General features: G+C 43.6%; 4 protein-coding genes across 4 annotated transcripts; 3 read left to right on the top strand and 1 right to left on the bottom strand.

Moving 5' to 3' along the window:
* Positions 1 to 18,412: 18,412 nt before the first annotated feature.
* LOC127296095 (OVARIAN TUMOR DOMAIN-containing deubiquitinating enzyme 3) lies at positions 18,413 to 22,893 on the top strand. Its single transcript, XM_051326126.2, has 8 exons — positions 18,413 to 18,556; positions 18,662 to 18,785; positions 18,873 to 18,963; positions 19,086 to 19,149; positions 21,271 to 21,376; positions 21,454 to 21,508; positions 21,824 to 21,877; positions 22,633 to 22,893. The coding sequence occupies exons 1-8, from the start codon at positions 18,529 to 18,531 to the stop codon at positions 22,768 to 22,770; spliced, it is 660 nt and encodes a 219-aa protein (XP_051182086.1). The 5' UTR covers positions 18,413 to 18,528; the 3' UTR covers positions 22,771 to 22,893.
* Positions 22,894 to 27,573: 4,680 nt separating this feature from the next.
* Positions 27,574 to 29,664, top strand: LOC127296094 (LIM domain-containing protein WLIM2b). Its single transcript, XM_051326125.2, has 5 exons — positions 27,574 to 27,906; positions 28,332 to 28,437; positions 28,526 to 28,563; positions 28,670 to 28,759; positions 29,208 to 29,664. Exons 1-5 carry the CDS (start codon positions 27,775 to 27,777, stop codon positions 29,454 to 29,456), a joined length of 615 nt encoding a protein of 204 aa, XP_051182085.1. The 5' UTR covers positions 27,574 to 27,774; the 3' UTR covers positions 29,457 to 29,664.
* A 943-nt stretch (positions 29,665 to 30,607) lies between these two features.
* On the bottom strand, positions 30,608 to 35,273 carry LOC127296093 (cytosolic enolase 3). Its single transcript, XM_051326124.1, has 11 exons — positions 34,704 to 35,273; positions 34,305 to 34,376; positions 34,093 to 34,209; positions 33,785 to 33,865; positions 33,352 to 33,428; positions 33,154 to 33,257; positions 32,578 to 32,676; positions 32,402 to 32,487; positions 32,233 to 32,319; positions 31,144 to 31,341; positions 30,608 to 31,028 (listed from the first exon to the last, which is right to left on the bottom strand). The coding sequence occupies exons 1-11, from the start codon at positions 35,136 to 35,138 to the stop codon at positions 30,954 to 30,956; spliced, it is 1,431 nt and encodes a 476-aa protein (XP_051182084.1). The 5' UTR covers positions 35,139 to 35,273; the 3' UTR covers positions 30,608 to 30,953.
* A 2,136-nt stretch (positions 35,274 to 37,409) lies between these two features.
* Positions 37,410 to 38,351, top strand: LOC127296092 (17.9 kDa class I heat shock protein). Its single transcript, XM_051326123.2, has one exon. The coding sequence runs from the start codon at positions 37,556 to 37,558 to the stop codon at positions 38,027 to 38,029; it is 474 nt and encodes a 157-aa protein (XP_051182083.1). The 5' UTR covers positions 37,410 to 37,555; the 3' UTR covers positions 38,030 to 38,351.
* Positions 38,352 to 71,541: the final 33,190 nt, after the last annotated feature.

Genomic DNA, 71,541 nt, shown 5'->3' with positions numbered 1-71,541 from the left:
AGCTTCGTGGAATTATAAGATGTTGGGCGTTGATTTCATCCAATTCCGAGAATATTTCCTTACTAGGATTTCTGAAACCAAAAACAGCAGAAAATAGGAACTGGCACTTCGGCATCTCGTCAATAGGTTAGTTCCGGAAAATGCATCAAAACGATATAAAGTGTGAACAAAACATGTAGGTATTGTCATAAAAGTAGCATGGAACATAAGAAATTATAGATACGTTTGGGACGTATCAAGCATCCCCAAGCTTAGTTCCCACTCTCCCTCGAGTAGGTAAACGATAACAAAGATAATTTCTGAAGTGACATGCTATCATAATGTTGATCAATACTATTGTAAAGCACATGAGATGAATGCAGCGATTCGAAGCAATGATGAAGACAATGAGTAAACAACTGAATCATATAGCAAAGACTTTTCATGAATAATAATTTCAAGACAAGCATCAATAAGTCTTGCATAAGAGTTAACTCATAAAGCAATAGATTCAAAGTAAAAGGCATTGAAGCAACACAAAGGATGATTAAGTTTCAGCGGTTGCTTTCAACTTCAACATGTTTATCTCATGGATAATTGTCAACACAAAGTAATATAACAAGTGCAATAGGTAGATATGTAATAATCAATGCACAGTTGACACAAGTGTTTGCTTCTAGGATGGAAGGAAGTAGGTAAACTGACTCAACATAAAGTAGAAGAATGGCCCTTCGCAGAGGGAAGCATGGATTACTATTTTTGTGCTAGAGCTTTTCATTTTGAAAACATAGAAACAATTTTGTCAACGGTAGTAATAAAGCATATGTGTTATGTATAAGATATCCTATAAGTTGCAAGCCTCATGCATAGAATACTAATAGTGCTCGCACCTTGTCCTAATTAGCTTGGATTAACACGGATTATCATTGCATAACATATGCTTCAACCAAGTGTCACAAAGGGGTACCTCTATGCCGCCTGTACAGAGGTCTAAGGAGAAAGTTCGCATTGGATTTCTCGCTTTTGATTATTGTCAACTTAGACATCCATACCGGGACAACATAGACAACAGATAATGGACTCCTCTTTAATGCATAATCATTCAACAACAGATAATATTCTCATAAGAGATTGAGGATTTGTGTCCACATTGAAACTTCCACCATGATTCATGGCTTTAGTTAGCGGCCCAATGTTCTTCTCTAACAATATGCATACTCAAACCATTTGATCATGAAAATCGCCCTTACTTCAGACAAGATGAACATGCATAGCAACTCACATGATATTCAACAAAGGTGTAAAAAGTTGATGGCGTCCCCAGAAACATGGTTACCGCTCAACAAGCAACTTATAAGAAATAAGATACATAAGTACATATTCTTCACCACAATAGTTTTTAAGGCTATTTTCCCATGAGCTATATATTGTAAAGGCAAAGAATAGAATTTTAAAGGTAGCACTCAAGTAATGTACTTTGGAATGGCAGAGAAATACCATGTAGTAGGTAGGTATGGTGGACACAAATGGCATAGTTTTTGGCTCAAGGATTTGGATGCACGAGAAGAATTCCTCTCAATACAAGGCTAGGCTAGCAAGGTTGTTTGAAGCAAACTCAAGTATAAAATGGTGCAGCAAGACTCACATATGAACATATTGTAAGCATTATAAGACTTTGCATTGTCTCCTTGTTGTTCAAACACCTCAACCAGAAAATATCTAGACTTAGAGAGACCAATCATGCAAACCAAATTTTAACAAGCTCTATGTAGTTCTTCATTAATAGGTGCAAAGTACATGATGCAAGAGCTTAAACATGATCTATATGAGCACAACAATTGCCAAGTATCAAATTATTCAGGACATTATACCAATTACCACATGCAGCATTTTCTGTTTCCAACCATATAACAATGAACGAAGCAGTTTCAACCTTCGCCATGAACATTAAGAGTAAAGCTAAGAACACATGTGTTCATACGCAACAGCGGAGCGTGTCTCTCTCCCACACAAGCATGAATTTATTCAAACAAAAACAAAAATAAAAGCACACAGACGCTCCAAGTAAAGCACATAAGATGTGACGGAATAAAAATATAGTTTCACTAGAGGTGACCTGATAAGTTGTTGATGAAGAAGGGGATGCCTTGGGCATCCCCAAGCTTAGATGCTTGGGTCTTCTTGAAATATGCAGGGATGAACCACGGGGGCATCCCCAAGCTTAGACTTTTCACTCTTCTTGATCATAGTATATCATCCTCCTCTCTTGACCCTTGAAAACTTCCTCCACACCAAACTCGAAACAAACTCATTAGAGGGTTAGTGCATAATCAAAATTTCACATGTTCAGAGGTGACACAATCATTCTTAACACTTCTGAACATTGCCCAAAGCTACTGGAAGTCGATGGAACAAAGAAATCCATCCAACACAGCAAAAGAGGCAATGCGAAATAAAAGGCAGAATCTGTCAAAACAGAACAGTCCGTAAAGACGATTTTTTTAGAGGCACTGGACTTGCTCAGATGAAAATGCTCAAATTGAATGAAAGTTGCATACATATCTGAGGATCACGCACGTAAATTGGCAGATTTTTCTGAGTTACCTACAGAGAACCCTGCCCAAATTCGTGACAGACAGAAATCTGTTTCTGCGCAATAATCCAAATCTAGTATGAACCTTGCTATCAAAGACTTTACTTGGCACAACAATGCAATAAAATAAGATAAGGAGAGGTTGCTACAGTAGTAACAACTTCCAAGACACAACAAAACAGTAGCAAAATAAAAACATGGGTTATCTCCCAAGAAGTTCTTTCTTTATAGCCATTAAGATGGGCTCAGTAATTTTAATGATGCTCGCGCAAGAAATAAGAGTTGAAGCAAAAAAGAGCATCAAAAAGCAAATTCAAAACACATTTAAGTCTAACCCACTTCCTATGAAAAGGAATCTTGTACATAAACAAATTCATGAAGCATAATGCAACAAGCATAGGAAGATAAAATCAGTGTAACTTCAAAAATTTCAGCATATAGAGAGGTGTTTTAGTAACATGAAAATTTCTACAACCATATTTTCCTCTCTCATAAAGATTTTCAGTAGCATCATGAACAAACTCAACAATATAACTATCAAATGAAACATTCTTATCATGAGCTATATGCATAAAATTATTACTCTCCACATAAGCATAATCAATTTTATTAGTTGTAGTGGGAGCAAATTCAACAAAGTAGCTATCATTATTATTCTCATCAAGTGTAGGAGGCATAGTATAATCATAATAAAATTTACTCTCCATAGTAGGCGGCACCAAAAGACCACTATCATTATAATCATCATATATGGGAGGCATATCATAATCAACATAAACTTTCTCCTCAATACCCGGAGGGCTAAAGAGATCATTTTCATCAAAACCGGCCTCCCCAAGCTTAGAACTTTCTATATCATTATCAACAATGGTGTTCAAAGCGTTCATACTAATATTACTACTAGCATGCAAATAAGGTTCCATAGGTTATTCAATTTTCGCATTAAACCATTCATGTCTTGACTCAGGAAATAGTTTAAAAAGCTCACAGATGTTTTCCATTATGCCTTACTAGTGTTTAACAAGAAACAAAAAGATGCAATTGCAGGATCTAAAGGAAATATCTTCGAGCACACACACAACGGCGCCAGAAAAGTACTTAGTTACCTGGGACCGGAGTATGAGTGCCTTTTACCTTTCCTCCCCGGCAACGGCGCCAGAAAAGTGCTTGATGTCTACGCACGCTTCTATTCCTGTAGACAGTGTTGGGCCTCCAAGAGCAGAGGTTTGTAGAACAGCAGCAAGTTTCCCTTAAGTGGATCACCCAAGGTTTATCGAACTCAGGGAGGAAGAGGTCAAAGATATCCCTCTCAAGCAACCCTGCAATCACGATACAAGAAGTCTCTTGTGTCCCCAACACACCTAATACACTTGTCAGATGTATAGGTGCACTAGTTCGGCGAAGAGATAGTGAAATACAAGTAGTATGGATGTATATGAGTGGTAATAGCAATCTGAATAAAATATGGCAGCGAGTAAACATGCAATAGAACAGTAAATAAACGGAGATTCGATGTTTGGAAACAAGGCCTAGGGATCATACTTTCACTTGTGGACACTCTCAACATTGATCACATAATAAAACCACTCTACACTCTCTTGTTGGATGATGAACACCACTAATTGTGTAGGGCTACAAGAGCTCCCTCAAGCCGGAGTTAACAAGCGCCACAACATTCGATGTTCATATTTAAGTAACCTTAGAGTGCATAATAGATCATTGCAATTATACCAAGTACTAACATAGCATGCACACTGTCACCATCACACTATGAAGGAGGAATAGGTCACAACAATACTATCATAGTAATAGTTAACTCCATAATCTACAAGAGATTACAATCATAACCTACGCCAAGAACTACATGATGCACACACTGTCACCATTACATCATGAAGGAGGAATAGAGTACTTTAATAACATCACTAGAGTAACACATAGATGAATAGTGATACAAAGCTCATATGAATCTCAATCATGTAAGGCAGCTCATGAGATCATTGTATTGAAGTACATGGGAGAGAGATTAACCACATAGCTACCGGTACAGCCCTTAGCCTCGATGGAGAACTACTCCCTCCTCATGGGAGACAGCAGCGGTGATGAAGATGGCGGTGGTGTCGATGGAGATGCCTTCCGGGGGCACTTCCCCGTCCCGGCGGCGTGCCGGAACAGAGACTCCTGTCCCCCAGATCTTGGCTTCGCGATGGCGGCGGCTCTGGAAGGTTTCTCGTACCGTGGTTTTTCCGTATCGATGTTTTAGGTCAGGGAGCTTTAAATAGGCGAAGAGGCGGAGTCGGAAGGGTTACGGGGGCGCCACACAACAGGGGGGCGCCCCCCTGGGCCGCGCCGCCACCTTGTGTGGTGGGCCTGTGGCTCTCCTCTGACCCCTCTCGGGTGTTCTGGAAGCTTCGTGGAATTATAAGATGCTGGGCGTTGATTTCGTCCAATTCCGAGAATATTTCCTTACTAGGATTTCTGAAACCAAAAATAGCAGAAAACAGGAACTGGCACTTCGGCATCTCGTCAATAGGTTAGTTCCATAAAATGCATCAAAACGATATAAAGTGTGAACAAAATATGTAGGTATTGTCATAAAAGTAGCATGGAACATAAGAAATTCTAGATACGTTTGGGACGTATCAGTGATCCACTTAAGGGAAAACTTGCTGCTGTTCTACAAACCTCTGCTCTTGGAGGCCCAACACTGTCTACAGGAAAAGAAGCGTGCGTAGACATCAAGCTATTTTCTGGCGCCGTTGCCGGGGAGGAAAGGTAAAAGGCACTCACACTCCGGTTCCAGGTAACTAAGTTATTTTCTGGTGCCGTTGTAAGTGCTCGAAGCTATTTCCTTTAGATCCTACAATTGTATCTTTTTGTTTCTTGTTCACTAGTTAGGCATAATGGAAAATAACAATGAGCTTTTTATTCTATTTCCTGAGTTAAGACATGGATTGTTTGATGCGAAAATTAAAAAACCTATGGAATCTTATTTGCATGCTAGTAGCAATGATATTAGTATGAACGCTTTGAACACCATTGTTGCGAATGATATGGAAAATTCTAAGCTTGGGGAAGCTGGTTTTGATGAGCATGACATTTTTAGTCCCCCAAGCATTGAGAAGAAAATTTTCTTTGATGATACTTTACCTCCTATTTATGATGATTACAATGATGGTTATGGTAGTTTTACTCCCACTATTACTAATAAAATTGATTATGCTTATGTGGAGAGTAATAATTTTATGCATATAGCTCATGATAAGAATGTTTCGTGTGATAGTTATATTGTTGAGTTTGTTCATGATGCTACTGAAAGTTATTATGGGAGAGGAAAATATGGTTGTAGAAATTTTCATGTTACTAAAACACCTCTCTATATGCTGAAATTTTTGAAGTTACTCTTGTTTTATGTTCCTATGCTTGTCACTTTGTTCTTCATGGATTTATTTGTGTACAAGATTCCTATGCATAGGAAGTGGGTTAGACTTAAATGTGTTTTGAATTTGCTTCTTGATGCTCTCTTTTGCTTCAATTCTTATTTCTTATGTGAGCATCATTAAAATTGCTGAGCCCATCTTAATGGCTATAAAGAAAGCACTTCTTGGGAGATAACCCATGTCTTTATTTTGCTACTGTTTTGTTGTGTCTTGGAAGTTGTTACTACTGTAGCAACCTCTCCTTATCTTATTTTATTGCATTGTTGTGCCAAGTAAAGTCTTTGATAGCAAGGTTCATACTAGATTTGGATTATTGCGCAGAAACAGATTTCTGTCTGTCACGAATTTGGGCAGGGTTCTCTGTAGGTAACTCAGAAAAATCTGCCAATTTACGTGCGTGATCCTCAAATATGTACGCAACTTTCATTAAATTTGAGCATTTTCATCTGAGCAAGTTAAGTGCCTCTAAAAAATTCGTCTTTACGGACTGTTCTGTTTTGACAAATTCTGCCTTTTATTTCGCATTGCCTCTTTTGCTGTGTTGGATGGATTTCTTTGTTCCATTGACTTCCAGTAGCTTTGGGCAATGTCCAGAAGTGTTAAGAATGATTGTGTCACCTCTGAACATGTGAAATTTTGATTATGCACTAACCCTCTAATGAGTTTGTTTTGAGTTCGGTGTGGAGGAAGTTTTCAAGGATCAAGAGAGGAGGATGATATATGATTAAGAAGAGTGAAAAGTCTAAGCTTGGGGATGCCCCCGTGGTTCATCCCTGCATATTTCAAGAAGACTCAAGCGTCTAAGCTTAGGGATGCCCAAGGCATCCCCTTCTTCATCAACTTATCAGGTTTATTCTATTGAAACTATATTTTTATTCGGTCACATCTTATGTACTTTACTTGGAGCGTCTGTTTGTTTTTGTTTTGTTTGAATAAATTCATGCTTGTGTGGGAGAGAGACACGCCCCGCTTGTTCATATGAACACTAGTGTTCTTAGCTTTACATTTAATGTTCATGGCGAAGGTTGGAAACAGAAAATGCTGCATGTGGTAATTGGTATAATGTCTTGAATAATTTGATACTTGGCAATTGTTGTGCTCATATAGATCATGTTTAAGCTCTTGCATCATGTACTTTGTACCCATTAATGAAGAACTACATAGAGCTTGTTAAAATTTGGTTTGCATGATTGGTCTCTAGAGTCTAGATATTTTCTGGTTAAGGTGTTTGAACAACAAGGAAGACGATGTAAAGTCTTATAATGCTTACAATATGTTCATATGTGAGTCTTGCTGCACCGTTTTATACTTGAGTTTGCTTCAAACAACCTTGCTAGCCTAGCCTTGTATTGAGAGGAATTCTTCTCGTGCATCCAAATCCTTGAGCCAAAATCCATGCCAATTGTGTCCACCATACCTACCTACTACATGGTATTTCTCTGCCATTCCAAAGTACATTACTTGAGTGCTACCTTTAAAATTCTATTCTTTGCCTTTACAATACATAGCTCATGGGAAAATAGCCTTAAAAACTATTGTGGTGAAGAATATGTACTTATGTATCTTATTTCTTAATAAGTTGCTTGTTGAGCGGTAACCATGTTTCTGGGGACGCCATCAACTTTTACACCTTTGTTGAATATCATGTGAGTTGCTATACATGTTCGTCTTGTCTGAAGTAAGGGAGATTTTCATGATCAAATGGTTTGAGTATGCATATTGTTAGAGAAGAACATTGGGCCACTAACTAAAGCCATGAATCATGGTGGAAGTTTCAGTTTGGACACAAATCCTCAATCTCTTATGAGAATATTACCAGTTGTTGAATGCTTAAGCATTAAAGAGGAGTCCATTATCTGTTGTCTATGTTGTCCCGGTATGGATGTCTAAGTTGAGAATAATCAAAAGCGATAAATCCAATGCGAGCTTTCTCCTTAGACCTCTGTACAGGCGGCATAGAGGTACCCCTTTGTGACACTTGGTTGAAACATATGTTATGCAATGATAATCCATGTTAATCCAAGCTAATTAGGACAAGGTGCGAGCACTATTAGTATTCTATGCATGAGGCTTGCAACTTATAGGATGTCTTATACATAACACATATGATTTATTACTACCGTTGACAAAATTGTTTCTATGTTTTCAAAATAAAAGCTCTAGCACAAAAATAGTAATCCATGCTTCCCTCTGCGAAGGGCCTATCTTCTACTTTATTGTTGAGTCATTTTACCTACTTATTTCTATCTTAGAAGCAAACACTTGTATCAACTGTGTGCATTGATTCTTACATGTTTACCTATTGCACTTGTTATATTGCTTTATGTTGACAACTATCCATGAGATATACATGTTACAAGTTGAAAGCAATTGCTGAAACTTAATCATCCTTTGTGTTGCTTCAATGCCTTCTACTTTGAATCTATTGCTTTATGAGTTAACTCTTATGCAAGACTTATTGATGCTTGTCTTGAAAGTACTATTCATGAAAAATCTTTGTTATATGGTTCAGTTGTTTACTCATTGTCTTTACCATTGCTTTGAATCACTTCATTCATCTCATATGCTTTACAATAGTATGATCAAGATTATGATAGCATGTCACTTCAGAAATAATCCTTGTTATCGTTTACCTACTCGAGGGCGAGTAGGAACTAAGCTTGGGGATGCTTGATACGTCCCAAACGTATCTATAATTTCTTATGTTCCATGCTACTTTTATGATGATACACACATGTTTTATACACACTTTATGTCATTATTATGCATTTTCCGGAACTAACCTATTGACAAGATGCCGAAGTGACAGTTCCTGTTTTCTGCTGTTTTTGGTTTCAGAAATCCTAGTAAGGAAATATTCTCGGAATTGGACGAAATCAACGCCCATCATCTTATAATTGAACGAAGCTTCCAGAACACCGGAGAGGCGCCAGAGGGGAGCCCTGGGGGGCCCACACGTGTGGGCGGCGCAGCCCAAGGGGGGCGCGCTCCCCTATTGTCTGGCGACCTCGTCAGCCCTCCGACTCCGACTCTTCGCCTATAAGAAGCCCCCTGACCTAAATCTTCGATACGAAAATCCACGGTACGAGAAACCTTCTAGAGCCGCCGCCATCGCGAAGCCAAGATCTGGGGGACAGGAGTCTCTGTTCCGGCACGCCGCCGGGACGGGGAAGTGCCCCCGGAAGGCATCTCCATCGACACCACCGCCATCTTCATCACCGCTGTTGTCTCCCATGAGGAGGGAGTAGTTCATCCCCGAGGCTAAGGGCTGTATCGTAGCTATGTGGTTCATCTCTCTCTCTTATGTGATCTTTATGTGATCATGAGCTTTGTGATCTAGTTGAATATCATCTATGTGCTACTCTAGTGATGTTATTAAAGTAGTCTATTCCTCCTTCATGATGTAATGGTGACAGTGTGTGCATCATGTAGTACTTGGCATAGGTTATGATTGTAATCTCTTGTAGATTATGAAGTTAACTATTACTATGATAGTATTGATGTGATCTATTCCCCCTTTCATAGCCTGTAGGTGACAGTGTGCATGCTATGTTAGTACTCGGTATAATTGCAATGATCTATTATTGACGAGGGATCACCTCGGCAATGCCTACATATTGTAGACTAGGGTTTCGGGAGAGAGCGACGATGGAGATTCCGGGAGCGAGATTAGGCACACGACGTACCCAGCTTCGGGTCCCCTCGGTGGAGGATCCCTACGTGCTGCTAGCAATCCAGTATATGATCATAGATGTGTTTACCGGGTGCCGCCGTAGGCGGAGCTATGTTGTCTATATTCTGTCTATCTGTTCTCCCCCCTATTTCGGGTGCCCTGGCTAGCTTTATATATGCAACCAGCCTAGGGTTTTACAAGAGTCCTAGTCGACTACTTCTTCGGGTTGCCTTGTTGGACCTTCTCCATATTTGGTCTTCTCCATCTTGGGCTGAGCCGGGTATACTAATAATGGATACCCGAAGGGTATGCCTATGTCAGTAGCCCCCGAGTTTATAGGGAAGTCGAAGACTTGCGTAGAAACTCCAAGCATAACCATCCCCGAAGTCGAAGAAATACAAGGCGAGGTCCATGTCGTAGATCATGTGTAGCGTAGATGATGTCGACGATTCTTGAAATTATCGGGTGCGCGGCAGCGCTCCCGATGGGAGTAGCCCCCGAGTCTATGGGCAAGTGCTTGCACTTGGGCATAGACTCAAGTTGTACTACTCGATGAAGAACTTCACTATATTTCTGGAGGACTTGATGAAATCCATGTGCTCCCGATGGGAGTAGGCTCCACTCGAGTCGTAGAATCGAGTTGAGTCTACAAACCTTAATTGCCGTAGATGCTGTCGAAGTTATTTTCTATCGGGCGCGCGACCAGCGCTCCCGATGGGAGTAGCCCCCGAGCCTATGAGCAGGTGCTTGCACCTAGGCATAGGCTCAAGTTGTACTACTCGATAAACAACTTGGCGCAGCCCCTCTTTTTATCGACTCCAGGCCGTTGCTATTTTTATTTGACATCCATATCTATATTGTACAGGGATAATGGTAGTTGGGGCTAGTTCATCTGACGGATCAGGTACTAGTTAACTGCTCTAGTGGCAATCCGCAAAAACCTACTTCAAGATCACGTCCCTGGACATGATCCCGGGATACTGGTGTTAACTCGACAGGTGCCGCTTAAGGTCTTACCATTCTGTCGAGTCCCAGCCATATTTTATCGGGTACCTAACGCGTCCGTTAGGATTTTTCTTCGTATCTGTTGATACGGATAAAAGTAGCAGAGCGCAGTCTTCGGCGATGCCACGCCCAGCAGAACGGATCTGGGGTCTTACCTTCGCAGAGTTTTGCGGCATTCAGAGATTGTTCGCGACTTTGGCGCTCTGAGAATATATTGTCGAGTGCCTTGTTCGGCTGATGCAATGACCCATTTTGCGGGTTCTTCTATTTTTCTCTCGGGCTTGATGAGACAGCCAAATATATTGGGTTCTTCTATATTGTCGGGTACATCATCGATGCTCTTGCTCGGAACAATATGACGAGTCAATGAACCCAAAGATTTGTCCACCTCTTTTTTTTTTTTTTTTTTTTTTTTTTTTTGGGTTCCTCCTTGATGAAAATTTCGTCGAGTTCCTCCTTCAGGAAAATTTCTTCGGGTCCTCTTTGAGGACAATTCTTCGGGTCCTCTTTGAGGACAATTCTTCGGGTCCTCTTTGAAGATAATTCTTCGAGACCTCCTTGAAGATAATTTTTCGGCACCTCCTTGAAGATAATTCTTCGGGACCTCCTTGAAGATAATTTTTCGGCACCTCCTTGAAGATAATTTTTCGGGACCTCCTTGAAGATAATTTTTTGGGACCTCCTTGAAGATAATTTTTCGGCACCTTCTTGAAGATAATTTTTCGGGACCTCCTTGAAGATAATTTTTCGGCACCTTCTTGAAGATAATTTTTTGGCACGTTCTTGAAGATAATACTTCGGGTCCTCCCTGAGGACAATTCTTCGGGTTCCTCCCTGAAGAAGATTTCGTCGGGTGCTCTTTTGAATTCGTCGGGTCCCTCCCTGAAGAAGATTTCGTCGGGTGCTTTTTTGATTTCATCGGGTCCTGTCCTTTCTTGAAGACAATTTCGTCGAGTTCTCCCTGTAGACAATTTCGTCGGGTTCTCTTTTATATACTTTGAAATTTGCTTTCTCCTGCACAAATGAACAAACTTTTTCTATCTTTTCTTTGACTCTCTTTTTCGCATACGGTGTCAGATGCTCGAATTTGATGATATGTAAAGTGAATATATGCCGCGAAGCCCCCGAGTGTCGGGTGCGACGAAAGTAAACGATAATCAACTTTATGTAAATTAAAAGGAAAGACTTAGCTTATTAGATACGACAGAGTCGATGCGCGATGAAGTCTTCGAGTGCAGCGAAAAAGTTGAGCCGAAGTAGAAACCACCGAATTGCGAAAGTGGATGCCACAAAATTGTTGATGAAGAGATAGCCGAAACCCCGAGCACTGCTGAGGTGATGTCATGATTGTTGCTTAAACGCCGTGTCACCGTTGTTACTCAGGGCGAAGTCGTTGTCGAGCCCCCGAGTATTATCCGTGTCGCCGAAAGAAGGCCATTAAGGATGAAATACTAAAGATGAAGTCCGAGATGAAGTACTTGAGATGAATCCATATTAAAGATTACACCATCATATATTAAAGATGAATCCGCCGATATCATAGAGCATGAATCTATTGACCCGAAGAATCCAGTAATAACCATAGAAGATGAATCCGTTGATATTATATAGGATGAATCCATTGACCCGAAGAATCCAGTAATAACCATCGAAGATGAATCCATTGACCCGGCAACGCATCGGGTTATATTGTATAAGAGTAAACCAGTAATAACCATATAGATGAATCCGAATAAATTCACTGACCCGAAGAAATAAATCCAGTAATAATCATCGATTATAAATCCATTAACCCAGAAATCCGGCAGGTAGTATTATATTTTAGAGGAAACCAATGATAACCCGAAGAACATAAATCTAGTAAGCCGAAGAAATTAACTCCATAGAGCCGAAGGAGATAAATTCATCGAAGAGGATAAACTCATTTAACTGAAGAGGATAAATCCATTGAACCAAAGAATCCAAGATCGGTCTTGTTGCTTTTCCTTTGTTTGAACTGTTGTCCGAGCTGTATATGAAATTACTAGCAAAAAGTTTCGGATGTGAAGAAAAGTTTCGGAAGTACACCAAACTCCACGAGTTTCATCATTTGCATATGAATCTGAAATTACTAGCAAAAAATAAAATAAATAAATAAAGCCGGAGCAAAGATCTACCTATATTTTCTATACAGTGATTTTTCTTGCTACGGATAAGATGATGTGTTGTCTGCTATCGCTAAATGAATAGTTATTGAATCACAAAACAAAATGATGCAAATTTCAAATATGTGTAAGAGACGGTTACAGAAGTACTTAGCTTTTCTTTTCTGGAAGTGCACAACGATCGGATCTTCAGATTTTGAAGAACACGCTTCTTGAAACCCGCCAGCAGCATTGAGCTATTAAATTGCTTAGACTGCACTGATTGTTACCTAGCTACTAGCTAGTCATCACAATGAGTGGTGCCCTCCGTAACCATCCAATTCTTAATTCTGGTATATCCACGTAAAGTAGCAAGAGGAGCAGCTCCTGCCGTAGAATAGTGCACGACCAATTTTTGAAACTTGTGCTGATGGTTGCCGAACTCGCTTCATTGATGGTGATAGAATTTTCTGCTGTTATCCAAAAGCCCGGCTCTTTGCACGTATGCTTGTCCAGAACAAGGTCACCGGAAGAAGCGCCGGATTAGATTAACTGTCCAAAACACGGAACCCGACAAAACCAAATCGACCACGGACAAGACTGTCGCCCAAGTTTCACTATTGTAGATCGGAATACTGCCAGACCACTTTTTGCTGTAGATCGGGCGTGTTGAAGCCGATAATTGACCAGATGCAGTCTGTCGAAGACGATGGATCCCGCCCGGATAACAAAATCCAGTCGCCGCGTTCCCCACAGACGGCGCCAATTGACGAGGGATCACCTCGGCAATGCCTACATATTGTAGACTAGGGTTTCGGGAGAGAGCGACGATGGAGATTCCGGGAGCGAGATTAGGCACACGACGTACCCAGCTTCGGGTCCCCTCGGTGGAGGATCCCTACGTGCTGCTAGCAATCCAGTATATGATCATAGATGTGTTTACCGGGTGCCGCCGTAGGCGGAGCTATGTTGTCTATATTCTGTCTATCTGTTCTCCCCCCTATTTCGGGTGCCCTGGCTAGCTTTATATATGCAACCAGCCTAGGGTTTTACAAGAGTCCTAGTCGACTACTTCTTCGGGTTGCCTTGTTGGACCTTCTCCATATTTGGTCTTCTCCATCTTGGGCCGAGCCGGGTATACTAATAATGGATACCCGAAGGGTATGCCCATGTCAATTATGCACTCTAAGGTTATTTAAATATGAACATCGAATGTTGTGGAGCTTGTTAACTCCGGCACTGAGGGAGCTCTTGTAGCCCTACACAATGAATGGTGTTTGTCATCCAACAAGAGAGTGTAGAGAAAGTAGTATTTGTTTATTCAGTTATGTGATCAATGTTGAGAGTGTCCACTAGTGAAAGTATGATCCCTAGGCCTTGTTTCCAAATACTGCAATCATTGCTTGTTTACACCACAGAGAATTGCCTCCCACGCCAGCAAGCTATTTTCTGGCACCGTTTATTTACTGTTCTGCTACATGTTCGTTTACTGCATCTTTACTTCCTGCAATATTACCACCATCTATACCACCTGTATTTCACTATCTCTTCGCCGAACTAGTGCACCTATACATCTGACAAGTGTATTGGGTGTGTTGGGGACACAAGAGACTTCTTGTATCGTGATTGCAGGGTTGCTTGAGAGGGATATCTTTGACCTCTTCCTCCCTGAGTTCGATAAACCTTGGGTGATCCACTTAAGGGAAAACTTGTTGTTGTTCTACAAACCTCTGCTCTTGGAGGCCCAACACTGTCTACTGGAAAAGAAGCGTGCGTAGACATCAATCACTTCTAGCAGTTTCAAGATCTCTAATCATGTTAATAGCAGTGGAATCATTATCAGGAATTTTAACCCCCATTTTATATGCCTTAAGCATCAGAGCATTATCCGAAAGAGCATCGGAAGAATTACTGGAAACAGGGTTTTGGGAGGGGTCATGAGTACCTTCAAGATTCCTTTTCTTAGGGACGTTCGCCACTTTGTCCATGATATTCATATTGATCTGCAGCTGGAGTCTCGAACTGCATCTTATTGGTGAAGTATCAGGGACAGTGTAATCGGAGTCACAGAGATCTTCAGGAGAAGCATCAGGCGATTGGACAACATAAGCTGGTGACCCAATCAGAGGGGAATTTGAACCATCAGTAACTTCAGGAATAGAAGGCAGCGGAGGCCATGCATCATGTGAGAGGGTGTAAGAGTAAGGCAGCAGCATGGATTGCACTGCATCAGTACACTCATGAACAGGCTCATGCAAATTTTGAACAATGGAACAGGGGACGAGCCAGCTATTAGCAGGAGCTACTATACCAGAAAGTTTAGAGGCTTCATGTTCCTTCGCCATGGTTTCGATAAGCAACTCATCTCCACCCGCACTGTCATCTTCCTCCTCAGACTCATGCTCCATAGCACTTTCCTGGATTGCATCTGCGACCCCATAGTTCTTGCCGTGCCTAACAGTTTCAGTCTGGCTGTTGTTTACTTGATTTTCATAGGATTCTTCAACAGTACTAGATATCTGCTCCACTCTAGCTCTTTTGGGCGAGGGAGCACCAGAATTGCCAACAGTGATCGTAGCATCTTGTTTAGGAGGCCCTCCCACAATGACTTTGTCTATCTCATAGAAGAAATCATAGAAGTTACCCTCAGCAGAATCAGGAATGAGATCCACATCTCTACAACCCACCAGTACTCTGACATATACTCCGGCTTATGTAAAGTAGAAGCATCCATATCCAAGGAAACCCCCACCAGTGACCCAGCATAGAAAAAAATTTCTTCGACCCGTTTGTCCACCGGACTGTTGCTGATTCTAACCCAGGCTTTCTGCAGGGGAGCCTTGGCGCCAATGGAAGCATTCCAAGTAGTCAACCTGACAGTTGCATCTACCGTCTTGAGACGCATAGAGGAGCCATAGCACACTGCACGTTCCACCTCTCTGGGTGTAGGAAATCTCATAATGTATTGATTGGGCCCAATGGTTATGGCCGTACAACTCCAGCTTTCACCAAAAATGATGTTGAATTAATGCTCAATCTCCCTGGAGGTTGCATTCCCTTCCGTGACAGTAATTACCACAGTGCTGGCTCTTTCCTTGGTGATTTTAGCAGAGCTATGATCAGGCATGTAAAAGAAACCTCTACCAGGGGCCTGGAAACCACACATAGCAGGAATACATTCCCAAGGAAGAACCACCTGACAAATCTGTGAAATATGACCCAGGCGGTTGCAACGCTCACATCGAATGGTAGGACATCGGGCAGTGTAGTGACCTCTGATATTGCAATTCAGACAAGGAGGATCATCAAATGTTACCGGAGGAGTAGGCCCAGAGCCTTGAGCAGCGAGCATGACTCTAGCAGGAGAATTTGCCTCCTGGCGGCGCTGCTCAGCGCCACGCGCCGCCGCCTCCCAGCGGTCACCGGAGTGGTGAGATCCGGAGCCCCGCCCCATGTTGTTGGACAAGGTTTGAGCCACCACCTCATCATGTTGCGAGATGTTTCTCCCCCGCCCTCTGTTGCTTGTAGGAGCACGATTTCCCCTCCCCGAGTACCGGCCACCACCATCACCCATCGGAGCCCGAGGAGGAGAAGCAGCAACCTCGGCAAAGGAACGAGAAGCACCGACAACTTTACCTCGCCACCAGCCAAACGAATCAGAGGAGGAAGGGGATCTAGGAGGTGGAACCCTAGTCGCGGACCAAAAGTGATCCAGGAAAAACCCGAGATCTGACCAGGGGCGGCGGTCCTAGAAGGTATAGGGAGGGGATTAGGGTTACCTAACCCTACCAGCCAGCGACCTCCATTAGAATCGGTCGGCGCAGAAGCGGAGCTCGGACACGTGTGGATATCATGCGCCATGGCGACTATAGCATGTGGGTTGAGGCGCACAAGCTGCGATGACTCCTGGATGCCCAACACCGAGGTAGGCGGTGTGAGGATCCCTGGCTCCATCGTCCGTGGCGGCGCGGCCCATCTCGCCCACCTCCCCGGATCGATGTAGTGCCCGCCGCGCGGTCGATCGCCATCAGGAGGACGCGGGGTCGGTGGTGGCGAAACCCGAGGAGCAAGGTTCACGTTCGCCGGAGGGAAGAGCTCGTCGATCATCAACGGAACGACGGCGCGGGAGTCGCCACCGCTGTCGCAGGAGAAGATGAGAGGGGACCCATCCTCAATCCTCACTGTGGTTTCTATGTCTGCGACATCACTGGATTGCATCAGTTCAGGCGATCACATACAAACTACACTCGTAGACTGGAAAAGAAGCCCCAAATATGAAGACATATGGCATACCTGCTTGTACTGGACCTGGACGATGTAGCACAACAGAAGAGCAGCATGGGCGTGATATCCCTGGCGTCAGGGCGCTAGACCGCGACGATCCTAGAGCGTGCACCGCCACCTGATTGGTGTCGATGGCAACGCGGTCTGGTGGTCAACTGTCGTCTCCTCAGCCCGACCGCCAAGATCTTCCGCGCCTTCGCTGACCTCGGGCACCGACCGCCGCGGAATCCTAGCGTCGACACTTGATTGGCGTCGATAGCTAAGCGGCCAGGTGGTCAACCGGTTGTGAGGGGCGGATGAGGCCGAGCTAAGTACTGTGAGCGGCGTCTTCCTGTGCTTTTATGGTCAGCGTCCGCGCTAGACATGAAGGGATCCGGTGACGGCGAAGCTCGATACAGTAGCTGGCGTCGGCCTGTGCTGTGACGGCCAGTGTCCGCACTGGAGGTGAGTGGCGCCGGCGACGATTGAGATGGGGATTGTGGGCGGCATCGGCATCGGGGACAACGACTTCCATGGCGCGGCGCGGGGATCCCGCTTTTGAGGTCAACGACCCAGCAATACGGTGGTGCAAGGGAGCGGCGCCGGAACCCTAGCTGACGCTTGTGGACGAGAGAGGGAGAATAGGTGGAGCGGCGCACGGGAGATGGAGGAAATCTCGTTGGGGAGAAAATTGTGGGGACTGGCCCACTTATCGAGATAGGTGGAGCGACGAAAGGTTGCACGAAGGACGACCAAAACTTGGTCGTAGTAAGAGGTGGGCAGAGTAGCAAGAGGTGGGCAGAATAGGGAACACGTTCCCCCTTTTTAAGTAGTGTAGATAGATGTAGATTGGCTAGTGCATCAATCTTTTATGGTGGTGCTTAGGCGGGTTCTACCTCTGGGTGAAAACCTGCAATGGCGATGTTTACACGTTCCCTTGTCAGGTGACATCAACATTGCAACTAGTAAAAAAAAAGTTGAAGACAAGTAGACATTGTGTCATCCGATTAGGTATAATTTACGGCAAGTTTCTTGATGGGAAAGGCAAAAAAACCACCACCACCACTACTACAAAGCCGTGACTACATCTCACTCACGGGTGTTGGGTGCATGCATGTGCACCCACTATGAATTTCTATAATTTGCTTATAACCATATTTTCGTGATGGATTTTTTTCAACCACTCCAATTTAAGGTAAAAAATGTGATAAATATTTAAACCATTTTTATTGGAAATACTGAAGCAAAGTTGAATAAAATGCACATCCTTTTTTTTAGACCGTGCACACCCGTTTCCTGTAAAAATGCCTTCTCGGTCCAAACGAGAAGCCCAAAATCCCGTTTGGGCTCTGGGCCACCGACCAGACCCTCACGCCGGCCACGTCTCTAACACAGTCATCCCTTTCTCCTACCTTCGGCTCCTCTCCGCTGCCGCTTACAGATTGCAGCCGAATGGCGCCGGCGACGCGGCCATCCAACGGTAGGTAGTTCGTCACTCTACTGGACGCCCTTGCAGGCCTCTTCACCTGCTACCATGGCTTCCCAATCCCCACTCGTTTCGCTGATCCGGTGGCTGTTGTCGCAGCCACACTTCTGGCGCGACTCGGGGATGGAACGGCCAGGTTCGAGCTCCTTGAAGACCCCGCGCCTGCTCCCGCGTCACCTATCTGGCCCCAGCTCCACTGCTTCGCCAGGATTGGCCCCTCCCTGTATGTGCGCTCCTTCTTTGTCTTCTCTTGTCTGAATCGATCGAAGCGCGAGTGGAGTTGAGTTATGATAACTGGTTCGCGGTCCAGGAGGGGCGGGTGGTCAGCGGCGCTGAACAAGGTGGAGCATTACGGGGTCCAGAGAGTCACGGGCGACGGCCGGTGCATGTTTCGGGCGTTGGTAAGTTGCCGGAATTTTTGCTGCTGTGACATCGTGCACGTTGGGAACGATTGGATTGTGAATATGCTATGAATGTATTCTCCAATAAGTTTCTGTCCCAATCCTGGTGTGGTTCTTTGTAGGCTAAAGGAATGGCAAAGACCAGGGGGATTCCACTGACCCCAAGGGATGAGGTCCAAGATGCAGGTAGTCTGAAATTATGCCTTTTGTTCATGGATAAATCTTACTTTCTCCCTTTATGTAGCCTTGAGTAGTCAGTTTTTTGCAGTTAGTCTGGAGATAGTCGATATGCGTAGGTCCTGTAGGGCTTTGATTTGCACTTTGTACATAACAATAACATTCATTACTTCTCTAAAAAACAACATCTATTAGTTTTTTTTTTCCATATGAAGCCACAGCTCCGGGTTCCACTATCATATAGATAACGGAACGAAGTTATCAGTTCCACCCCTAGGGGCAACAGTGCAACACAACAAAAGAGAAAAAAGGAAAGGAACCGAAAAGAACTGCAACATCAATATCCCAGCACATCCTCACACCTAGTGAAATTCTCATCAATTTTCCACAACTAGACTATGCAAACATATCCAAATATATCTTTGTTTGGGGGAAATTTGTGTCCTTGGATGTTACTGTAGATCTTTGTTTTCCCTGATTGATAAGTAACTCCATGTTTACACCAAATAGACTTAAATTACAGTCATATTATGACAAGGCGCTCCCACTTTAACTACAGAAGCTTTAATCACAGAGTATAACATCCACTGAAAAGCATTATCATTGTCAACAAAAACATGTGAGAAATTATTACTGCTGTTGGTACTTTCAAGAGCTTCAAATGCAATTTGCCACGTGGTAAGATCCGTGAGCTTGTCTCCAGCTCCCATCTTTGGCTAAAGCAGATCATGAATACAACCACATTAGTCTTAGTAAAGAACATGCCACTAAACCAATAACTAGTTCTGGCCTCAAAGCTGGAACTAACCTGCTTGATTTCGACATTCTTTTATGATGTCGATTGTGTGGAATATTTGGACTAAAAGATAACCACAAACCACAATCTGTAGACCAGACATTTTATGATGCGTAAAGAAGAGCTGGGCATTCATTGAGACGTAAAACATACCTTGAAATTTACATTGCCCATTCCTACAGCCTCCTCTTTGTAATTTTATCTTTCTAATTTGTTAGGAAATAGACCTAAACTGAAATCCAGTGTAGGTACAATTCTCAGACTACATTTTTTTGGGGTTCAGACATTTGTGGACATGATGAATGGGTGAAGAAGAGCTAGACAGTCTTTCAGTTATAGAACATACTTCAAAATCTACACTGCATGTTCCCTGCGATTAGTCGATTACCCTCATTAAAACGCTCTTTTTAACATCCCTGTAGCCATAGTTGTCAGAACCATGATTCTGCTATAAGATTCTACGACTTTATGTCCCAAATTGAGTGGAATGATTCAACGATTCTGCTAAGTATAATCTAAGATTTTACGATTATGAAAGTTAGGACCCTACGGTTTGCGATCCTACATAGAGGTTCCGATCCGATTCAGAATCATGATTCTGACAAACATGCCTGTAGCTATCAACTACATAATAGCTTTGTGCATTGTTAGTCACAAAAGTTCCAATGACAAAATAGAACATCCATTAAAAAGCAGTATCATTGATTTATTATTATGAGATTTGAGGAGCACACGGTAGATATTGTCAAATGCGCCTTGCTTGCTAGATAGACCTGCAAGTTAATTTAGGTGTAATTATTAGACAAAAAGATAACCCGCCACCGCAATCTGGACTGACATTGTGGCCAGGGATACGTGAAGAACTGGACATTCTTTCAGTCATCAGACATACTTTGTTTACATTGCACGTTACCTACAACTTCCCATTTCTAAATTGATCTTTAACATTTATGGCGGAATTGACCTAGCCTGAAAGTTTATTTAGGTATAACTATTAAAATAAAAGGTATCCCCTGCCACAATCCTGAGTACAGATAAGAAGAGCTGTACAGTCATTTGGTCATAGAACATACCTTATAGTTTACACTGCACGTTCTCAAGAACCAAGCCTTGCTAAAACTGTCATTTGTAAGTTTCTAACACTATAACCCATTTAGCCATCAGCCACATAATAGATTTGTGTATTTTTAGTAACTTTACGCCCCGATAAACCTGAGAATACCCATCTCGCACCCTTAATGTATTATTGCGCTCTAAGTTCACCTGTTCTTCATTGAAAGACAGCTTATTGTTGAAATTTATTTTTTTAATGAAATTTACCTTTAATTTCCTAGATGATTTACGGCTGGCAGTGAAAGAAGTTATATGCGACAACCAAACTGAGCGTCAAAAGTATGAAGAGGCAATTATAGCCATTACAGTGGATGAGTCATTGAAACGGTTAGAGTTCCTACAGCTTCTAATTTGCTTTGATGTCGTGAACTTAGAGATGCTAATGGTTACACCTGGTTTTGTAGGTACTGCCAAAGGATCAGACGGCCTGATTTCTGGGGTGGAGAGTCAGAACTCTTGGTATGCATTTAATGGTTCTAAAAGTTAGTGTGCATAATTGATGCAAGCATCAGTCATTCATCAAATTAGATCTAGAGAAGATCTCTACCAAGGCATATCAATCATGTCATGTCTTGAACAGTACAGTTCATGCATCATTCTTTTTTTTAGTGTAGTAAATTCAATAGATCTACATTGAACTTCTGGAAGCTCTATCTAAATAGGCTACCATTTTTAGGGAGTATATTGCTTTTTTGTGCTATATTGTTGCTTAAATTGATTTATCATCACATGGCTCATTCACAGTAATTTTCATCTGGCATCTACTCTTTTCAGGTTTTGTCTAGACTGTGTCGGCAACCAATTATTATCTACATTCCGGAGCGTGAGGTAAAGTTTGCTAGTTAGTAATAGAGCTGAATATGCAGTGAATAGATGTGGATAGGAAAACTTCATCTGTCTATATAAATATGACTCTGACTTAGCAAAAGTACATTTTCATAACAAATCTTAGGAATGGCTGTTGTAGTTTTCTTGACTTTATTGTTAGACAGAAAAACAAAGCAACAGATTTTGGAAGTATAGTAATATTTAGGACACATCATCACTATGTTTCCTTGCATTGTGGCGTGATAAAAGTTGATGAAATGATAAGGCACACAAGTGGGGACTAACAATACTTGGCCAATATTGCCTAGTACTTAAAAAACTGAAGCCAGCTTGGAAATGGGTTATCAGCCTCAACTTTCCTCTATAAATACGTCAAAAGTACAAATTGCATTTGGGATTTCTGTTTCTTTGATCCAATCCTCCGAAGCTTAGTATTCTATACTATTATGGACATTTGTTGGAGTTGTGGGGAAGATATAGTTAATAATAGAAAATGGAAGCTCATCTGCAAAGTGCAAACTACTGAACTGTTTGAAAGATAGGCGAGTACTTTCCTCTTACATTTTCGGTGCTTAAATCCAAGTTGCCTTCTAGTTTTGAACTACCGTGGGGATTTATTGAATGGATCTCTTTGTTGCACTATAAGCTAGCTACCGTGTTTTCATGGATATGCTTTGATAGCCTCATACGTTCTTCTTCTCTTCATGTTCCTCGCTTCATCTTCTGAATTAAATCTGCCGTTTTTTGTGTAACAGTACCGTGGACGGGGTAATGGTTTTATTCCCATTGCTGAATACGGATTGGAGTTCACCAAAGACTCGAAAGCGGGGAAGAAAAGGGTGCCAGTGAGACTACTATACAGTGGGACGAACCATTACGATCTGCTGATATAAAAAAGAATGGATACATAACATATGTCCACTGGCTCAAGTATCAGAATACCAGCAGCAGTCACTACCATCTGCGCCACATGTATAAATTCATGTTTTTCTTCCCATGTTGCATTTCTTTGATCATGGGAAGCTCGTTGTCTGTCGTTTCGCCTACAGTTTTCGGTGATGCTATAAGTGCTGCTGTATCGATCTGATTGAAATCGTACCCACGGGCAAGCGAGTGCGTGTGGCTGGAGCTAGAATGAGCACTCACCTGCTGATGGTGTCACGAGAGCTAACTCTCCTGTCGCCAATACTCCATTATGCTGGTGATAATGCATCTGGAGTAGTATAATTATAGCATATAGTGAGGCCACTGCTGTTTGCCAGTGATTCGGTTGGCGTGGTGCAGTCGGAGTTGTTGATTGCATTTCCGGTTGGTGCCGGGCATGATAATGCTGTGTTCGTCGGACTCAGTGGTTGACGATGGGACATGCTTCAAACCCAATTATTATGCATAAAATGCAGGTGTATGTACTGTATTTGTCTGGTTGACCAAACCCATATTATCCTTGAGCTGTATGATTGCGAATTTGCGATGCAAATGTTGTACGAGTACACATATAGTTGTGCTTGCTTGAGCCTCTGTATTTTTGCGGGCAAAGCAACCACATCCCGTAAATGCGGGCTGGAACCTGTAGTGTTGGTGATGGATGTTGGGCGGAGCTGCCGGCCGTCCCCGTCCCCGTCCCCGTGGAGGTTATTTGTGACGCGATTCTAGAGGAAGGCCAACGAACGCGGTGGACCCAATATAGCTAGCAGTGATGTGCCAACGAACAAATGTCACTAAGCTTACAGACAATCAAGTCCTAGGCAAGCGGATCTAATTTTAACAACCGGGACGGTAACAATGAAAATGGCTCCTTCCTATGCTTTCTGAGTTTCAGTATCGATAAGAGTTTCAGATCTTATTGTTCTTATGTTATGGTATGAATATATCATACCAATTTCTTTTCATGCTCTTGATATTTTTTTTCCGTTGAACATAAACTCAATTTTTCCTTTTTATTCCTTAGAATTTTTTTTGTCTTTCTGGTGATATCAAATAGCCGCCATCAATAGAAAACTCACCATTTTTGAAGGTTCTACTTATTTTCATTGGCTTTGAAATAGTAGAATAATTCAGAATAGTGGCCAAAATCTTGGGAAAATCTAAGTTAATGATCAATATGTGATCTCCAGGGATTCGGTTGGTTTTTGTGTTCGCTGATGTGGTTTCGAATCAGTCTCTTCTAATCTACGATTGTCACAATTAGCGATGGTCCTTTGGGCCTTAGCACGACGACTTCTCGTCTGTCTACTACGACAAACTTTGCCTAGCCCCGGTGATGGAGGGACAAGGACGGCGGCGCGCCTTCAACTCGTGCTACTGTCTGTAGTCGTCACTAGATGGTCCAATAATCTATTTATAATTTTTATTACTTTTAAACATCTTTGTACTGCTATTGATGATAAGATCGGTGGGATCGCAAAAAAAAAAAAAAAAAGCGCGCTGCTGGCCAGTAAATCATGCTTGAACCAGGCATTACGAAGAAGGTCGTATACGGGTAAATGATAGATTGATAGTGCCACTAACCCTTTTGCTAAGCTAAGAGCTGGTCACCGTCGTACGTGCTGGCGCACTTGGCAGCACCCTCCTCGTCTTGGCGAACGGCCCGCCCGGCATTGTCCTCTGCTGCAATAAAAGTATGGAGAAAAAGGAGCAGCAAAGAATTAATGCTTACGCAGTGCGCTGCTGCAATTGCATATATGCTCCCTCCAACTAACAAATGCCAATAAGGAAGACCGGAACAAAGCAGAAAGGTCCGATGAGGCAGCAGAGATAGAGCTGGCCGACGTGGGTCGCACTCCGCACTGCAGCCGCACGAAATAATATCTCCCTATCTAATTTTTTCCGAACACACCATAGACAAATGCAATGTTTAAAAATAAGTACATGCATTTATTTCTATGAACGCAAGCGCACATACCATACGGTTATGAGCAAATTTAAAAGACTGGGTCTAAAAGAGATTGACTAAAAAAAGATTAGTTTTACCAAAAAAAAAGTCTAAAAAGATTGATTGAGTCACTACGAACACCTCGATGTTGACATGAACACGTCTTTAACTGAAAATATTTCGTCTTTATGAGGCACTAAAATGTTAAACATGTTACAGGTTGGTTCTCTAGCGATTAATCCCTGGTGGGATACTGATATCACTGCTTTTTTAACCATCCAACAACCACGGCTTAGTTTTCAATATCTCACTATCTCAGTGTTCCTCCTCAAAATATTATAATAATAAGAGCATCTCCACCAGCGACCGACAGGTGCGTCGGCACAGCTGTTTGGGGGCGCCGGCACAACATCCTCCAATTAGGGAACGGGTTTCCACACCGGCACCCCCAAAATCTTTTGTTTTCCTTTTACAATAGTTTGAAAAAATATTTCAATCACATCAAATTATTTGTACAATATTTTAACATAGTTTAACACAAATACAAATGAAATTATTCGTATAATAATTCAAATTAAATCATGTGTTGTTGGAGGCTTCTCTCCTTGCCCACAAATGCGCACCCAGATCTGCATGAAGTTGAATATGAACACATGCATCTCGAATTTCTTGGTGCATGTGAAGGAAATCAATAAATTGTTGGGGTACATGCTCTACTTCAGCAAGAGATCCCTGATAATTAAATGTGCACAGGTTCGTCGCGCTCGCTCTCAATGATCATGGTGTGCATGATCAGAGATGCGTTCACCACCTCCCACATCTGAGACTCGGACCAAGTGAGAGAAGGGTACCTGGCAACAGCGAAACGCTACCGAAGCACTCCAAAAGCACGCTCAACAACCTTGTGAGCTGTTTCTTGGCATACCGCAAAATAAGTGTCCATCTCCGAAGTTGGAGCCAACATTGTCTTCACCAATTAATGTAGCATACGTTGGATAGATGATACCATCAGCTAGATAGTACCTTGCTATATGCATGGCCGTTTACCTCAAAGTTCACGGCAGACGATTCTCCCTCAACCAGTCTGGAAAACACCGGAGAGCACTGCAACACGTTGATATAATTGTTTGTTCCAGCCATGCCAAAGAAAACATGCCAAATCTAGAGGTCGTAGTCTTCCACCACCTCAAGAATGACACTGCACACTCACTAGTATGCCCCTTGTAGATCTCTTGTCAAGCAAAAGAGCAATCCTTCCAACCCCAATGCATATAGTCGATGCATCCTAGCATCCCAGGAAACCCTCGGGCTGCATTTTGTTCGAGGATTCGAGTTGTATCATCTACCCTTGGTGCTCTCAAATAATCCCCACCAAACACCGCTATGACGTCTCGGCAAAACCTGTAGACAGTCTCTGAACATGTCGACTCGGCCATGCGCAAGTAGTCATTTGTTGTATCTCTGGAGGAGCTCCGTATGCAAGGCAACACATTGCAACAATGCATTTCTGGATTGAGGAGAAGCCTCACAAACCTGTGCAATCTTGGTTGCTCATGTAGTAGTCGTCGTACTCCCTAACGCCGAAGAGAATCTTCATGAACATATCCTTGTTCATCCTAAACCGACGTCGAAATTCCTTCGACGAATGAGTAGCATCGTCGGCGAAGTAGTCGCACTCAAGCAGCATGGAGCTGGCTTGACGATGCAGGTCAACGTTCCTCCGCTTGCATGGCCTTGAACCGCCGTGTCGAGGCACGACCACGAAGGACTGGCGAACGCGGAGGAAGTTCGTCATAATTAGCTGCAGTTGCTTCTACTGCCGCCGGACAACGGCAGTGCTCTTCTCCTCCATGAACAGCTGCACCAACATCTCGTCGTCGCTGTCCATTGCGGCAATCCGACGAACACCTTGTGGGCGGGGCGGTTGAGCGTTTGGGTGGCGGTGGCAGCGAGCGGTGGCCGGTAGATTGAGTGGCGGCGGTGTCGATGGCGGGCGAATATGGACAGGCGAGGTGGAAGGCTAGCACGGGGGGACACGACGGCGACAGCGGCGATGGGTGTGAGTCAACTCGGGCGGGGGTAGGAGGAGGGGAAACCGGCGCGTCTGGTTAGTAGAAGGGCCCCGCGGGTGCTTTTCTTACGTGGACGAGGGTGCCGGCGGGGCCGATTCACGCCTTTTGCGAAAAGACCGGTACGGGGTTTTCGGCGCTTCTATTGTGCTCGGGTCCGCACCAGCGCTTTTGGGGGGGGGGGGGGGGGCGCGGTGTGAGCCTAAAAACAACACCGACCCCGAAATAACTATCGAGGTCGGTATCGGGGACGCCGGTGGAGATGCTCTAACTATATTAAAAAAGATGTTGCGAGTTTGTCTAAATTTTGATGTATGTAGAAACTTTTTAGTTGATAGATACATTTAAATTTATATAAATCTCCGACATTACTTTTATGGACGGGGCGAGTAATTTGTAATAAATCGCCTAAAAAATATCCCTCATGTCCCAGGCTGATCACTGGGCCCCACGCATCGACGAGATTATGCGAATAATAGTCGTCGTCGTTGCTTCATCGTTTGCTTCTGCTGCAGCCAGAGCCGTGATCTCGCGTGCTGCCAAAGTGCCAATGCAACGGCGAGGTGTAAACCTCACCGCCAAGTGGTCCCTCCATTCCTCTGGTCCCGCAGGCAGCGACACCGGCGGCTGTCTCGCCGGAAGCACACTGACAGATGGGCTGTAATAATAAATTCGTATTCGTTAATGAGCAGCAGCAGCTGCTGCCCCTTTCCCCTCCTCCCTGGCTTCTTCTTTTTCTTTCCGCCGCGGCAACCGTGAGACGACTCACCCACCCGCCCCGCCCGATCGAGAGCCATAATTCCATCCATTCATTGCTGCTGCTCCCTACGCATCGCCCGCGTATATAAGCGCGGCAACTGGGTGCTCGTGCTGCTGTTCGCCATCATCTCATCCTCGGGCAGGCAGGCGCGCAAGATCAGATCGGGGAGGAGGAGACGGCGGCGACGACGGCGACCATGTTCAGCGGGACGCAGCAGAAGTGCAAGGTGTGCACCAAGACGGTGTACCCCATGGACCAGCTCTCCACCGACGGCGCCGTCTTCCACCGCGCATGCTTCAAGTGCCACCACTGCAAGTCCACCCTCTCGGTATGGATGGATGCCCCCCCTCTTACCTCGCGCGCGTGTCGCTCTCTCTTATCTTTGTTTCTCTCTCACCATCCGTGCCTCTAATTTTAGCCTCGGAGAATATGATCGAGGCGGCTTAATAGTCGATAGATCTGTGGGATAATGCCATGTCTCTCTTGCTGTAGCAGTAGATCTGCGAATCGCTCCGCTGGGCGGATCTGGTGCATGAGTCTTCTGTTAGAATTATGTGTTTATTAGGAGATCGTAGTTTTGACCATTTCACATATTCTGGCTTGTGATAGTAAAAGAAGACTAAGATACAATTGGTGGAAATTTTACCTGCCGATCTTCCTCTAGCTAGAAGGAATTGACATGGTTTTCTAGCTATGCAAAGCAGTTCGTCGATCTAATAATCAATCTTGTTTCCTTGTTTTCTGATTCGACAGTTCAGCAGCTACTCCTCCTTCGAAGGAGTGCCGTACTGCAAGCCCCATTTCGCGCAGCTGTTCAAGGAGACGGGGAGCTACAACAAGAGCTTCCAATCGCAATCACGTATGCTTCGATTCAGTACCAAGCTACTTTTTCTTCTTGATCCAAATATGTTCTGACGAGGGATTCTTCTTTTTTTTTCTCCTTTCAGCCGCAAAATCTGCAACCGAGAAGTTGACTCCCGAGCTGGTCTGTACCGTATGCTGCCTGCATTTTTTTTTTGTCTTGCATCCCAAATTATGCAATGCTCCGGTTGCCGTTCAGCTAATTCTTATGTGAATTGTGCCCGTTTCAGACTAGATCGCCAAGCAAAGCCGCCGGTATGTTTTCCGGAACACAGGACAAGTGTGCCACTTGTGGTAAAACAGCATACCCTCTTGAGAAGGTAATTGTCATGGAATTTTGTTCTAGTATTTGCTACTTCGCAAAAGAATTAATAAAGCTCCTTAAGTTGCAAACTATCGATATATCGTTTTTGCGATTGAATCCAAGGGGTTATATTACTTGTACTTCTGGACATAGTTGTGTTGACAGCATTCACTTTACTCCGCATGATAATGACTACCATTTAGGCACAAACTTTCATATAGTAATTGTCCTGAATCAACAACTTCCTTTTCAATTATAACCTAAAGCCTCCAGAACGGTGATGATAATTGTCTTGAATCAACAATTTCCTTTTTAGTTATACCCTAAAGCCTCCAGAGCGTGCAGCGCTTGTTGATGATAATTCTCTTGAATCAACAATTCCCTTTTCAATTACACCATAAAGCCTCCCGAACATATAGCGCTCGTCGATGACTCATACCTAGCTGCTAAAATAAATCTTGCAGGTAACTGTTGAAGAGAAGTCCTACCACAAGTCCTGCTTCAAGTGCTCTCATGGAGGGTGCGCCCTATCGCCATCCAATTACGCAGCTCTGGAGGGCATCCTCTACTGCAAGCACCATTTCTCCCAGCTTTTCAAGGAGAAGGGCAGCTACAACCATCTGATCAAGTGCGCGACTGTCAAGCGCGCAGAGGCACAAACAGCACTGGACGCACAAGCAGCGCAGGCGGCGGCCGCTGATGCCTCCTCTTGATTCATGCCGTTATCTCCAAAGTGGATTTTGAGGGCGGAAATTTAGAGGCGTTGCCTTTTTTACTTGTGCACTGTTTGTATGTTGTGTTCTGGCTGTGGGGATACAGGACCTATCTATTTCGTATCCCCTTCTGTGCTAGCACGATCACATTGCTGAACAATGGAATTGATGTCATTTCTGAAGAAGTAATTGAGATTGTTGTGTATCAGCTGTTGGTGGCTACTGAGCTCTTCTCTAGATCCGTTGTTACTTTGCCTTGTCGAATCCCATTCTGCTATGTGGTTTGATATTTGCTTGAGTAGTCCGCCCTCTTAGCTTGTTGGCAGGCCTTGCCACGTTGTTTCCTCGCTGGGCTCAGGTTGAGGTCTCGGTCCTGTCTGATGTGTTTGGTGTTCTGTTGGCTCTTTAGCCTCAGCGAATATGCAATCTGTTTTGGAGAAGCAAACCGAGTTACTTGAGGAAGTTGTCCACCCTATTCACGAGGCTATTGACTCCTTGCATATCTGGATGCTAGCGATTGGGGTTTTTTTTTGGAGCGGATGGAAGCTGTATTGGGTAGGCTCTCTCATGGCGATCCTTTGGTTCTGTCTGATGTTGGCCAAATCAGGTGCGCGCGGAGTGGGCTTTCATGGTTGTTTCTCTCCTCGTGCTAGCGCTACGATCACGACTCCAATCATCATGATCATGTCTGTGCTCATGGAGTTATTTGGTGGTGTGCCTATGCATCAAGGAAGTGATGCCCGACTCGCATGAGTTCTCGGATGTGACTTCTCCGTCGTGTCAGACACTTGGCTTTGAGAGGATCCACACTTGGTTGGCGGGTGTCCCCAATGTCATGTCTTTTACTACTCCCTGTTGGCTTTGAGAGTATGTGGTGTTAGAGTGTTACTGGGTGCGACCTGTTGTGAATATCTCTATTAGGCTTGGTTGTGAATGTGTATGAATGTGTTGTTTTTGGTTATGAATGTGTATGAATGTGTTGTTTGTAGAGGCTTAGCCTAGGTTTTTGTCAGTTTTTTTTTCTAAAAACTAGTCACCCTCTTCTTAGTTAATAGATGAGGTGGGTAAAGATTTTGCTTCCATTAAAAAAAAGTTGTAGTGCCAAATTAAGATGTATCTTTTAAACCAAGGAACGAACAGACACTTGCAGATTGACGATTTCAGACATTTCAAACTCAAGATTGGTGTACAATTGTCTTGGGTATATTGTAAACAAAATGAAAAATAATTCTACTGCTATAAACCCCTTCTCAAACTCATGTATCATGTCCAAGAACCACTACACCATACAGAAAGAAAAAACCAGAGTTGATTATCACAAGTCCCAGGCCCCAGCAGTTCAACCACTACATCTACCACATCAACGGGGGGCTGGAAGGTACATGAAGGTGTTTCTCCAGTTCGTTAAGCTACCCTCTTTCCGTGCCTTTGCCGAGCCAGAAATAAACACAACTCTACAGAATCCCTGACATCGGATAAAATCTAGTAAGCCACAAATCAAGTCGCAGCTGTTCTCCAGTTCTCCCCTGCATACACAGCTTCAGTTCCAAGTTCTTCCTCTATTCTTAGCAGCTGCAAAGAGGATGTGCACAGCTGTCAGATATCATTCAAGACAAAGCAAGAAACAATTAGACCAATGTTGTGGTCCACGTATGCACCTACAGTACATAAAGGATTCAGCATAGACCTGATTGTATTTTGTGAGGCACTCTCCACGGCAGGGGGCACCAGCTTTAATCTGTCCAGCTGCTGCACCAACAGCCAGGTCGGCGATGAAAGAATCATCAGTGTCCCCAGACCTATGTGACACCATCACACTCCAATGAGCATCCTTTGCCTGCTTCACAACCTCTATGGCCTCGGTGACAGTGCCCACTTGATTTGCCTAAAGGGCACACACGTCAGCTATAAAAAACATAGGAACCCTCTGGGTAGAGGAACAAATAAATAGAGTAGTGAAAATCAAGGAGGCAACAAGTGGCTCTTGCAACGTTATGGCTTATGGTGTCTGCAACAAGTCCAATTACGAAATTCTCTTCCAGCGAAATCAACTAACAAATGGATTACTATTCCTATGACTTGCAGATTGATTATCATGGTAATGTCTGCCAATGCCTTTAGGTCTCAACTCACGTCATGCAGAATAATAAGCATTCAAACCGAAGGAGTGGCATTCAGATAAGAAATCACACTGGGTATCGCACAAGTGACTGTAATTAGTCATAATGAAGTGGGAAGCAAATTTGGTGCACATGAGCACCAGTGCTCTCAGTTTTTAAAATATTTAAAAACTGGATTTCCGCATTTCAAAAAATTATTACATTTATTCCATGGATACATACACATATTCTGAAAACTCATGCAAAGTTTCGGTAGAAATTGCATTGTATTTTGAGCTACAGGAAAAAAACAAATTTGTGACTACGTATAGAGGTATATATTTGTCAGAAATTTGTCTTTTTTGTATAGCTTAAAATATAATATTTTTTCTCCAAAATTTCTACCGTACGTTCAGAATGTTTATACGTATGTGGGTATTTAATTTCATATTTTTTAAAATCCAAAAAATATGATTTTTAAAAATCAGGAGCACTGGTGCTCATGTGCCAAATACACTTTTCGTAATCAAGTGTGCCTCGTTCCAGCTTTGAAAATACACAATTCCAGAGTCTTTTCTATGTGGTATTCTTAGTCTCTGACTGTTCAAATAACTTGTTCAAAGCAACACTAATCATTTTAGAAAGATCAATAAACAAATTAATGATTCATAATTTACCTTGAGAGTAAGAGCATCGCAAGTATATTCATTCACCGCCCGCTTAATGCGCTCAGGATCTGACATCAACAAATCATCTCCTACAACCTGCACATGTATTATGGCATGAGCTCCTGAGTCCTGACAAAAATAGAGAACAGAAGTACTCCTACAAAAGAACACTATGCACCTGACATAGCTCTAGGGTGGTAAACTTTTTCGAGTGTTCCCAGTCATCTTTGTCAAAGGGCTGTTCAATGGAGACAAGTGGGTATTCTAGTATTGTAGAAAAAGAGAGGAAACATAAGGTTCATGAAATCAGCAAATTTATCACTCGAAAGATGTCAATCAAAAAACAAGTAATACCTGAACATAGCTGACTATACATCTCAATCATATCGTCTCCAGTTTTAAAATTCTGCCCTGATTTCTTTGCAGACTTAAACTCCAGGTCATATTTTTTTCCTGCGAAGTGATGCATGAGCAACAGGGAAGTTAGCTAACTAACATAGAAGCCTACAATATACATCTATTGCTATTCAAGCTCACTGTTTCCATGTATCATGGTTGTGCAGTTCTATATGCAAGTACAACAAGTAAGAATATCTATGCAATAGATCGGTCCTGACTGGAAAAGAGGCAATGCTGATCAAAATGGTATGATTTAACTTGGCTAGCACGATAAGTTTCTGGTTGCAGTGACAGCTGTAAAACAAGAAACCATGCAACAAAAAAGAAGTTTGAGGATACAGTAAGCATGAGCCACGAGTTTCTTTTGACACATCAACGATGTGCATTATCTGTGTGATGCATGCTACTGCTTACATTGCTGTTGAGTATAGCCATGTAGATGCACAAGATGTTATTCTTACGAGCATATAAACCATTGTGTTAGCTACTAAGGATAAATGGAAGATAGAAATTTCATTGTTTCATCCTTACCCACACAAAAATCAGTAGCAGAAACATCAATTGCTAATTTGATCCTTCCATTATATCCAGCTCTATCTATTGCCGCAATGACAAGATCCAGGCCTTCAGTTATACTGAACATGGATATTGAATCCATATGTAGGTGCCGTTAGGGGAATATATGAGAGAAAGCCCACAAGGAAAAGGTTAAATCAATTCCTTACTTGCCTGGAAATATTTGGAGCAAATCCACCATCCTCACCGATGTTGCAACTGTCTGCACCATACTTCTCCCATATAATATCCTAACATATCATTCGTAAGAATATCGTTGATGAAAATAAGCAGACTCATCTGCCTAGTACTGTATATACAAAAACAACTTTGGAACCGCTGGACAGCCCCTGTTTTAAGATTTTCAGTGCTTTGCCTTGGGAGCAATCTACTGGCATAAATTAGTGCCGGAACTCGGAAAAGATCATTAGAAAGCTGGCATAGGACGTAAGGTTTCGTACACGCAGAATGTTTCCTACACTGTTTGATGGTCAGGTAGCAGCTTGGTCCAAATATGGGACTGGACAACATGCATATACCAAAGAAAGTATGCATGGTATTATTCTCTACAGATTCCGTGAACCAGATTCTTAGAAATAGAGAGTACCTTCAGATGATGATATGTCTCTGAACCCATCTGCATTGCTTCTTCGAAGTTTTTTGCACCAACTGGAAGGATCATAATTTCCTACAGATAAGAAACTTTACTTGAAGGTATGGCACAAAAAAAATACATTATATTGACACGTCGATCTACATGGACTATAATATGTGCTCATTAAAAAAATGAATTGCTAGAAAAAAACATGGGAGTAACAATCTCTAACTTCGCAAAGTTTTGGGGGTTGTACTTTTTTAGCACCCGCAAAGCAAGTTTTGCTACAAAAGGTAATTCTACATGTAAAGCTGAAATACCTGAATGGGAAGGCTATTTCCAGCATGGGTTCCACCATTGATGACTGTAATTGCAGGGACGGGGAGCGTTGTAGCACTTTTACCAACAAGATCTGCTATATGCTTGTACAGCGGAACCTGCACAGAAAATTGGCAAACAATTATAAGAATTTGTGTTACCGCGACAGGCTCAATTTTTTTCCTCAAACTCAGATAAGGAAGATAAGTGACACCTCTTTCTCAGCAGCACCAGCTTTGCAGGCTGCAATTGACACGGCCAGCATAGCATTCGCTCCAACCTCAGTCTGCAGAACATAGTTATCATAGTTAATTAGTTATTTTCTCAGCAGGGCACATTACATGGAAAACTGGTATTCAATCAAACCATCGAAAACGACCCATCATTATTTCTAGCAGGGATGCATAAAATGGAGCAAGCCAGTGTCAAATATTGGCACCGTTTAGCAGAGTATATAGTTGCTTGTAAAGGGAAAACACCTATGCACAGTATAGCACACTCCTCCTAAAATCATTCATTCTTTACCTAGCTAAATAGACCTTCGCAATGTAGGAGCCGATTACAAACAGAGGAAGATAAGAGGAATGGATCAGGGGAGGTTTGGGCGATGTACCTTGTGGTGTGCCTTGTCCAAGTCCATGATGGCCTGGTCGATCTGCGCCTGCTGCTGCGGATCCATCCCCACGAGCGCCTCCGACACCTTTCCGTTGATCACCCGCACCGCGTCGGCGACCGCCTTGGCGAGGAGCCTCCGCTTCTCGGCGTCCCTCGTGGCGTCGACCGCGGCGCCCTCGGGGGCGCTGGCCGCGGCCGCGGACGCGCGGTGCACGGCCTTGTTGGTGTGCAGGTCGACCTCCACCGCGGGCGTGCCGCGGCTGTCCAGGATCTGCCTCGCGCGCACCTGCGTGATCACGGCCGGCGCCGCCCGCCGCATGTGGGTCGAGATGAAGAGCACCGGGTCGGCAGCCTTGGCGCGGACCGCCGCGTTCACGGCCTCCTCGATCTTGCGCGGGAGCAGGTGCTTCTCGAGGTACTCCTGCACCGACATGGCCGCGGTTGAGTCTGCTCCGGTCACCACGCTCTTCTTCTCCGCCGCCTCCTTCCACCCACGATTCTGGTCGGCTGCGCTAGGAATTGCGACGAGTTGCCGATTTTTTTTTTTGTCAAACAACTCCAGACATTGGCCTGAGCAGGCAGAGGAAGACCAATGCTGTGGGTTGAAGCATGAGTAGATTTCCGGCCTGGGCCAATTTCAAGTGTTGGGCCGAGTGAACTCTTTTAATTTTCTTTTTGCAGGGAGTGAGTGAGATCTTAATTTTCTAAAGTAAATTTCGAAATACCTCTAAAAATAGATTTCGAAACTTTTTCTGAAAAAATATAAAAAGTTATAACTTGCCATATAAGTAGTTTTTACGGACTAGTTTTTTAAAAACAATGTTTACTTGTTACTTTAGGAACATATTTTAAAACCAAAAGTTGCGGCCGAGAGGTTGTTAAGCGATATGGTAGGAGAACCTTTTCTTTTGAGAGAACACAAAGCTTAATTGATCACATAATAATATCAATACAAAGATTTATCAGATAAAATGTTTTTCACATGTTCTAGCTAAAATGTGTGAGCTTCATTGAAAACACATTCACATGGCGAAAGATTGCCAATGAAAAACCATTTATCATAGTATGATGATACCAGCCCATAAAATTCTAATGGAAGATCTATCCACCATTGTAGAATTGCTACACTACACCAGGGATGATGAACAAGTTGGTTTTAATATAAATAGTGTGTTTAATTATTTTTGTTTGCACATTAACTTTCTATAGCGACATGGTGTTTTGGCGTGGAAAATGCCATTTGTGGCGCACGTGGGAAAAATTAGGGGGCTAGAAGTTTGCATATATGTCCTCAAAAAGTTAGCATAGGATACTTTCGTAAAAAGCTAACCTTCTAAAATCTTCATCTAGAAAACATTTTCGAGCCAAAACGAAAATCCCGTGAACAATCCCTGACCCTAGAACCCCCAATTCTTCGTCTTCATCCTCCATGGTATGTCACATCCAAAAGATTTACCCGGCATGGCTAGCCACATGTACTCCTAGGTCTCGAGAGATGCGTTCTTGGTCACACCCTTCGGACGGTAGCATGGTCCTTTCTGGAGAACAACACCCGTTGTTGACCCTTGGGCTCACTCATCATGCCATGTGGATAAAAAACCGGCTACAAGACCTAGGACACAACCACTCATAAACACAAGTTGGGTGACATGTTTTCACATTTTTTCAAATCATTGACCAATTCACTAATCCCGCACAAGTTTGTAGATCAACGAGGCTTTTACCCCAAGTAACAAAAATATAGCTACTATGTGCGGTCAAAATTTACTGACACAATGATATACTATGTCGAGTACAAGTTGCGTCAATTAATTTCGGAGACATTGAGTATTTAATTTAGTGACTTCTAGCTAGTTTTTTTATATAACGTACTAGTTTAGTGACATCTTATCTATATATGTAGATACATTTTTTTCCTAACAGATTGATGTTCTATGAGTTTTCAGTTCAAAATAAATAAATAGATATGGAAATGCGGAGGACCAACTTGCCACACATCAATTTTTAGTCGGTTACTCTCTAATTAATCGACCATTTTTTCTCCATCGATCAATATAATGGCAAGTCTTGGGAAAAGTGCTTTTGGCTTTCGAGCTTCCGTGCTCTCGCCATTTCAAAAAAAAATTATAAGTTATTTTTTTTTTTTGGATATTGTCACTGATGCATCCCACAATTATGGAAAATCTCTACCCGAAATTCTTTTTTTTTGCGCTAGAAGAAAAATGATAAAATCTGATATGTTTTGGAGATTTAAAAATAACACCTCAGATCAACATTATGTCATTTTTGTGTAGCTCAGAATAAAAAATATTTGAAATTGACTTTTTACGTGTTTGTGAGATACATCATTGACTATATACGGATTTTTCTGAATTTTTAAAACTTAAAAATAAAATATTTGATTAAAAAAAGAGTTGACTGGTGCCTACGTGCACCAAATATCTGTCCCACGTCTTGCCATATTTATCTGCCTAAAAAAGTTCTTGCCATATTTCAACTTTTTTGCCACAGCCGAATTAGGCTAAGCCTACTCCAGAAGCTTCTGCTGTTATCACGGCCTTTCTTCGTGATACTTGACCAAACTAGTGCCGGCCCAACACGCGAATCCAGCTTCTTCTGGTCCTCTCCCGAAGGCGAGAGAATTCTCCAGAATCGCTCCCGAAAATACTCATCCTCGCCGTCTATATAATCTCCTGGTTCTCGTCGACATGTCCCCCAACAAAATCTGAAGAAAGCATCGACCAAAAAGCTTCCCTAAATCCATCACCTTCCGCTTCCATCATCAAACAAACCAGTAAACCATCCATTTCTTCCACCAGCAGCCTAAAGTCCCCACCGATCCGGCCGACAATGTCGCTGATCCGCCGTAGCAACGTGTTCGACCCCTTCTCCCTCGACCTCTTCGACCCCTTTGACGGCTTCCCCTTCGGCTCCGGTAGCAGCAGCGGCGGCAGCCTCGTCCCGCGCACCTCCTCTGACACGGCGGCCTTCGCCGGCGCACGCATCGACTGGAAGGAGACCCCTGAGGCGCACGTGTTCAAGGCGGACGTGCCGGGGCTGAAGAAGGAGGAGGTGAAGGTGGAAGTGGAGGACGGCAACGTTCTGCAGATCAGCGGCGAGAGGAACAAGGAGCAGGAGGAGAAGACGGACACCTGGCACCGTGTGGAGCGCAGCAGCGGCAAGTTCCTCCGTAGGTTCAGGCTGCCGGAGAATGCCAAGGCGGAGCAGGTGAAGGCGTCCATGGAGAATGGCGTGCTCACCGTCACTGTGCCCAAGGAGGAGGTCAAGAAGCCCGAGGTCAAGTCCATTCAAATCTCCGGTTAAACAGTTGGGTGACTCCTGCGCAATGAGGTGGACTGCGGAACAGTGGCGTGGAGTTCCCTCAGTCATCGTGATCCGAAATAAAAACGAGTCCTTGTTATGTTTGGCTGAGTGCATGAGTTAGGTGTGTCTATTGTAGTGTGCAAATCGTCCGATGTCTGAGTCAGTGTTCAGAGTCTCGTGTACCTGTGTTTTGAGTTCAGTTCTATGTTTTGTTCATCAGGGTCCGTACTCAATCGGAACTGAGTAGCTCTTTTTTTATCTTACTAGCAAAAGTACTCGTGCTTTGCATCTGGGAAAAGAAATATTCTAACTCTCATGTAAACTATATTTGTTGACACTTCTTCTCTTGGTCACCAAGCAGCTATTGCCTCCTACGCACATAGAGGAAAGTGGAGATATCAGGGCATCTCCAACCGGCCGATCCAAACGGACGCGCTGGGCCGTTTGCGTGGCCGGCCGGACACGGGTCGCACGCGGCGATCCAAAGGTTCGTCTTCGTTGCGCGGCGCTGCGCCATGGCAGGTCTCGACGAGATAGCCATGGTGGGCGGTGGAACGCGCGGGAAATATCCCGCGCGCACCAAGGTTTCCTCGCGCGCGAAAACGCCATTGGCGCGCGCTCGTGCCCAAGTTTCCCGCCAGGCCGCCGGCTATAAAAGACAATGGCGGTCTCACACAGACCGCATCACCTTCCTCTCCCACTCCACCTTCTTCGGCGGCCACTCCACCTCCTTCGGCGCCATGCCGCGCACCCTGCAGGCGACGCCGAGATGATGGAGGCGGCCACGGACGGCTGGCACAAGACCGCGGACGGCTGGTACGAGGCCGCGGAGGAGGGGGCGGCCGCCGCGGAGGAGCCCGTCAACGAGGAGGATCTCGATCTCGCGTTGGCGAATATCAACGCCGCCATTGAGGAGCGTCTCGCCGATCTCACGCACGTGACGAAGGAGCACGAGGCCACCTGGCGGGCCGGCCGCCGCCGATTAGGCGACCTCCTCGGCCAGAAGAACGAGCTGATCGCTATGCGAGCAGCCCGTCACCTCATCCAGATGCCCTCGCCCGAGCGGCGCGCCCGGGAGGATGCTGAGTCGGCGGAGCGCGGCCGGCAAGAGCGCATGCGCCGGCGGCAAGAGAACCACGAGGCCCAGGCCCCCGCCCGCGTCCGCCTGGAGGCGCGCACCGCTGTGGAAGCGCCGCCCTGCAGGTGTCGAGGGTACTCCTCGCCAATGCCCTCCGATAGGGGCTTAGGGTTGATGGAATCCTGCAAGCTGACACGAGACATCGGTTCACAGACAAGCGGGGAGAGCAATTTAGCCAGGTTCGGGGCCCTCGATGAGGTAAAACCCTCCTGTCTTTTCTTGATTATGATGATAATGAGTTACAATGGGGTGCCGAATAGTTCGGCTGAGATCTCGTCGAGATGGCTAATCGCTAAGGTGACCTAGCTCTAAGCTTTTACTGGCTAAGATTGCTAAGATTGATTGTGTCCCTCGGCAGCCCCTCTTCTGGCCTTTATATAGGAGGTCAGGTCTCAAGAGGTCTAACCGAATACGACTAGGTTTATAGTAGTTTTAGATCTAATCTTTCCTTGTTCGGCCGCTTCCTTGTCTTGCCCGCCAAGGATTCCTCTGGTGCGCCGCCCAGGTGGCCCATCTTGCCTCCAGGTGTCTTCATGGACCTCCAACTAATCAATACAGGATAGGGCAATGTCGGTTACCCGAAGGGTAATGCCCACGTCAGTAGTCCCTGAGTGTCTAGCCGAACGTTGTTCGGGTAGAGACTGAAGCACGTCTTCTGTTGATGCTCTTCTCCTTGATTGTCCTTGTTCATCTTAAATCATCATCGTCCTTTTTGTCGGGTGCGCGTCAGCGCTCCCGATGGGAGTAGCCCCCCGAGTCTAGGTACGGATGCTTGTAATCCGTGCGTAGACTCAAGTTGTACTACTCGAACATTCTTCTCTGCCGAAGTTTTCTGCAGGTCTTCATAGGTCATCCGATATATTTTCTTTATGCAAGGGATAATGAGTAACGTGCCCAACTTTTGTTGGTTAACTGCCGATGGCAAAACAACGTTACCCTACACAGAATCAAGTCCCCGGGCATGATCCTGGAGTGCAAAAACTTCTATCGAGTGCGCGTCACGCGCTCCCGATGGGAGTAGCCCCCGAGTCTGGGTGCGAGTGCTTGTAACCGAGTGCAGACTCGAGCTATTCAAACAATTCTTCTTCAATCCCTTCTTCCTTCGACTGCTCATTCTGTCGGGTGCGCGTCACGCGCTCCCGATGGGAGTAGCCCCCGAGTCTGGGCGCGGGTGTTTGCAGCCGGGTGCAGACTTAAGTCGAGTAGCTATCTCTTCCTCCAAAACATTTTTCCTTCGAGTCTTCATTTTATCGGGTGCGCGTCAGTGCTCCCGATGGGAGTAGCCCCCAGTCTAGGTACGGATGCTTGCAATCCGTGCGTAGACTGAAGTCCTTCATCTGATAACTTTTCATTTTTCCTTCGAATGCTTCTAGCTCTTTTCATGACGTCACTGATGACGCTATACTGAGACCTCGATTCTGACTGACAGAACGTATCCGGCTGGGCCTATTCTTTCTTTGTCTGACCCTTTTCGCACAGTCACCAAGGCGCCTCCTCGATTTCTGCAATTTTTAATTGAAAAGATCCATTAAAGGAACCGGTAGCAACGACACGTGCCTGCACAGCTCTTAACTTCTCCTCAAAATCTCCAAAGGGCGAGAAATCCCTAATCTTCTCCACGTTTTCCGTAGCATCTTCTCATTCTTCTCCTTCTTCCTTCCTTTGCCATTGCTGCGCCGCCACCACTGCTTTTCCAATCTCCATCAGATCTCACAATGGTGAAGAAGAAGAATCCTGCCGCCGCCGCCAGTTCCACCAGCGGAGGCGCTGCCGCCAAGTCCTCCTCTTCTCTTCCGAAGGGGAGCGCTTCAAACGCTCCTCCCCCAGCTCCGGCGCCGCCAGCGCCGTCGAGTTCAATGGTCAAGCCCGGAGATTGGGTAGCATCAACCGTCACCAAGCGTGACGAGAAGAGATCCCGAAGCCTGGGATTAATATCTTCTGACGAGGGAAACGTGATCTTCCCAGGTGTGATTTCTCGGCCTGATCCCCCTGCTGGCTTTACCGTGATGTTCTTATCTTTCCTATATCGAGGCCTTTCGCTTCCCACTCATGAATTCCTCCTCCATCTCTTGCGAACGTACGAAATTCAACTATGGCAACTTACCCCCAACTCAATCCTCCACGTTGCTATGTTCATCACCCTTTGCGAGGCGTTTCTGGGTATCGAACCTCATTTCGGGCTGTGGAAAAAGATCTTCTATGTAAAGAGATACAACAGTAGTAATGGATACTTCGTCACCGGAGGAGTTGGGTTTGTAGCCCGTTCGGAGGTCAATTACTTTAATTTCCCAATGAGATAATCCGTGCAAGGGTGGAGGCTGAAGTGGTTTTATATCAAGGACTCCCTGTCACCCGAATCTCAGCTTCCTTGCTTTGCCGATCTCTCCGAAGCCAAGCCCAAGAATTCCTGGAAGAATATTCTCTCACCCGACGAAAGAGTAACAGCCGAAGAACTATTCGCCAAATTCCTTCGAATCAAAGAGGCCGACGGCCAAACTATGATCGGCACAGAGGTGGCAGCGGTATTCTTGAAACGCCGAGTCCAACCAGTCATGGCCAGAGTTCACCCGATGTGGTTGTACTCAGGTCCAAAGGACGAAACCAGAATTAATGTTGCCGATCTGTCGGAAAAGGAGTTGCTTGACGAAGTCCGTCGCCTTACTTCCTTTAGCCAGGAAGATTCGATTTCGTTGATTTCTTATTATGCTCCCCTTGACGCTGACCATCCACCATCAAAGGTATTTTTCTTTCTTCACGTTCCCATTATGCTGCTTTTACTCAGCCGACATAATTACCATTGTTCTTACTTGTTATTTTCTTTGACAGATCCCCATAGTTTCTGGAATTATGCATGATTCGCCGGATGATACTTCTGAGGGGAGAGGCTCCTCAATCCCCGTAGATTTTCACACTGTCGAGCACATAGGCCCAGAGGACGAATATAATGGTTCGATAGATTTTGAAGTTGCTCACACCGACCTTCCTTCCTCAGCCGATGATGCTGGCAACGCAGATGGATCAGTGCGTAATGACGACGCTGATCGTGATGCCTTTGTTAATGCAGCTGCGGAAGAGGCCAGGGCTTCACCTGCGAAGAGGTCAACCGGCGGCTTTGCCGATGAAGATGATCTCTTCGACATGTAAGCAGTTTCTTTTCTGAAGTTACATTTTGCCCTTTTATTTTTCATACTCCTTTTATAACCATTGTCAATCATTCATCTTTGCAGCGACGAAGGCTTTATCGAGCCTCCGTCTAAAAAAGCCAAATTTGACGCTGCCCCGCCGGTCGTAGTGGCTTCCGAAGCTTCGGCTCCTAAGGCAGCCCCTGTGGCTCAAGCATCGACAGCTTCTTCCCTTTCCAAGGGGAAAGATGTTCCTCCAACTGCTGCCGCCATGACTCCTCCTTCTGTAAGTCCTTTTCTGATTGCGATGCAAATTTCTTGGAGCGTGCTTTGTTTAACAATTTTTGGTAAATCATCCTTCTTTCTTAAGGACCTGCGAGGCGTTATTTCCTCTCTGGAGGCCTTCGCCTCCCAATTCACTTCTCTGGAAGCTGACAAGGCTCGGCTACAAAAGGAAGTCAAATCTTTCTCCTCGAAATTGGATGGCGCAGTCAAGATAGCTGCTGAGGCTCGCCAAGAGGTCGACTCTTTGAAGGAGGAACTGGGCAGGCTGAAGGAGAAGCTGAAGGAGGAGGAAGCATCCAGGCTGGTTGCTGAAGCTCGGGCAGCCGAAAAGGATGAACTCCTTCGTCAGTCTTCTTTGGCTTTACTTGGTAATCTTTTTTGTACACCTCTGTCGATTGATGCACTTATGGATTCGATCCTTTTGCCAATGTATATATTTTTTTCTTTCTTTCCCCTGCAGAAGCGGCGAACATCCCTGCTGATGCCCTGGACAGAGTTCCAAACAATTCTCCGGCAAATGCTATGTCGATGACTCTTGCCTCTCACCAGCTTACGCGGGAGCTCCTTGTAAAGGGAAAGGGTGCCCTGGCGCGGATGCACTTGATGATTTTCCCCAAGACCAAGCAGGACAAGACCCTGGGGCAGCTGATCGATGCCTTCGCGGTTGACACCAAGGAGGTTATTGAGGTATTCAAGCGTACATCACGCACTTATGGTGTTGTCCTTGCCTTCCAGCTTATGATGGGTTACGGCTTTAAGGGTGATATCGAAGAGATGACTAAGGAGCTGCCAAAAGAGCAAGACGGACAGCTTATTGACTTAAGCGCCTTTAAAGCGTCTGCCCTTACTTGTGCTCGCCAGCTTCTTGAACTGGTTTCATCAAGAAAATCGTCGGTTGGTCCCAGTTTATCGACTCAGACCCAAGCCCCTTGATTTTTGTAACAAACTTATGCTCGAGCTGATGTGAAACATTGTTCTGCTGCAAAACTTATGCTTGTAATAAACTCCGTGCTAGCAATGTTGTTAGCACACTTTTGTTATGATATTTCTTCTTGTACTTCTCCCGATGGGAGTTACTTCGGATGCTCAGCTGTACCATATCCATCATCCTTTGTAACGGCGTTTCCTGCAGGTCTTCCCAGTGCCCTCATTTGTCGACGACTCTTCGAGTGCTCTTCCTCAAGGTGATCGGATCCAGCGTATGAAGGATCGGATCACGCAGATGGAGAAGGACCTGCGCAGCACTTATGCTTTAGCTGCTATTGTCAATAAGAAGAGCGAGATTGCAGCCGACGTGGAGCGGTACGCTCTTACTGAGCTGCATAAAGCTACCGAGAGTTTGAACTGTAAGTTTCCTGATTCCTTTGCCCTTTTGTCAATAACGCCTTGTCTGATTCTTTATTGATTCCTTTGCTAGTCATAGCTTTGAACCGTGCGGAAGAGAACAAGCGGATACACGAGCGAGTGCATGCTTTAACCCAGCTATCCTCATCCGAAGAGATTTTCTGGCGAGAACACTCGAAGGCTTCGGCTGTTGCAAAATTTCAGGATCGGGTCCAACAAGTCCACCAATTCTTTGACAAGTGCTACAAAGCTATGAGGGTGGTTTGGAAGACGATGTTCCCTTTAAACGCAATTCCCCCTACGCTTTTGACTTTGATGTCCGAGTTTGGAAACGCCAAGAAGATTCGGGACTTAGTGCGAGCTCAAGTTTTTGCAGGGGCCAAGTGTACGCTTGCCCTTGTGCTTGCTCATTATCCCTCAGCATGTTTGCTGTCTATTGCCAACGCAACTAGTGATTTAGAAGCATTGTATCCGAAGGTATTATTGCCCGCCAATATAATTGTCGACGGGCTTGAGGAGGAGTCAAAGGTACCTGGAGAAAGGGAAACTCCGCAAGGGTGATATCAGGGTTTAAAGTTGTTTTTGTAAGATAAATTGCTTTGGCTAATCCATCCAAGTGTTAGGATTGTTAAGCCGAAACTTTTTTATTTGGTAAATACATGAATATGTACTTTGACCATGTTGATGCCGTTGGCAAATTTTTGAAGGAGCAAATCTTAATTGCCCGTTAGATGTATGTATACTAGTTGGTCAGCAAATCATTATGAGTGATCAGCTCGTGTTGCAGGTTTTGCTAAACCTGTTGTATGCGCAACTTTGCTTTCAACTGATTGTAAATTTCGACAGTCACTCCCGAATATTTCGGGTGCAATGATTCTGCCGATGAGCCCGTTGTTCTTTGATATTTCCATAAGTAAAATATCGAACGTGGGTTGTGTTTATATTTTCCAAACTCTTGCTTTGTACGGCACTCGTAGAGGCATCTGAAGCAGAGGGAAGGATTAATATCCTTGTTTTTCTTTGCAGCACTCGTAGAAGCTTTTCCCTTAGGGCGCGATCTTCTGCCGCGCGTTACGTTGTGTCGTTGCTTACGAGCAAGGTTCACGATGGCGCGTTTATAGATGCTTTAAATTACTGCAATGCTCAACAAGGAATCGAAACTTAAGTTCTCATTAATAGGGTAAATACGAAACTAGAGGGCGAAAAAGGGAGGCCATGTGTAAAGTAAAGGGAAAAAATTTAAAGGCTAAGAAAGTGCTTAATCAAGGAAGGGGTTCTTCTCATCTTCGACAGCATCTTCTGACTTCTTCGCCATGCTAGTGGTTGCTGCAGCGTTGTTGATTTCGCCAGGGATCTGGGCAGTGATTGTCAGTGTCTTGCTGCCTCCTATATCTTCTGCATCGTCAACTGCCGAAGTTTTTGCCGCCGAAACTTGGGCTGCCGAAGTTTGTACTGCCAAAGCTTCAAGACCGGGGTCGTCAGACTTCTTCTTTGCCCCTCTAACGCGTTCTTCTTCCTTAATACTGCTTGACGAGGTCCTCGGCGGAAGGTCAGCAATTTCCTTCCTCAGGCCAAACTTAGCAGCAATCCTCTGAAAGTCCCGATCACAATTGTCCGAGCGTGAGAAACTTCCATGGACTGTAATGTTTGTCCCATTGTTCCCAGGCATTTTCAGCTTGAGGTATGTGTAGTGTGGTACAGCCATGAACTTGGCATAAGCTGGTCTCCCGAGTATAGCGTGATACTGCGACTCCCAGTTCACGACTTCGAACTCGATCTTCTCCTTCCTGAAATTGTCGGGTTTGCCAAAGACGACGTTCAGGTACGCTTTGCCAAGAGAGTACGTTGGTGACGTAGGGAGGATCCCATGGAAGCGGGTGTCTGATTCTTCTAGCATTCTCATGGTGATCCCCATACTTTGGATTGTGTCAAAGAATATCAGGTTGAGTCCACTTCCTCCGTCCATGAAGACTTTGCTCATCTTGAACCCTCCTATCTGTGCTTCGACCACTAGGGCAGCGTGTCCTGGTTTTGGTATAGTCATCGGGTGATCCGCTCGGCTGAACGTGATGTTCTGAGATGACCACTTGACATACTCAGGGATGTTCGCCATGATGCTTTCTGCCAGGTTGATTTCTCGGGTGAGCTTCTTCATTTCTCTCCTTGAAACGCCTGTCCTGTGGATCATGCTCATCTGCCCACGTGGTGGTGGAAATGCCTCGTTGGGTTGATGAGGTTGAGCTTGCTGGGCCTGGTGTTGCGATGGGGGTGGTGGTGGTGGTGGTAGCTGTTGCTGGCATGCCTGCTGGATGAGTTTATGCATATCGATGAACTGCCGACAGTCCCTGAGCAGGTGGCTAGACTTTATTTTACCATCCTTAGAATCGGTATATGAATGCAGGTAGCAGGGGGCGTTGATCTGCTCAGCGTAGGGTAGTTCGGGGGTTCTCTGTTGTCGTGGTTTATAGTTGCCACGGTTCCCAGAGTTGTTCCGATTACCGTCCTGTCGATCATCTCGCATGTCATCGTACCGATCATCTTGCCGATCAGAGTAGCCTGCGGCCACCAAGTTGTTGTCATCGTAGCTGCGGTTCTTCCTTCTCTTGTTGCGATCCCTTCGACCACCCGAATCATGCATCGGCTGGTCATCTTCTTCGTCGTCGCTGCGTTTATGCATTGGCTTTCGAACGTTGTCTTCGCCATCGGCCCAGCTGTTGGCGATTTCCATTAACTTGGTTATGGTTTTCGGCTTCTTGCGTCCAAGTTCTTCTATATAGCTTTCATGTCGGATGCCGTCACTGAAGGCGTCGATTGCTCTGTCGACAGATACGTCTTCCGCAGCGTTCAGGAGCTTGGTGAATGTCCCGATGTATGCGCGCATCGACTCCTTCTGCTTTTGCTGACAATGCTGTAACTCTTCAATCCCGACGGGCCTTTTGTAGGTTGCTTGGAAGTTGGCGACGAAGGCTTCTACTAGGTCGTCCCATGTGGTGACCCTGCATACCACTGCATGTTGTAGTATGACAGTCGTTGATATAACATTCACGAAGTACCATTCCGCAAATATTACATCCCTCAGAGTAGTACAACAGAACATAGCAGGTCCATAACTCATTCATTTATTATTACAAGCATATTACACATATTGTCTCGGAGCTCCTCTTGGGTCCTAAGAGAGATACTCCTGGGTTCGAGGCGAACCCAACTTAACTTACAATATAGAAGTTTCACCAAGTTATACATTTATTCTCTCGAGCAGCTAAGTATTAGGAGTTCCCGCTGCTCGGCTACTACTACTACTCGATACGTTTAGGCTTGATCTCCTCCGGAAGCCTCCCCGGTTCCGTAGACTATAAGGTAGTCTACGCCTTCAATACCTCCAGAGAGGTCTGGTTCTTCATAGCCGATGATCTCGGCTCCTTCAGGGTTGTTGCAGTCCTCTTCCAGACGATTCAGACAATCTAAGCAAGGGATTTAAGAGTGGGATGAGTACGAGCGTACTCAACAAGTTCATTATAGATAAGAGGTGTTTAATGCACTAGCTACGATATTAGACCAGAAAGTCTAATACCAATGCAGGTTTTGATAAACATTTCTTCAAGAGGTTGCTTTTATTTCAAAGAGCTATGTCCGTCAGCCTTCACCGGTTTACTAGAACTTCATGGAGCTCCTTTTCGGCCGCGTTCGCAGTTCCATATCCCGGAACAGGGAGTGACAGGTCACGGTTCTTTACACTCTGCAGAGGTGTGTTGCTTTACCCATAAGAGATCTTAACCTTGGTGCCAACCGGGCAGCTTTCCCGTCCACACTTCCTTCGGTGTGAGGCCCGGTATAAGGTCTAGCCAATCATGTTCCTCCGCTACCTCGAACACCCACCCTTTGTTGCATGCCCCGACCCTGGGTCCTCGCCGGTCCCATTATTCCCACTCACGGGTGGACTCCGACCACGATGACAGTCTGGGATCGAACCAAACTCCTTTGCCGGTAGCTGCAACCCATCATAGACCGCAATACCGTGGGGTGATACGTCTCCGACATATCGATAATTTCTTATGTTCCATGCCACATTATTGATGATATCTACATGTTTTATGCACACTTTATGTCATATTCGTGCATTTTCTGGAACTAACCTATTAACAAGATGCCGAAGTGCCAGTTGCTGTTTTCTGCTGTTTTTGGTTTCAGAAATCCTAGTAAGGAAATATTCTCGGAATTGGACGAAATCAACGCCCAGGGTCCTATTTTGCCACGAAGCTTCCAGAAGACCGAAGAGTCAACGAAGTGGGCCCACGAGGCAGCCAGACTACAGGGCGGCGCGGCCTAGGTCTTGGCCGCGCGGCCCTGTCATCTGGGCCCCTCGTGACGCCCCTTGACCTGCCCTTCCGCCTACAAATAGCCTTCGTCGCGAGACCCCCAGTACCGAGAGCCACGATACGGAAAACCTTCCAGAGACGCCGCCGCCGCCAATCCCATCTCGGGGGATTCAGGAGATCGCCTCCGGCACCCTGCCGGAGAGGGGAATCATCTCCCGGAGGACTCTACGCCGCCATGGTCGCCTCCGGAGTGATGTGTGAGTAGTCTACCCCTGGACTATGGGTCCATAGCAGTAGCTAGATGGTTGTCTTCTCCTCATTGTGCTTAATTGTCGGGTCTTGTGAGCTGCCGAACATGATCAAGATCATCTATCTGTAATTCTATATGTTGTGTTTGTTGGGATCCGATGAATAGAGAATACTATGTTATGTTGATTATCAATTTATATCTATGTGTTGTTTATGATCTTGCATGCTCTCCGTTACTAGTAGATGCTCTGGCCAAGTAGATGCTTGTAACTCCAAGAGGGAGTATTTATGCTCGATAGTGGGTTCATGTCTCCGTGAATCTGGGGGAGTGACAGAAACCTCTAAGATTATGGATGTGCTGTTGCCACTAGGGATAACACATTGGTGCTATGTTCGTGGATGTAGTTACTGATTACATTACACGTAATACTTAATGCAATTGTCTGTTGTTAGCAACTTAATACTGGAGGGGGTTCGGATGATAACCTGAAGGTGGACTTTTTAGGCATAGATGCATGCTGGATAGCGGTCTATGTACTTTGTCGTAATGCCCAATTAAATCTCACTATACTCATCATAATATGTATGTGCATGGTCATGCCCTCTCTATTTGTCAATTGCCCAACTGTAATTTGTTCACCCAACATGCTGTTTATCTTATGGAAGAGACACCTCTAGTGAACTGTGGACCCCGGTCCAATTCTCTATACTGAAATACAATCTACTGCAATACTGTTCTACTGTTCTCTGCAAACAATCATCATCCACACTATACATCTAATCCTTTGTTACAGCAAGCTGGTGAGATTGACAACCTCACTGTTTCGTTGGGGCAAAGTACTTGGTTTGTGTTGTGCAGGTTCCACATTGGCACCGGAATCCCTGGTGTTGCGCCGCACTACATCTCGCCGCCATCAACCTTCAACGTGCTTCTTGACTCCTACTGGTTCGATAAACCTTGGTTTCTAACTGAGGGAAACTTACTGCTGTACGCATCACACCTTCCACTTGGGGTTCCCAATGGTCGCGTGCTGTACGCGTGTCAAGCTAAATTTCTGGCGCCGTTGCCGGGGAGATCAAGACACGCTGCAAGGGGAGTCTCCATATCCCAATCTCTTTACTTTGTTTTTGTCTTGCTTAGTTTTATTTACTACTTTGTTTGCTGCACTAAATCAAAACACAAAAAAATTAGTTGCTAGTTTTACTTTATTTGCTATCTTGTTTGCTATATCAAAAACACAAAAAAATTAGTTACTTGTTTTACTTTACTTAATATCATGCATGTTTTTATTTCACTAGTTAAGCATAATGGAAAACAACAAAAATATGAGAGATCTTTATAAACTTTATCTTGAATTAGGACATGATGTGTTTGAAGAGAGAATTAAAAAACCCATGGAACTTTATATGCATGCTAATGGGAATGTTATTACTATGAATGCTTTGAACACCATTGTTGCTAATGCTATGGAAAATTCTAAGCTTGGGGAAGCTGGCTTTGATGAGCATGATCTTTTTAGTCCCCCAAGCATTGAGGAGAAAATTTTCTTTTATGATTACAATATGCCTCCTATATATGATGATAGCCACTTTGTTGAATTTGCTCCCACTACAACTAATAAAATTGATTATGCTTATGTGGAGAGTAATAATTTTATGCATGAGACTCATGATAAGAATGCTTTATGTGATAGTTATATTGTTGAGTTTGCTCATGATGCTACTGAAAGTTATTATGAGAGAGGAAAATATGGTTGTAGAAATTTTCATGTTACTAAAACACCTCTCTATGTGCTGAAATTTTTGAAGCTACACTTGTTTTATCTTTCTACGCTTGTTGCATTATGTTTCTTGAACTTGTTTATTTACAAGATTCCTCTTCATAGGAAGCATGTTAGACTTAAATGTGTTTTGAATTTGCCTCTTGAAGCTCTCTTTTGCTTCAAATACTATTTCTTGCGAGTGCATCATCAAAACTGCTGAGCCCATCTTAATGGCTATAAAGAAAGAACTTCTTGGGAGATAACCCATGTGTTATTTTTACTACAGTACTTGGTTTTTATTTTGTGTCTTGGAAGTTGTTTACTACTGTAGCAACCTCTCCTTATCTTAGTTTAGTGTTTTGTTGTGCCAAGTAAAGTCGTTGATAGTAAAGTTCATACTAGATTTGGATTACTGCACAGAAACAGATTTCTTTGCTGTCACGAATCTGGGCTGTTTTCTCTGTAGGTAACTCAGAAAATTATGCCAATTTACGTGAGTGATCCTCAGATATGTACGCAACTTTCATTCAATTTTAGAATTTTCATTTGAGCAAGTCTGGTGCCTCGATAAAATTCGTCAATACGAACTGTTCTATTTTTGACAGATTCTGCCTTTTATTTCGCATTGCCTGTTTTGTTATGTTCGATGGATATTTCGATTCCATTGACTTTCAGTAGCTTTGTGCAATGTCCAGAAGTGTTAAGAATGATTATGTCACCTCTGAACATGTATATTTTGATTGTGCACTAACCCTCTAATGAGTTGTTCTAAGTTTGGTGTGGAGGAAGTTTTCAAGGATCAAGAGAGGGAGATGATACAACATGATCAAGGAGAGTGAAAGCTCTAAGCTTGGGGATGCCCCGGTGGTTCACCCCTGCATATATCAAGAAGACTCAAGCGTCTAAGCTTGGGGATGCCCAAGGCATCCCCTTCTTCATCAACAATATTATCAGGTTCCTCCCCTGAAACTATATTTTTATTCCATCACATCTTATGTGCTTTGCTTGGAGCGTCGGTTTGTTTTTGTTTTTGTTTTGTTTGAATAAAATGGATCCTAGAATTCTTTGTGTGGGAGAGAGACACGCTCCGCTGTAGCATATGGACAAATATGTCCTTAGGCTCTACTCATAATATTCATGGCGAAGTTTCTTCTTCGTTAAATTGTTATATGGTTGGAATTGGAAAATGATACATGTAGTAACTGCTATAATGTCTTGGATAATGTGATACTTGGCAATTTTTGTGCTCATGTTTAAGCTCTTGCATCATATACTTTGCACCCATTAATGAAGAAATACATAGAGCATGCTAAAATTTGGTTTGCATATTTGGTTTCTCTAAGGTCTAGATAATTTCTAGTATTGAGTTTGAACAACAAGGAAGACGGTGTAGAGTCTTATAATGTTTACAATATGTCTTTTATGTGAGTTTTGCTGCACCGGTTCATCCTTGTGTTTGTTTCAAATAGCCTTGCTAGCCTAAACCTTGTATCGAGAGGGAATACTTCTCATGCATCCAAAATCCTTGAGCCAACCACTATGCCATTTGTGTCCACCATACCTACCTACTACATGGTATTTCTCCGCCATTCCAAAGTAAATTGCTTGAGTGCTACCTTTAAATTTCCATTCTTCACCTTTACAATATATAGCTCATGGGACAAATAGCCTAAAAACTATTGTGGTATTGAATATGTACTTATGCACTTTATCTCTTATTAAGTTGCTCGTTGTGCGATAACCATGTTCACTGGGGACGCCATCAACTACTCTTTGTTGAATTTCATGTGAGTTGCTATGCATGTTCGTCTTGTTTGAAGTAAGAGCGATCTACCACCTTATGGTTAGAGCATGCATATTGTTAGAGAAGAACATTGGGCCGCTAACTAAAGCCATGATCCATGGTGGAAGTTTCAGTTTTGGACAATATCCTCAATCTCATATGAGAAAATTAATTGTTGTTACATGCTTATGCATAAAAGAGGAGTCCATTATCTGTTGTCTATGTTGTCCCGGTATGGATGTCTAAGTTGAGAATAATCAATAGCGAGAAATCCGATGCGAGCTTTCTCCTTAGACCTTTGTACAGGCGGCATAGAGGTACCCCTTTGTGACACTTGGTTAAAACATGTGCATTGCGATGATCCCGGTAGTCCAAGCTAATTAGGACAAGGTGCGGGCACTATTAGTATACTATGCATGAGGCTTGCAACTTGTAAGATATAATTTACATGATACATATGCTTTATTACTACCGTTGACAAAATTGTTTCTTGTTTTCAAAATCAAAGCTCTAGCACAAATATAGCAATCGATGCTTTCCTCTTTGAAGGACCTTTCTTTTACATTTATTGTTGAGTCAGTTCACCTATTTCTCACTACCTCAAGAAGCAAACACTTGTGTGAACTGTGCATTGATTCCTACATACTTGCATATTGCACTTATTATATTACTCTATGTTGACAATATCCATGAGATATACATGTTACAAGTTGAAAGCAACCGCTGAAACTTCATCTTCCTTTGTGTTGCTTCAATGCTTCTACTATGAATTATTGCTTTATGAGTTAACTCTTATGCAAGACTTATTGATGCTTGTCTTGAAGTATTATTCATGAAAAGTCTTTGCTATATGATTCATTTGTTTACTCATGTCATATACATTGTTTTGATCGCTGCATTCACTACATATGCTTTACAAATAGTATGATCAAGGTTATGATGGCATGTCACTCCAGAAATTATCTTTGTTTATCGTTTACCTGCTCGGGACGAGCAGGAACTAAGCTTGGGGATGCTGATACGTCTCTGACGTATCGATAATTTCTTATGTTCCATGCCACATTATTGATGATATCTACATGTTTTATGCACACTTTATGTCATATTCGTGCATTTTTACGGAACTAACCTATTAACAAGATGCCGAAGTGCCCGATTCTTTGTTTTCATTGTTTTTGGTTTCAGAAATCCTAGTAAGGAAATATTCTCGAAATTGGACGAAATCAACGCCCAGGGTCCTATTTTGCCACGAAGCTTCCAGAAGACCGAAGAGTCAACGAAGTGGGGCCACGAGGCAGCCAGACTACGGGGCGGCGCGGCCTAGGTCTTGGCCGCGCGGCCCTGTCATCTGGGCCCCTCGTGATGCCCCTTGACCTGCCCTTCCACCTACAAATAGCCTTCGTCGCGAAACCCCCAGTACCGAGAGCCACGATACGGAAAACCTTCCAGAGACGCCGCCGCCGCCAATCCCATCTCGGGGGATTCAGGAGATCGCCTCCGGCACCCTGCCGGAGAGGGGAATCATCTCCCGGAGGACTCTACGCCGCCATGGTCGCCTCCGGAGTGATGTGTGAGTAGTCTACCCCTGGACTATGGGTCCATAGCAGTAGCTAGATGGTTGTCTTCTCCTCATTGTGCTTAATTGTCGGGTCTTGTGAGCTGCCGAACATGATCAAGATCATCTATCTGTAATTCTATATGTTGTGTTTGTTGGAATCCGATGAATAGAGAATACTATGTTATGTTGATTATCAATTTATATCTATGTGTTGTTTATGATCTTGCATGCTCTCCGTTACTAGTAGATGCTCTGGCCAAGTAGATGCTTGTAACTCCAAGAGGGAGTATTTATGCTCGATAGTGGGTTCATGTCTCCGTGAATCTGGTGGAGTGACAGAAACCTCTAAGATTATGGATGTGCTGTTGCCACTAGGGATAAAACATTGGTGCTATGTTCGAGGATGTAGTTACTGATTACATTACGTGCAATACTTAATGCAATTGTCTGTTGTTAGCAACTTAATACTGGAGGGGGTTCGGATGATAACCTGAAGGTGGACTTTTTAGGCATAGATGCATGCTGGATAGCGGTTTATGTACTTTGTCGTAATGCCCAATTAAATCTCACTATACTCATCATAATATGTATGTGCATGGTCATGCCCTCTCTATTTGTCAATTGCCCAACTGTAATTTGTTCACCAAACATGCTGTTTATCTTATGGAAGAGACACCTCTAGTGAACTGTGGACCCCGGTCCAATTCTCTATACTGAAATACAATCTACTGCAATACTGTTCTACTGTTCTCTGCAAACAATCATCATCCACACTATACATCTAATCCTTTGTTACAGCAAGCCGGTGAGATTGACAACCTCGTTGTTTTGTTGGGGCAAAGTACTTGGTTTGTGTTGTGCAGGTTCCACGTTGGCGCCGGAATCCCTGGTGTTGCGCCGCACTACATCTCGCCGCCATCAACCTTCAACGTGCTTCTTGACTCCTACTGGTTCGATAAACCTTGGTTTCTAACTGAGGGAAACTTACTGCTGTACGCATCACACCTTGCACTTGGGGTTCCCAACGGTCGCGTGCTGTACGCGTGTCATGGGGACTTAAGGCTTCCCCAGCCAACCGCTTGCTCTTCGAGCGACAAGTGTCTACGGACTATGCCGTGGGGACTTAAGGCTTCCCCAGCCTACCGCTTGCCCTGACAGATACAAGTGTCTATGGTAAAGCACATCCGTTGATGAACGAGAGGTGGAAACACTTTTGACTACTCCGTCCCACTCCGGATCTTATGGTTAACACGGGTATTACGGCACAAGAATCACTGGCGACATTTGTTGTTTAATCCTAGATGGATATAAACCCTTGCAATGGAACCTCCACCATATCAACACAATCCATGGTTCCATTGCCAACCACATAGTCATATTCATAGTTATGAAAATAGTGGTTTTGGTTTTTATGCGATAGTGATAACCATAGTACTTTGCAAGTAATTTGATAGAAATACTCAAATGACATGAGCAAGTGATGAACTTGCCTGAACACTGCAAAGTTCTGCAGTTGGAAGGTGTGGACTGACCCTTGTCCTCTGTTTCTGAAAAATAGCATCATTGTCCGATAAGGGCAATGGTTAAAGAAGCAATTATGCATGATTCCAGTTTTAGGGTTTGTTCCCCCCTTCCGATGACATTATTATTTCATGTAAGAGGTTAATACTAAGATTGATTTGGAGATACTCTATTTAGGGTAAATACAACCTTGAAATATTGTCAAGGTGTTTTTAAAGTCCAATTGCATTAATGGACTTATTTTCATTATTGAAAATAATATGTGTGATTTAAATTATTATTTAAATCATCAAATTAAGACTTATTCTTAATTGTCTTCAAAAATTCTCTTTGATATTTTATTTAGATAGAGAATTTTATGCTGATCAGTTTTCATATTTTTATTTATTTTTTTAGAGCTATTAAACATTTACTATTGATTTTCAAAGTTTCAGCATTTTATGAATTTGTGAAATGTCTAAAATGCCCTTGGGCCCCACCTGTCAGGTGGCCCAACGGGTTAGGTCGGCCGACCCACCTGGTCTGGCTCGACCACCTCACTTCTCTCCCTCTCTCTCTCGCGCGTGGCCGAACCCTAACCCTAATCCCCTCACTGGCGATCCATGTCGCCACCGCCGTCGCCGACCGATTCCGGCGAACTCCGACCGCCATGGCCCTCGCCATGGGGCGCAATCGAACCGCCTCGTGACGCCGGTCCTCCTCCTCCGCGTTGATCTGGAGCAGGCGTTGCTCCCGCTCGTCCCCGACCCCTTCGCCATGGCTAGGGTTACGGGATCCGCGGTGATCTTGCTGCTCCCAGGTTCCTGGCGCTATGGCGCCGCCGTGGGCCTCGCCGCCGTGGTGCGGGGCGCTGCGGCGCTTGGCGGAGCATGGCCTGGCCTGGCCAGGTGCTGCCGTGCACTCGGCGTGCGCCGCCGTGGCCGCCATGGTCGCGACTGCTGTCTGCTCGCCTCGGGTACGTGCTCCCCCTCTCTCTCTCTCTTTCTTGCCTGTTCTTCTTCCTCATCCTCTAGCTCTGGCCACGGCTGCGCCTCCTCATGGAGATGCCTGCCGTGCTGGTGCTCTGCTGCGCCTAGCTAGCTGTGTATGCGTATGCTGCTTTGCTTCTTGTCTTTGAGTTCTTTGTCTTCTTGCTACGCTAGTTCTTTGTCTTCTTTGTGATCCACTAGCCTTGGTCATTGCTGCCATGACCATGCCAGTGCTTGTGTTACTGCTGTGTGCAGCCTTGCCATGCTTCTGTGCAAGATTCCTAAGTTATATGCTTGCTTCTGCTAGCATTTCTTGCCTGAATCCTTCTCTGTGCCTCTGTTCTTGTTACTATTCTTGCTAGATCCTCAAGTGTGTTCATTTCAATTGCTATGGCTTGATTACAGTGTATATTTCTTGCATATTTGCAAGTGCCTGAGCTACTGTGGCTAATTCTTGTGCTCAATTTTATGATTATGCTCAATTGAGTATCACTGTGGCTTATCTGTGTTATACAGTGATGAATTTATATGTTTGGCTGGTGTATTATGATCCAGTGGTTCATCAAGCATTTGATGTGCTTCTGGATACAATCATAAGGTTATTAATTGATTATTTGTGAAGCATTTCTTGCTTACTGTGGCTGTTTAATTCATACAAGTACTGTGTGATGCTAGGGATTGATTCATGCATGCTTTGGTATGCTCTAACAGGTTCTGGTGATCAATTGATCACCACTTGCTTGTTGCTTGCATGCTGGTTCATTGCCTGTGTCTAACTGCAATGATCCATTGGATCATCTGCAGGACTTGATGCATGGTTTTCCTCTCTGTTTCATTTATCTATATAGTTTTGACTTATTAAATGGATAAATGATGTGAACTGCCTTGCAGTGATGATCATATGAGTTGAGTTTGTAGAGCTAGAGGGTTGCCAATAAGATATTGAGAACCCTAGCTCATGCTGAACCCTATTGGGTTATGATGCAGTGGTTTGGTGATTGTTCCTGTGGGTTTGAGGTAGCCTTGACAGCACTTGTGCTGCTGTCATGGTAGCTCCCCACTCTGTGGCTTACTGTGCATGGACAAATGCTTGCTGGATGATCATGTATGATTGCCAGGGGCTTTGTGATGTTGACAAAATTGGTAGAAGATTGTGTGTCTACCATTCTGATGGTGTAGCTAGACCATTAGGTGCTTGGTGTCTTGGAAGGCTACATGGATTGAATCCATGCTGGATTTCTCTGGTTGTGTCACTGTGTTGACACATCCAGTGTTCCCTTGGTTAATCTTCCTCCTAGCCTTTGTTTGATTTACTGGCACCATTTAGTCTTGCAACCAAATGATGATATATCCAGGGTTTTATGCCCACTTTGCTTCTGTGATGCATGTGCATGCTTATTTATGAGCAAGACAGATGCTTGCTCATGATTCTTGTGTATACCTCACTCCAGCTCCTAGAAATGGGGTTGGTGTAGAGGATTGCTTGAGTGATGAGCTGGTGCTTGTCCTGCTCCTCCTTGTGAGCTTGTGATCTTGGTTTATTTTCTGGTGGCTGTGAAGTGGATGAGACAGCCTTAGCTGTTCATCAGTTCTTGGTGTTCTTGAGCTGTTCTTGCTGGCTAGCTACTTACCCTGATGCCTGTCGATGGATGAAGCAATGGGCTAGGGTTTTGGTTGTGAAAAGCTTATATGTGGCCAGCCAATGCTTCCTGATACGTCCAATTTGCATCACTATTTTGTATCATAATTTGCTGTTATTCATTGATATATTTCATATTTGGATACAATACTTATGTTATTTCATCTATTTTGCATGTTTCATCATTATTGGAGGATCAAGCACCGGAGCCAGGATTCTGCTGGAAAAAGCACCGTCAGAACGCAATATTTCGGAAGATCAACTGTGGAAGGAAATTATACCAAAAATCCTATTTTTCCAGATGACGAAGGAAGCCAGAAGGGGGAGCTGAGAAGGCCCAAGGTGGGGCCAGACCACAGGCCGGCGCGGCCCATGGCCTGGCCGCGCCACCTTGTGGTGTGGGGGCCCCACAGCCCCTTTCGCCTCCTTTTCTTCGCGAAACCCTTCGTCCCGAAGACCGAAGCCACAGAGGGTACCTCACGAAGAGTTACAGCCGCCTCTGTGGGGCGGAGAACACCAGAGAGAAAAGAGCTCTCCGGCGGGCAGGAATCCGCCGGGGAAATTCCCTCCCGGAGGGGGAAATCGACGCAATCGTCACCGTCATCGAGCTGGACATCATCTCCATCACCATCATCATCATCTCCACCATCATCACCGCCGTCTCCACCGCTGGACACCGTCACCGCCGTAGCAATTTGGGTTTGATCTTGATTGTTTGATAGGGGAAACTCTCCCGGTATCGATTTCTACTTGTTGTTGATGCTATTGAGTGAAACCATTGAACCAAGGTTTATGTTCAGATTGTTATTCATCATCATATCACCTCTGATCATGTTCCATATGATGTCTCGTGAGTAGTTCGTTTAGTTCTTGAGGACATGGGTGAAGTCTAAATGTTAGTAGTGAACTATGGTTGAGTAATATTCAATGTTATGATATTTAAGTTGTGGTGTTATTCTTCTAGTGGTGTCATGTGAACATCGACTACATGACACTTCACCTTTATGGGCCTAGGGGAATGCATCTTGTACTCGTTTGCCAATTGCGGGGTTGCCGGAGTGACAGAAACCTAAACCCCCGTTGGTATATCGATGCGGGGAGGGATAGCGGGATCTCGAGTTTAAGGCTGTGGTTAGATTTATTCTTAATTACTTTCTTGTAGTTGCGGATGCTTGCAAGGGGTATAATCACAAGTATGTATTAGTCCTAGGAAGGGCGGTACATTAGCATAGGTTCACCCACACAGCACTTATCATAACAATGAAGATTATTTAGCCGTATGTAGCGAAAGCACTAGACTAAAATCCCGTGTGTCCTCGAGAACGTTTGGTCATTATAAGTAAACAACCCGGCTTGTCCTTTGTGCTAAAAAGGATTGGGCCACTCGCTGCAATTGTTACTCTCGCACTTTACTTACTCGTACTTTATTCAATTGTTACATCAAAACCCCACGAATACTTGTCTGTGAGCATTTACGGGGAATCCTTCATCGAAACTGCTTGTCAACACCTTCTCGCTCCTCGTTGGGATCGACATTCTTACTTATCGAAAATACTACGATACACCCCCATACTTGTGGGTCATCAAGACTATTTTAAGGCGCCGTTGCCGGGGAGTGAAGCGCTATTGGTAAGTGGAATTGGTAAGGAAAACCTTTCTTTGTTTGTGCTGATTTTATTTCTGCCTGCTGCTATAAGTCATTATGGAGAGATCTTCTCTTCAATTTCTATTTGGGAAATCTACTACTACTGCAACGGTAGTGGATGAGGCGCCAGGTGAGGAAGTGATACCACATAAAATACCTATAAAAATTATTGAACGTGTTATGGATAACCGCTATGAAGGGGATGGAACTGTCCACCCTGGAGATCATTTATTGTTCTTGCATGAATTATGCAGTTTATTCAAGTGTGCAGGTATTGCTATGGATGAAGTGAGGAAGAAACTATTCTCTATATCGCTGTGCAGTAAGGCGGCGCATTGAGTATAAATTCTTTGGATAATGGGGATTCTCTTGAATGGAATGAGATTGTGCCGCGGATTTATTCTAAGTTCTATCCTCCAAGTGAAATTCACAAGGATCGGAATCGCATATATAATTTTTGGCCTCATGATGGAGAGAGTATTGCCCAAGCTTGGGGGAGATCGAAGTCTTTAATGCTCAAATGCCCCATTCATGAGCTTCCTGGTAATGTTATTATTGATAATTTCTATGCAAGACTTTCTTTTCAAGACAAGACCTTGCTGGATACTTCCTGTTCTGGATCATTTACACGCAACAAAGAAGAGTTTAAAAGGGACCTTCTTGATCGGATCCAAGAAAATACTGAAGGTTGGGAGAACGACAAGGATAGAGAATCAGGTATAATTTATGATTATAAATGCATTGAAGTTTTTATGGATACTGATAAATTTCGTAATATGAGTGCTACATATGGTCTTGATTCTCAAGTTGCTGCAAATCTTTATAAAGCTTTTGCCTCTCATTATGAATTGCCTAAGAAGAATTTTGATAAGTATCATGAACCGTATAAAGATAAAATTGATTCATCTATTAATAAATGCGTTGTAGTTGAAAGCTGCGATCATGTTATTCCTGAAGCTTATATTGAAAAAACTCCTTTCCCTGCTAAAATGAAGGAGTACTCTATTATAAATAGTGCGGTTCATAAAAGTGAAAAGAAACCTGTAGAACCTGAAGAGCAAATAAAAGTTGAACCTGCTGTTGCAATAGTTAAAGATCTTGTGACTGAAAATGTGGAGGATGGTCATATTATTTTCTGTGAAGATGCTTCTAATATTGTTTCACATCCTAATAAACCCAAACAAGTTAGTGTTCCTATGCTATCTGTTAGAATTGGTGATCATTGCTATTATGGATTATGTGATATTGGTGCAAGTGTTAGTGCTATTCCTTATGAGCTTTACACGGAGATTATGCACGAAATTGATTCTTGTGAACTTGAAGATATTGATGTGGTTATTCAGCTGGCTAATAGAGAAACTATTTCTCCAATTGGTATTGTTCGAGATGTGGAAGTTTTATGCCGTAAGATTAAATATCCTGCTGACTTTTTGGTACTTGGTTCTGCTGCTAGTGATTATTGTCCTATCATTTTTGGTAGACCTTTTCTAAATACTTGTGGAGCTATTATAGATTGCAAGAAAGAGAAAATTTTGACTAAATTTGCTGGTGAATCTTATGAGTTTAACTTCTCTAAAATTACCAAAACTCCTTATAAAGCTGATTTGCCTAGTGATGATTTTAAAATGGAGCAGTGTGCATCTATTGTTCTTGTTCCTAATAATCCTTTGCAGCAACATTTGGAGAATAGCGAGAGTGAATTTTTTAGGGAAGAAAGAGATGAGCTTGAGGAAATTATTCTTCGCCAACCTATTCTTAAGCATGATTTACCGGTGGAAGATCTGGGTACAACACCGCCACCAAAGGAAGATCCTGTCTTTGATTTAAAACCATTGCCTGATAATCTTAAATATGCTCATATTGATGATAAGAAAATATATCCTGTTATTATTAGTTCTAAGCTTACAGAGTTTGAAGAAGAAAGGCTATTGGAAATATTGAAGAAACACCGAGGCGCTATTGGCTACACTCTTGATGATTTGAAGGGGATTTCTCCTTCTATTTGCCAACATGCTATTAATATGGAAGATGATGCAAAGCCTGTTGTTGAACATCAGCGTCGTCTAATTCCGAAGATGAAGGAGGTGGTAAGGAATGAGGTATTAAAACTTCTTGAAGCTGGTATTATATATCCTATTGCTGATAGTAGATGGGTTAGTCCTGTGCATTGCGTTCCCAAGAAAGGAGGAATGACTGTTGTGCCTAATGATAATGATGAGCTCATCCCTCAAAGAGTAGTTGTAGGGTATAGAATGTGCATTGATTTTCGAAAAGTTAATAAAGTTACTAAGAAAGATCATTACCCTTTACCATTTATTGATCAAATGCTAGAAAGATTGTCTAAAAATACTCATTTTTGCTTTCTTGATGGTTATTACGGGTTTTCACAAATTCTTTGTTAAAACTAAAGATCAAGAGAAAACCACTTTTACTTGTCCCTATGGAACTTATGCTTATAGGCGTATGCCTTTTGGTTTATGTAATGCTCCTGCTACTTTTCAAAGATGCATGTCTGCTATTTTTCATGGCTTTTGCGAGAGTATTGTGGAAGTATTCATGGATGATTTTTTCCGTCTATGGGAATTCTTTTGATAGTTGCTTGCGAAACCTTGATAAAGTTTTGCGAGAGATGTGAAGAGACTAACCTTGTTCTTAATTGGGAGAAATGCCACTTTATGGTTAATGAAGGAATTGTATTGGGACATAAAATTTACGAGAGAGGTATTGAAGTTGATAGAGCTAAAGTTGAAGCAATTGAGAAGATGCCCTATCCGAGGGATGTTAAAGGTATTCGTAGTGTTCTTGGTCATACTGGGTTTTATAGGAGATTTATTAAAGATTTCTCCAAGATTTCAAAGCCTCTTACTAATCTTCTTCAAAAAGACGTACCTTTTGTTTTTGATGATGATTGTAAGGAAGCTTTTGAAACTCTAAAGAAAGCCTTAACAACTCCTCCTGTAGTTGAACCTCCTGATTGGAACTTACCATTTGAAATTATGTGTGATGCTAGTGATTTTCTTTGTAGGCGCTGTTCTTGGACAGCGGGTAAATAAAAAACTGAATGTTATTCATTATGCTAGTAAAACTCTTGATGCTGCTCAAAGAAATTATGCTACAACTGAAAAAGAATTATTAGCTGTAGTCTTTGCTTGTGATAAATTTAGATCTTATATTGTTGATTCAAAAGTTACGATTCATACTGATCATGCTGCAATTAGATACCTTATGACAAAGAAAGATGCTAAGCCGAGGCTTATTAGATGGGTACTTCTTTTGCAAGAATTTGATTTACATATTGTAGATAGGAAAGGTCTTGATAATCCTGTCATTGATAATTTGTCTAGATTGGAAAATATTGCTTATGATCCTGTTCTGTTAATGATAGTTTTCCAAATGAACAATTGGCTGTAATAAAGGTGAGCTCGCGAGACAGGTCCTTGGTATCTTGATTATGCTAACTTTATTGTTTCCAAGTACTTGCCTCCAACCTTTTCAGCTCAGCAAAGGAGGAAATTCTTTTATGACTTGAGGCATTATTTCTGGGATGACCCACACTTATATAAAGAAGGAGTGGATGGTATTATGCGAAGATGTGTTCCCGAATATGAACAACAGGAGATATTGAGTAAATGCCATGGTAGTGCTTATGGAGGACATCACGCCGGAGAAAGAACCGCGCAAAAGGTTCTACAATCAGGTTTTTATTGGCCAACTCTCTTCAAGGATGCGAGAAAGTTTATTTTATCTTGTGATGAATGCCAAAGGGTTGGTAATATCTCCAGACGTAATGAAATGCCTATGAATTATACTCTTGTTATTGAACCGTTTGATTGTTGGGGATTTGACTTCATGGGACCTTTTCCGTCTTCAGAAGGTAACACTCATATACTTGTTGCTGTTGATTATGTTACTAAATGGGTGGAAGCCATACCTACAAAAAGTGCTGATGGTGAGACCTCTTTAAGAATTCTTTTAGACATTATTTTTCCTAGATTTGGAGTGCCTAGATATATTATGACTGATGGAGGTTCTCATTTTATTCATGGAGGTTTTAGAAAAACTCTTGCTAGATATGGTATTAATCATATAATTGCTTCCGCTTATCATCCTCAAACTAGTGGGCAAGTAGAATTATCAAATAGAGAGATTAAATCTATCTTGCAAAAGACTGTTAATAAAACTAGAAAGAATTGGGCTAGTAAATTGAAGGATGCACTATGGGCTTATAGAACTGCTTATAAAAATCCCATGGGAATGTCACCTTATAAAATGGTTTATGGGAAAGCTTGTCATTTACCTTTAGAACTAGAGCACAAAGCTTATTGGGCTGTTAGAGAATTAAATAAAGATCCTAAACTTGCCGGTGATAAGAGGTTGTTGCAATTAAGTTCTCTAGATGAATGGAGAAGTGAAGCTTATGAAAATGCTAAACTCTTTAAAGAAAAAGTTAAAAAATGGCATGATAGAAGGATTATCAAAAGAGAATTTAATATTGGGGATAAAGTCCTATTGTATCGGTCTCGTCTCAGATTCTTTGCAGGGAAATTACTCTCGAAATGGGAAGGACCATATGTTGTCGAGGAGGTGTATCGTTCAGGAGCAATCAAAATTAGCTCTCTCCAAGGCAATGCCACGCAAGTGGTGAATGGACAAAGACTCAAGCATTATATCTCAGGTGATTCCTATAATGTTGATGTTGATATTATTCGAGTGGAAACACCGGAGGCTTTCATCAAAGGGCAAATTGACAGTCCGCCAGAACTCGACTTTGAATAGGTAACAGTACGGGTAATGAAAAGTACGCAATTTACTTTCCGAACAATATTTTTGCTGTTTTTGGAAAATATGAAAAATTACGAGATAGAAACGGAGTGGAAAAGACGCACGAGGGCATGCCACCATAGGCCGGCGCGGCCTGACCTGGGCCCGCGCCGACCTATGGTCTGGCCGCCTCGTCGCCCCTTTCCGACTCTAGTTCGATCTGGTACTTTCCTTTTGTCGTGAAATTTTTTGCTATATAATCCCCCGGACCCCTGGAGGTCCATATATCGCTTTCTCGACGAGTTTTGTTTCGAGCTGTTTCTGCCAGGATCTATTTTTAGTTTAGAAGCACTATGGCCCCCAACAACAAGGGCAAGGGGCTTCCGGAGGAAGAAGTGAAGAGGGTGCCATCAAGACAAGAGCAGCAAGCCGTTGGGAGCAAGCAAATCTCGGTGGGATCTGTTGACACTCGACGTTCTTTTTCTCATAACTTGCAGGGACCTTTACCACCCGCTCTTAGCATCGACTCCTTCCCTGTGTTGGAAGAAGCTCTACGGACTACCGATGAGTTTTGTGATCAATATCGGGCTCTAAGAAGAGAAGTGGAGATACTCCAGGAGGAGAATTGCTGCCTCCGAAGAATGCTGGAATACCACTCGATTCACATCACAAGGTCATCATCGCCAACTTCAGATAACAATGAATCTCTTCGAGTCTTAGTGCAGAATTGCCAAGCTGAGAAACTGAAGCTGAAGGAGATCTGTAAGAAGCGCTGGAGGAGTTCATCACCACCATCACCGCAGGAGTAATTCATCATCGGTATTGGCATCCCCTTGGTTTGTTCCAAGCTTGGGGGAGTGCCGCGGTATCACATCATCACTACCTTTTACTTTTTATTGTCAAGTAGTGTCATATCATGAGTAGGGAAGTTATCATATAAGATGGGTTGCGGTTTGGGAAGTATCTCTCCTTTAGTTGGTTGTCTATGTATCCCTTGGTGTGAGTTATCGTTATGGAATATTAATGAGAAGTCTTATCATTTACATATTGCACATCTTATTTTAGTTTGCAATCTCTATTATATGATTTACCTTGTTGTTAGTATTGGTATCACTTTGGGAGCATTGAATAAATCTATTTGGTTTTGGCAAACTTAGCATTGGTCAATAGCAACAACACTTTGAGGTTTAAGTAGAAAAGAGAAATACATGTAGTTGTTTCATTGTCTTTCTTTCTTGTTAGCTCATAGCTTATTATTCTGAAGTTAAAATTGTTTGTGCTTACAAGGAAGATGCATGATTGTTTCTATCACATGTATATTTGTTTGTTTCCTTAAACTCATATGCTTGCTAATTAACCTTGCTAGCCAAAAACCTGTACTGAGAGGGAATACTTCTCGTGCATCCAAACCTTAGTCCAAACCTATGTCATTTGTGTCCACCATACCTACCTACTACATGGTATTTTCTGCCATTCCAAGTAAATACTTCATGTGCTACCTTTAAACAATTCAAAACTTATTATCTCTTATTTGTGTCAATGTTTTATAGCTCATGAGGAAGTATGTGGTGTTTTATCTTTCAATCTTGTTGGGCAACTTTCACCAATGGACTAGTGGCTTCATCCGCTTATCCAATAATTTTGCAAAAAGAGCTGGCAATGGGATTCCCAGTCCCAAACTAATTAAACTAATTAGACACTCCTCCATGGTATGTGATTGATGGATGGCACCCGAAGGATTCGGTTAGCCATGGCTTGTGTAAGCAAAGGTTGGGGGGAGTGTCATCATCATAATAAAACTAAAATAAAAAGGCACTCCTTCATGGTATGAGATTGTTGGCAGGCACCCGAGGATTCGGTTAGCCATGGTTTGTGAAAGAAAGGTTGGAAGGAGTGCCACACAAAATAAAAATAAAATGGGAGCCGCTCTTTGAAGGTTGTCTGGCAAGGGGGTTAGAGTACCCGCTACCAGTCGTTGACAACAACAAACACCTCTCAAAATGTTACTTTTATTATCTCTATATGATTTCAAAACTGAAAAAGCTCTAGCACATGATTTAATCCCTGCTTCCCTCTGCGAAGGGCCTGTCTTTTACTTTATGTTGGGTCAGTAAACCTATTTCCCTCCATCTCAAGCAAGCATTTGAGTAGTTGTGATCAAACCATTATACTGTGATTTGCTTCATCATGTCTTTTACTTTTCCTTGTTTAGTTCAAGTTTTATCTGAATGAATATAGCTTTGCAAGTTATCAATGATCATGAGGAGACTATTATGATTGAGTATGCAAGTTGTGCCATATAAACTTTAACATGAGAGCGCTGCTCAATAGATAAATATAACCTGTTAATTGTTCTCTGACCAAGAACGAAGTTTGCCATCACCAACTATGATTTCTTATGCACCTTTATTTGTGATTACCTTATACCGGTTTCAAGTTGAGTTATATGAGGAAGTTGTTTACTAGAATGCCTTGTGTGAATGAATATGATGCTTCTTGTCCGTATTTTATTTATCGACTCTTCACTCCATAAACATGTGGTCCTGTTTCGAGTTCGATTTCGCTTGGGGACAAGCGAAGTCTAAGCTTGGGGGGAGTTGATACGTCCAATTTGCATCACTATTTTGTATCATAATTTGCTGTTATTCATTGATATATTTCATATTTGGATACAATACTTATGTTATTTCATCTATTTTGCATGTTTCATCATTATTGGAGGATCAAGCACCGGAGCCAGGATTCTGCTGGAAAAAGCACCGTCAGAACGCAATATTTCGGAAGATCAACTGTGGAAGGAAATTATACCAAAAATCCTATTTTTCCAGATGACGAAGGAAGCGGAAGGGGAGCTGAGAAGGCCCAAGGTGGGGCCAGACCACAGGCCGGCGCGGCCCATGGCCTAGCCGCGCCACCTTGTGGTGTGGGGGCCCCACAGCCCCTTTCGCCTCCTTTTCTTCGCGAAACCCTTCATCCCGAAGACCGAAGCCACAGAGGGTACCTCACGAAGAGTTACAGCCGCCTCTGCGGGGCGGAGAACACCAGAGAGAAAAGAGCTCTCCGGCGGGCAGGAATCCGTCGGGGAAATTCCCTTCCGGAGGGGGAAATCGGCGCCATCGTCACCGTCATCGAGCTGGACATCATCTCCATCACCATCATCATCATCTCCACCATCATCACCGCCGTCTCCACCGCTGGACACCGTCACCGCCGTAGCAATTTGGGTTTGATCTTGATTGTTTGATAGGGGAAACTCTCCCGGTATCGATTTCTACTTGTTGTTGATGCTATTGAGTGAAACCATTGAACCAAGGTTTATGTTCAGATTGTTATTCATCATCATATCACCTCTGATCATGTTCCATATGATGTCTCGTGAGTAGTTCGTTTAGTTCTTGAGGACATGGGTGAAGTCTAAATGTTAGTAGTGAACTATGGTTGAGTAATATTCAATGTTATGATATTTAAGTTGTGGTGTTATTCTTCTAGTGGTGTCATGTGAACGTCGACTACATGACACTTCACCTTTATGGGCCTAGGGGAATGCATCTTGTACTCGTTTGCCAATTGCGGGGTTGCCGGAGTGACAGAAACCTAAACCCCCATTGGTATATCGATGCAGGAGGGATAGCAGGATCTCAGAGTTTAAGGCTGTGGTTAGATTTATTCTTAATTACTTTCTTGTAGTTGCGGATGCTTGCAAGGGGTATAATCACAAGTATGTATTAGTCCTAGGAAGGGCGGTACATTAGCATAGGTTCACCCACACAACACTTATCATAACAATGAAGATTATTTAGCCGTATGTAGCGAAAGCACTAGACTAAAATCCCGTGTGTCCTCGAGAACGTTTGGTCATTATAAGTAAACAACCCGACTTGTCCTTTGTGCTAAAAAGGATTGGGCCACTCGCTGCAATTGTTACTCTCGCACTTTACTTACTCGTACTTTATTCAACTGTTACATCAAAACCCCCTGAATACTTGTATGTGAGCATTTACAGGGAATCCTTCATCGAAACTGCTTGTCAACACCTTCTGCTCCTCGTTGGGATCGACATTCCTATCGAAAATACTACGATACACCCCCTATACTTGTGGGTCATCACTTCCCTGGTCGACAGCTGAGCCTGGCATGTGTTGGTGACTCTTCTCTTGCTGTGTGTGTGTACTGCATGCACACATGCTGTGTGTGCAGCCTGTGTGTGTGAGTGCACCTAGCTTGGGACTTGGTCCATTTGGTGGATCAGCTCGGCAGAACTTGGTATTATCCCCATTTCCATTTCTTTCTAACCTGCCAAGTGGCTATGCCACTTGGCATAACTTTTCTTTTTGTTGTGATTATGTGCAGGGATCAATCTGATGCTCCAATGATCCTGAAGATCATCAAGTGCAAGGCTAAATGAAGTTTAGCTTGTAGTGTTAGGATAGATCATTGAATTGTAATTTCCTTTTCTTTTCTTTTTCTATTTTTGTCCAATTCTTGTAATATGTTGTAATATTTCTTTATTTCATTTGTGAATAATGTAAAGACATTGTATATTGTGTGTTAATCAATAAAGCTCAAGTTTTTCTCTAATGAGCTTGTATTCTTATTTGTATTGTTCATAATGTATATTATTTATATTTAACTAGATGAATTTCCTCATAATTGAATTATGGTTATTTAATTAATGTTTGAATTTGAAATTCAAATTCAAATTCAGTTTGAATTCAATCATACAACTTAATTTAGAATTTAATCATGCAACTTAAGATTGTGATGCATCTTCTCTTCTCTCTTCTCAAAACCCTAATCTAGTTAAGTAAGAACAAGTTCATCGCACTCTCGAAACCCTAACCCTGTAAGGTGTCGAGAGAGAAACCTGTTCCCCTTCGATGCAGTTTTGTTTTAAAAGCACGAAATTTCCCCGTAATTTACGATGCAATGCACATCCCTTTCTATAATCTACCCCTCGATCGGCTCTAAACCTGGGACATTACAGCCTTTCCCCCTTAAAGAAAACTTCGTCCCGAAGTTGTGGTTGTAATACCTGAAGAGTTCGGGGTATGTTTTCCTCAGGTCTTCCTCTTTTTCCCAGGTGGCTTCCCTCTCGGGATGATGCTTCCATTGTATCTTGCAGTACTTTATAGCTCTATTCCTGAGTTGTTTCCAGTTTTCCTCGAGAATCTTCGCTGGCTTCTCGATGTAGGTCAAGTCTGGTTGTAACTCGAGCTCTTCATGTAAGACTGATTCATCTGGGGTCTTTAAACACTTTCTGAGTTGCGACACATGGAATACGTTGTGAACCTGAGATAACCTTCCCGGTAGTTCCAATTCAAAGGCTAACCCTCGGTTTTGACTCAGAATCTTGAAAGGTCCGATGTATCTAGGGCTTAACTTTCCCTTTACTCCAAATATCTGAAGTCCTTTCATCGGGCTCACCTTGATATATACCATGTCTCCGACTGGTGGCTCCCATGTTCTTCTCTTCTGATCGGCGTAACTCTTTTGCCGGCTTTGGGCTATCTTCAACCTATCTCTGGTAATGTCAATTATTTGTTGCTTTTCCTTGACATAATCAGGATTGAACTCTTTGCTTGCTCCGGCTTCATACCAACATATGGGTGATCTACACTTCCTTCCATACAGAGCTTCGAACGGTGCCATCTTGATGCTGCTTTGATAGCTATTATTGTATGAAAACTCTGCTAATGGCAAGTGCTCCTCCCATGATCCTCCGAAGTCTAGGGCACAAGCCCTAAGCATATCCTCTAAGATCTGGTTAGTTCTCTCGGTTTGTCCACCTGTCTGGGGATGATAGGCGGTACTATAGTCTAACTTGGATCCTAAAGCTTCGTGTAATTGCTTCAAAAATGCTGACGTGAACACGGATCCTCGATCCGACACGATCTTCTTGGGCACTCCATGTTTACTCACGATCTCTTTGATGTAAAGATCGATGAGTTTCTCTCCTTTATCCTGCTGATTTACTGCTAAGAAGTGTGCACTTTTCGTCAACCGGTCCACGATTACCCATATCATGTCCTTCTTTTTATTGGTCATGGGTAGTCCGGTGATGAAATCCATTCCTATCTCCTCCCATTTCCATTCTGGAATGGGTAAAGGTTGTAACTTCCCTGCCGGACTCTGGTGTTCAGCCTTCACCCTTTGGCAGGTATGGAATTCCGCCACATATTGTGCTATCTCTCTCTTCATGTTATTCCACCAGAATAGCTCTTTTAAATCCATGTACATCTTTGTACTTCCCGGATGAATGGAGTATGGTGTTTGATGGGCTTCCCGGAGTATTACTTCCTTGATTTCAACAATATCCGGAACACAAATCCTCTTCTGGAACCATAATGATCCCGATTCTCCGCGATGAAATTCTGATGGTCTTCCCTCATCTATCCTTCTCATCTCCTCTATGATGAATGGATCGTCCAACTGACCCATCATTATTTAATTCTTTAGGTTAACATTTAGCTCATCAGCTACTTGTAAAGCCAATAGTCCTTCATGAGCTTCCTTCTCCCAAAGTTGTATTTGAGCTTGGCTTATTTCCTTCCTCAATTCCGGTGATAACTCTTGTTCCACTCCTCCAGTGCTCTTCCTACTTAAGGCATCTGCTACAACATTGGCCTTTCCTGGAGTATCATTGATGGTCAAATCATAATCCTTGATCAGTTCAAGCCATCTTTTCTGCCTCATATTGAGTTCCTTCTGAGTGACGAAGTATTTGAGACTCTTGTGATCCGTATAGAACTCACACTTGGCTCCATAAAGAAAATGTCTCCATGTTTTAAGTGCAAATACAACTGCTGCTAATTCTAAGTCATGTGTTGGATAATTCACTTCATGAGGTCTGAGTTGCCTCGATCCATAAGATATTACCTTCCGATCTTGCATGAGTACGCAACCCAATCCATGCTTGTTTGCGTCACATTACACAGTGTAATCCTTGCCAACTTCAGGAACTGCTAACACCGGTGCTGTGGTGAGCTTCTCCTTCAGAGTTTGAAAACTCTTCTCACACTCCTCTGACCACACGAATGGTGTGTTCTTTCTTAACAGCTTCATCATTGGTCCTGCTATTTTGGAGAATCCTTCAATGAATCTCCGATAATATCCTGCCATTCCTAGGAATCCTCGGATTGCCTTGACAGTCTTGGGTGCTTCCCATTCTAAAACTGCTGCTACCTTGCTCGGGTTAACAGCTATTCCATCTTTGCTAATGACATGACCAAGAAATTCCACTTGATCTAGCCAAAATTCACACTTGCTGAATGATGACCCACAAGTATAGGGGGTGTATCGTAGTATTTTCGATAAGTAAGAATGTCGATCCCAACGAGGAGCAGAAGGTGTTGACAAGCAGTTTCGATGAAGGATTCCCTGTAAATGCTCACAGACAAGTATTCAGGGGTTTTTGATGTAA

The sequence above is a fragment of the Lolium perenne genome, chromosome 4 (assembly GCF_019359855.2).
Source record: "Lolium perenne isolate Kyuss_39 chromosome 4, Kyuss_2.0, whole genome shotgun sequence".
Taxonomy (NCBI): domain Eukaryota; kingdom Viridiplantae; phylum Streptophyta; class Magnoliopsida; order Poales; family Poaceae; genus Lolium; species Lolium perenne.
Note: the sequence above shows the minus strand (reverse complement) of the source record. Positions and strands in the feature narration are given on the sequence as shown.

Coding starts and splice junctions, on each gene's coding strand:
- LOC127296095 (XM_051326126.2), top strand. CDS start 18,529: ATGGCGCCGGCGACGCGGCCATCCAACG. Junction 18,786..18,872: donor GCCAGGATTGGCCCCTCCCT/GTATGTGCGCTC, acceptor TTCGCGGTCCAG/GAGGGGCGGGTGGTCAGCGG. Junction 21,878..22,632: donor TCTACATTCCGGAGCGTGAG/GTAAAGTTTGCT, acceptor TTTGTGTAACAG/TACCGTGGACGGGGTAATGG.
- LOC127296093 (XM_051326124.1), bottom strand. CDS start 35,138: ATGTCGGTGCAGGAGTACCTCGAGAAGCACCTGCTCCCGCGCAAGATC. Junction 31,342..32,232: donor GCGATGCTCTTACTCTCAAG/GTAAATTATGAA, acceptor TGTGCCCTTTAG/GCAAATCAAGTGGGCACTGT. Junction 31,029..31,143: donor GCCTCACAAAATACAATCAG/GTCTATGCTGAA, acceptor TCCTCTTTGCAG/CTGCTAAGAATAGAGGAAGA.
- LOC127296092 (XM_051326123.2), top strand. CDS start 37,556: ATGTCGCTGATCCGCCGTAGCAACGTGTTCGACCCCTTCTCCCTCGAC.
- LOC127296094 (XM_051326125.2), top strand. CDS start 27,775: ATGTTCAGCGGGACGCAGCAGAAGTGCAAGGTGTGCACCAAGACGGTG. Junction 27,907..28,331: donor ACTGCAAGTCCACCCTCTCG/GTATGGATGGAT, acceptor CTGATTCGACAG/TTCAGCAGCTACTCCTCCTT. Junction 28,564..28,669: donor AGAAGTTGACTCCCGAGCTG/GTCTGTACCGTA, acceptor TGCCCGTTTCAG/ACTAGATCGCCAAGCAAAGC.